This window comes from Marmota monax, unplaced genomic scaffold (assembly GCF_021218885.2).
Source record: "Marmota monax isolate L192 unplaced genomic scaffold, Marmota_monax_Labrador192_F-V1.1 WCK01_AAM20220418_F8-fsc00105, whole genome shotgun sequence".
Lineage (NCBI taxonomy): Eukaryota > Metazoa > Chordata > Mammalia > Rodentia > Sciuridae > Marmota > Marmota monax.
The window spans coordinates 727,203-797,424 of record NW_026692947.1 but is presented as its reverse complement, the minus strand read 5'-3'; the positions used below and the strand labels follow the sequence as shown (position 1 = coordinate 797,424).

Here is a 70,222-nt window from a genome sequence, read left to right as displayed (position 1 = left end):
AGGCACTGGTTTCAATCCTCAGCACCACATAAAAATAAATAAATAAAGTTCTTATGTTCATCTACAACTAAAAATATTTTTAAAAACATATCCTGATAAATTCTTTAGTGTTCAGTCTGCTTGGAAGGTGAAGGAAGTGGTCACTGCAGGTGTCAATGAGGATAGGAAGGAGAGGAGGAGGTGAAATGACTCAGAAGCATCTTAGAGTTAGACCAGTGGCCACAAACATCCTGGTGAGATGGTGCATAATATGTGCTAGTGCTTAAAATTACCAGCTGAGTCAGGTGAAGCAGTGCACGACTATCCCAACGACTCAGGAGGCTGAGGCAGGAAGATTCAAGTTCAAGGCCAGCCTCAGAGACATAGCAAGGCCCTCTTCATCTTAGTAAGACTTGTCTCAAAATAAAAAAAAATAAAAAGGGCTGGGGACGTAATCTCAGTGATAAAGCAACCCTGGGCTCAATCCCCAGTACCAGAAAAAAAAAAAAATTACCAGTTGAAGCTAGCCTAACTTTGAGTGTCTGGAATTATCTAATGCAAATGCAACCTCCCACTCACAAGCAGAACTCCATTTCCACCATCCCTGCCCGTAGCCACTTGGCCTCAGCCTGAGCATGCTGAGGCTCAGAGTCAGAGGGATTTAGTCCATGCTGTGAGACCTGTAGAAAACTGAGCCTTCGGGTGTCTCTAAAATGGAGAGAATCACAGTCCCCTTACAGTGAGAAAACATTGCAAAAGTATGTAACACAAGAGCTGATACATTGGGTTCCCATAAACCCCAGTTTTCATCATTATTATTATTAACAAAAGCACAAACAACTCTCTGTTTATGCACACTAGGACGGGAGCTACCAGAGTGTGCTTCTGAACCAGCAGCAGCAACATCAGCAGCATGTCCCTGGAAACTAGTTAGAAATACAAATTGTGAGTCTTGCCCCAAACCTGCTGAATCAGAGACTCTGGGAAAAAGGCTCAGTAATTTGTGTTCTAACAACCCTCCAGGGCATGCAGATACAGCTAAGGTTCGAGATCACTGCTTTAAAGCTGAAAAGAAAAAGTCTAATTCTCATTCTGCAGAGAGTCACTCACCATTTGAAGACACTGTGTTCTTTGTTCCTAACATCATCTTCTCCACTTTCTTCAGCCATTCCTCATGTAGTGGGTAGTTCCTTTGTCCTTCTTATCTTGCCATCATGACAGGCTCTGATTGTCTGTGACCCTTTCTTTACAAAGGGTGGCTCCCAGCCCTGCAACCCTGGACTCCTGTGGTCTGAGCAGCACTTAGTGCAATGTTTTGTTTTGTTTTTAATTTTTACTTTTTTATTTGTTCTTTTTAGATATATATGACAGTAGAGCGTATTTTGACATACTATACGTACATGTCCGATTCATTCTACTGTCTTTCCTATTCCCATCCCCCATTCCTTCCCTTCATTCCCCTTTGTCTAATCCAATGAACTTCTATTCTTCCCTTCCCCTCCCTTATTGAGTGTTAACACTCTCACATCAGGGAGAACGTTTGGCCTTTGGTTTTGGGGGATTTTACTTAGCATGATATTGTCCGGCTCCATCCATTTACCAGCCAAAGCCATAAAGTCATTCTTTTTATGGTTGAATAAGATTCCACTGCATATATATACCACATTTTCTTTATCCATTCATCTGTTGAAGGGCACCTAGTTTGGTTCCATAGCTTAGCTATTGTGAATTGAGCTGCTATGAACATTCATGTGGCTGTGTCGCTATAGTATGATGATTTAAGTCCTTTGGGTCCTTACTGAGGAGTGAGATACTGAGTCAAATGGTGGTTCCATTTCAAGTTTTCCAAGGAACTCCATGCTGCTTCCCAGAATGGTTGCACCAATTTGCAGTCCCACCCTTAACGTATGAGTGGACCTTTTCCCCCACATCCTCACCAACATCTATTGTTACTTGTGTTCTTGATAATTGCCATTCTTTCTGGAGTGAGATTGAGTCTCAGTGTAGTTTTTTTTTTCTTTTCTTTTTTTTTAAGAGAGAGAGAGAGAGAGAGAGAGAGAGAGAATTTTTTAATATTTATTTTTTAGTTATCGGTGGACACAACATCTTTGTTTGTATGTGGTGCTGAGGATCGAACCCGGGCCACACGCATGCCAGGCGAGCGCGATACCGCTTGAGCCACATCCCCAGCCCCTCTCAGTGTAGTTTTAATTTGCATTTCTCTAATTGCTAGAGGTGTTTAACATTGTTTCATATATTTGTTGGTCATTCATATTTCTTCTTTATGAAGTGCCTGTTTAGTTCCTTTGCCTATTTATTGATTGGGTTATTTATTTTTTGGTATTAAGATTTTTTTAAGAGAGAGAAAGAATTTTTTTAATATTTATTTTTTAGTTTTCGGTGGGCACAACATCTTTATTTCATTTTTATGTGGTGCTGAGGATCGAACCCAGTGCCCCGTGCATGCCAGGCGAGCGCTCTACCACTTGAGCCACATCCCCAGCCCTGGTGTTAAGATTTTTGAGGTCTTTATATATCGTGGAGATTAATGTTGTATCTGAAGTGCAGGTGGCAAAGATATTTTCCCATTATGTAGGCTCTCTCTTCATGTTCTTGATGATTTGCTTTGCTGTGAGGAAGCTTTCAAGTTTGATACCATCCCATTTATTGATTTTACTTCTTAGTGCAGTGGGCTTGCTGCCGCCTTTCTTCTGCCTGCTCTGTGACAAACACATGACACACAGCAACCTTGTGTTTGCTTTTTGGATGGAAGTTAGACTTACCACAGAAAAGTGCACAAGTCTTAAGTGAATAAACTGGTGAATTTTTACATGTCTACCCACACATGTGACCACTCCTCAGATGGAGAAATAGAATATTTCTGGTATCCAACCCAGAAACAGCGGGGTGCTTCCTCAACATTATGCCCATGGGAACAGTAGTTTCTTCTCCTTTATTGTTTTCTCTTATGTGGACACGTCACAATATATTTATCTCATATACTATTGGTAGGCATTCAGATAGTTTCTAATGTGAAGTTATGATAAATAAAGCTGCTCTAAACATTCACACACTATTATTATTATTATTATTATTATTATTATTATTATTATTAGTGGTGCTGGGGATTGAACCCAGGACCTCATGCATGCAAGGCAAGCACTCTTCCAACTGAGCTATATCTCCAGCCCCGCCCTTATTCTTTTGAGTATATAAAAATGAAAGGAAATTGTCATGTTATAAATAGACCTGACTTTAGCGGATGCCACTGGTTTTCCAAAGTGGTTGGGTTCTGGCCATGCACCTAGCTGTGCCCACTCAGGGCCACCACTGAAATTCCAGTTACTCTACTTCCTCGTTGACCCTTGGCATCATTGATCATGTTAATGGTAACCATCCTGTTGGGGTGCACCAGTGTCTCAGTGTTTTTTAGTTGCATTTCCCTCGTGACAAATACGGTTCAGTATCTTACCATATGCATCCATATTTGCATACTCTTGTTTGTGAAATGACCCTTCAAGTCTTCTGCCTGCTTTTTTTTTTTAACATTTAAAAACATTTTAAGTGACACATAACGATCATACATATTTATGTGTACAATGATCAGATCTGTATAATTGGAGTATTCATCACCTTAAACATTTATAATTTCTTTGTATTGGGAGCATTAAAAATCCTCTCTACTAGTTATTTTTTAATTGGACTGGGGGCACAGCTCACTGATAGAATGCATTTCTCGAATTCTTGAGGCCCTGCGTTCAATCCCCAGCACCACAAATAATAATAATTGTTGGGCTGGGGATTGTGGCTCAGTGGTAGAACACTTGCTTAGCACATGTGAGGCCCTGGGTTTGATCCTCAGCACCACATAAAAATCAATCAATAAAATAAAGGTATTGTGTCCAACTATAACTAAAAAATAAATATTAAAAAATAATAATAATAATTGGTGTCCACAGTGATTACCCCATTGTTACCCCACTGTGTGACAGAACATCAGAAGTTATTCCTACTGTTCCAACAATTAACCACCCTCTCTCTCACCCTTCCAAGCCTCTGTTAATGTCTTTCTATTCTGTAATGAGTATGAATGTTTTTTTCTTGGCAGCGCTAGGATCAAACCCAGATCCTTGTTCACACGAGACATGTGCTCTACCACGGAGCTACATCCCTCACCCCAAGATCAACTTTTTATATTCTACTTACAAGTGAGAACATGTGATATTTGTCTGTTTGTATCTGACTTATTTCACTTAACATACCGTCCTCCAGTTCCATTCATGTTGGATAGGATTTCATTTTTTTATAGCTGAATAATATTCTGTTATGTATGTCTACCACATTTTGTTTATCCGCTCATGCATTGATGGATACCTTGATTGATTCCATGTCTTGACTGTTGTGAATAGTGCTGCAGTACACGTGGCAGTGCAGATGTCTCTTTGACATGCTGACTTCCTTTCCTTTGGATATAAATCCAGTAGTGAAGTAGATAGATCAGACGGTAGTTCTATTTTGCAGTTTTTTTGAGGAGCCTCCCCATTGCTTTCTGTCATGAATGTACTAATTTACATTCCCACCAATAATGTGTATGAGTTCTCCTTCCCCCATTTTTGGTAATAGCCATTCTTCCTGGGGTGAATGATACCTTGGTGGCTTTGATTTTCATTTCCCTGATGGTTAGTGATGTTGAGCATTTTTTTTAATTTGATCTTTTTGTCATTGAGCTGTTTGAGTTCCTTACACATTCTGGTTGTTAATCCCTTCTCGGATGAATAGTTTGCAAATATTTGCTCCCATGCTGATAGTTGTCTCTCCTCCGTTGATTGTTTTCTTTTCTGTGCAGAAGCTTTTTAATTTGATGTGATGCCATTTATCAATTTTTGCTTTTGTTGCCTGTGCTTTTGGGGTGTTATATACACAAAAGTACTTGTCCAGACCAATGTCCACTGTTTTCTTCTAGTTGTTTCCTAGTTACTGGTCTTACATTTACGTTTATATTCATTTGACTTGATTTCTTATTTATTTGTTTATTTTTCAATGAAAAAATTAGAATTTTTATTCTATGCAATATAAAATAATATACGTAGGTTTGAGACATAATTTCTTAGTTTTTACTTTAGGTAAAAGAAAGACAATGAGAAAAAGGTTTATAAATCTCTCAGTCCCTTTTATAAAAAGTTACTGTTGAAACCAACTGTTACTTACATGTACAACCACCAACTCTGAATAAAATATGAATTATACCTAGGAATTGGAATTTACCTAGATGAGCTCTGGCTGCTTTTTAAAAAATGCATAATTACTTAATAGAACACTGTTTGACTTGATTTTTAATGTGGTGAGAGATTGGGGCCTAGTTCCTTCTTCTGTATATGGATGTCCAATTTTCCCAAAACCAGTTTTTTTTTTTAAGGAGAGAGAGAGAGAGAGAGAGAGAGAGAGAAGAAGAAGAAGGAGGAGGAGGAGGAGGAGGAGGAGGAGGAGGAGGAGGAGGAGGAGGAAGAAGAAGAAAGAGAGAAAACTCTTTTTATTTTGTTTATTTATTTAGAGACAGGGTCTCACTGAGTTGCTTAGGGCCTTGCTTTTGCTGAGGCTGCCTTTGAACTCAGGATCCTCCTGCTTCAGCTTCCCGAGCTGCTGGGATTACAGGTGTGTGCAACTGCACCCGGCCCAAAACCAGTTATTGAAGAGAATGTCCTTTCTTCTATGTATGTTTTGGTGCTTTGTTGAAATCACCTGGCTGTAAATACATGGATTCATTTCTGGGTTCTCCGTTTGTTCCATTGGGTTTTATGCCAGTACCATGCTGTGTGGGTTATTATAGCTTTGTAGTATGTCTTTTATGTGTTTGTTTATAGTGTGGGGATCAAACCCAGGACCTCATGCATGCTAGGCCACTGAGCTCCAGCATGGATTCCATCTCCAGTCCTGCAGTATATTTTGAAGTCAGGTATTGTGATGCCTCCAGCTTTGTTTTTTTTAAGGGTGGGGGATACTGGGGATTGGACTTAGAGGCACTAGGCCACTGAGCCACATCCCCAGCCCTATTTTGTATTTTATTTGGAGACAGGGTCTCACTGAGTTGCTTAGCACCTCGCTGTTGCTGAGGCTGGCTTTGAACTCATGACCCTCCTGCCTCAGCCTCCCATGCCGCTGGGATTACGGCATGCGCCACCCCGCCCGGCTATCCAGCTTTGTTCTTTTTGCTCAGGATTGCTTTAGCTATTTGGGGTCTTTTGTGGTTCTATATGAATTTTAGAAGTGTTTCTTTTTCCTATAGCTATGAAAAAAGTCATTGATATTGTTTATAGGAATTGCTTCTGTCTACTTTTAATATAGGTTGTCCATCTCTTTGAAATTTATTTAGGAGTTGTTGATATATTCTGGATCTGAGTTCTTTGTTCAATACATGGGTTGTAAATATCTTCTGTTTGAACATCGATTATCTTAATATTCAAAAGGAGTCCATGAGGTTGGCATGACTGTCCCTATTCTATGGATAAGGACACGGAGGCTCCAGAGGCAGAGTACTTTGTCCAAAGTCAAACAGCTGGTAAATGGTGAAGCTTAGTATTGAGGCCAGGTGTCCTGACTCTAAAGTCAGGGTCCTCCCATGAGACCATCTGTCCCTCACAGTCAGTTTACACTTAGGCACCTAAGACCAGTGTGTGAGCCTGTAGCTGTTTGCATTTCCCCCACAGGAATTGCTAGGAACCAAGTCTTTCTATCTTGTCTATGAGGTTGATTTTTTTTAATCAAAGTGCAGAACTTGATATATATAAAAAATAATGGAAAGAACCTGGAGCTGGGAGTGAGACGGCTTGGATTTGGGTTCCGGCCACGCACCTGGCTGTGTCCACTCAGGGCCACTGCATCGACATCATGAGCCTTAGTGGAGTTTCCTCAATTGTCAAGGTTGATGTGGGATTAAATGAGAACATGTGCAGAACTCCTGATAGAACACTCTTTGTGGTCCTGCTCACACTTACCAGTTGCCCTTCCCTGCTCTGGAGTCTCATTTAAATAGTTTGGGCTCCTCTTGCCTGGATTCTGGCTCAGCCATGCCGTAGAGGGCTCTCTCTCCAGCTGGGCATGTACCTTATGTTCATATGCGATGTGATGAATAGACATCCAAATCGATGAGAAAAGTACTGAACACAACTCGCCATCCTCCCACCTTTTTTTTTTTTTGGTACTAGGAATTGAATCCAGGGGTGCTTAACCACTGAGCCACATCCGGAGCCCTTTTTAATATTTTATTTAGAGACAGGGTCTCGCTGAATAACTCAAGGCCTCAGTAAGTGGCTGAGGCTGGCTTTGAACCTGAGATCCTTCTGCCTCAGCCTCCGGAGCTGCAGGGATTACAAGCATGCGCCACAGTGCCCACCCTACTCCTATTTTTTTATTAACCTTTTGGGACTCAGATGAACTATTCATTCTGTTGGGAGCCCCCCTGACCACTCAGGGCTGTCCCAAGTGCCTGCTTTGTGCTCCCTCCATTTCCTAACTTACTGCCCTCCCTTCTGATGATTAGCTGAGGTGTCCACAATGCAGCCTGAGGATGGAGATTAGTTTCCTTGTTCATTCTTATGTGTTGATTGCCTGGCACACAGCAGTCATGCAGAAAATACTAGCTAAACAAGTATGCGTTAAATATAGTAGTTAAACCACTATAACCTTTTACTTATGAAACTCTGAGTCAAGAAATATTAGTGGAGGATTTCATGAATGATGTACAATTTGTCAAATCCTCAGGCCACATATTAGAATCACCTGCAAACTTTAAAAAGTCAGAATCTCTGGTGAGTGGAGTCCTGTGCTGGTATTTTGCAAAAGTTCCCTGGGCTTGTAATGTGCACCTAAGGGTGGAGGTCAGTGTTTCAGGGAACCACAGCCACCTCTGGATACCCTGCTCCACTTAGGTACATCATTAATGCCTTTATTGAATTACACTTGTGGTTTGTGTCTCACTTGAGTGTCCCTATGACATAGCTATGTGACTCTTGTTCCCTGGAGTTATAGGAGATGTCATTGCTGATGGTTCCCTTCATAAAGATGCACAAGAGACATTTCTTAGACATCAGCACAAGAAAAAGCTGTGATTCCCTCTGAGCAGTCGATTTGAGTGCTTATTTATGGATGCTGGGAATCATTTAATTAATACTATTTTCCTAGCTTGTAATAACTTCTAGAAATCTCCCAAAGTTATGGTCCACCTTTACCACCTGTGTAGAATTTTAGGATGTATGTGTTGTGGATTAACTGAGTTCCTCTATTTTCCTTTTCTCTTCACCCTCCTTTCTTCATCCCCCCCACCCCCGTTATACTGGGGTTTTTTTGTTTGTTTGTTTGTTTTTGGTACCAGGGATTGAACTCAGGGGCACTCCACCACTGAGCCACACCCCCAGCCCTATTTTGTATTTTATTTAGAGACAGGGTCTCACTGAGTCGCTTAATGCCTTGCTTTCGCTGAGGGTGGCTTTGAACTTTCAATCTTCCTGCCTCAGCTCCTCAAGCTGCTGGGATTACAGGCCTCTGCCACCATGGCCAGCCATTATACTGCTTTTTGATTGACATTAATTCACATATCATAAAATGCAACCTTTTAAAGTGCATAATCTAGTGGATTTTAGTATATTTGCAAGATGTGGGGATTTATCATCCCTACCTAATTCCAGAACATTTTCACCACCCCCAAAGAAGCTCATACTCATTAGCAGTCACTCTCCAGTTCTTCCATCCCTTGCCCTACTTACTGTCTCTAAGGATTTGCATTTTCTGGAGGTTTCATATAAATAGAATCCCACAATGATTCTTTTTATGTCTGGCTTCTTTCACTTAGTATAATGTTTTCAAGGCTCATCCGTGTTGTAGCAAGCATACATTAGCACTCCTCATTCCTTTTTATAGCTGAATAATATTTCATTGTATGGATGTACCACATTTTGCTAAACCATTCATCGACTGATCGATATTTGGCTATTATGAATTATACCACTGCAAACATCTGTATACAAGTGTTTACATGACCAGGTTTCAATTCTCTTTGGTATATACTTAGAGGTGGTTTGATGGTTCATGTAGTAACTTTTTGTGTAGCCTTTTTGAGACCCTTTCCTCATTAAAAATATTTTTTTGTCTTGTTGTATTGTACATATCTCTATAATCCACTGCAAACCCCTCTTTTTTGGAATGAAGCAGAGTATAAATAAAAATAAATCACAAAGCACTCCCAAGCCATCTGTTTAATAATCTGTGCTAGAATTTTGCCAGGATTCTATATTGAGCCATTTGGTCTATAGTTTCCAGAAATACCTTCTGTCTCCTTGTAAAAATCAGAACATTCGCTCATCCCCAACGCGTCTGAGTTGTTTTTTGGTCCTACCTGCAACGTGTTTCATGATGCTGGTGTCTAATTCATCTGAGTCTGGCCTCCAGACTCGGCTTCAGCCCCACTAGGTCTCACCAGCTACCCTCTCATCTGTCTTATGATGGGCTCAAATTTTTTTTGTATCAAAATAATTCATGCACAGAGATAAAAATAAACTAAAACAGAGGAGCCTACGGAGATGAGTCCCCTACCTCGTCCCTCCCCACCCCTTAGTCTTGCTTCCCAGAGGCAACTGCTTCTAACTCTTTTAGCTCTTTATTCTGGGAACAACTTCCATATCTCAAAATAATATGCCTATGCTGCTGCTCCTTGGGTTTTCAAGCTTAAATATCCTCTATTGATTTATAACTATGAGAGATGAGGATTTAATTCATATACATCATCCAAACAACCCCTCCGCCTACCCCGCTCCCAATATGGTTCTGTTTTTATTTAGTTTTTATTTCTGTTTTGCTCTAAGGAAAATAACAATAAATCTGTTGATTACCTTTGTTGCTTTAAGTAACATATTTGCAACTTTATTATTCATTTCACAAGCTAGTGATAGTAGTTTTTACTCACTTTTTTTTTTCTTGGTGATACTGGGGAGCAAACTCAGTACCAGTCAGGTATGCTCTATCACTGAGCTATATTCCAAAGCCTTTTTTAAAAAAATATTTTTTATTTGTTGATAGACATTTATTTTTTTTAAATTTATTTGTATGCAGTGCTGAGAATGGAACCCAGTGCCTCATGCTAGGCAAGCTCGCTACTGCTGAACCACAACCCTAGGCCAGATTCCAAGCCCTTTTTATTTTTTATTTTGAGACAGGGTCTCACTAAGTGGCCCAAGCTGGCCCCCAACTTGTGATCATCCTGCCTCAGCCCCCTGATTAGCTGAATTTACAGGCAGGCATCTTACTGGCCTGAATGTTCAATTTATATCCCCATTTTCTAAATAAAATCAGGTCTTCTGTGCTTTGCCTATAGATAAGTTCTAAAAGTTTGTTTATTTGTTTATTTATTTATTTATGGTACCAGAGATAAAACCTAGGGTCATTTAACCACTGAGCCTTTATTATTTTTTATTTTGAGACAGAGTTTCTCTACATTGCTTAGGGTTTCCATAAGTTGCTGAGGCTAGCCTTGAACTTGTAATCCTCCTGCCTCAGCCTCTCAAGTCTCTGGGAGTCCATCAGATTCTAAAAGTTTAAATTCAATACATAATGTTTATATTTTGTAAAAATGTAAATATTTTACATTTATCACAGAGCCACACAATATTCTACACTAATTTCCTTTCTTTTATTTGCTTTTAGTTTTTCATCAAATTTTGGATTGTCTTCTTTCCTCTTTCCCCTTTTTATTCTTTTCATCTTACTACATGCCATTCTTATTTCCTCAGTGTCTTAGAATGAGTTCTGTTGCCAATAACCCAATATCACAAGAAGTTATACAAAAAAGTGGTGTATTTCGGCTCATGGTTCTGGCCCCAGGTCAAGGGCCTGAATCTACGGATGTTCTTGCTGGCAGAGTCAGTCAGGAGTCAAAGCAGCACAGGGCAAGACACAGTGAGAGTGCATGAGAGACCCCACCAAACTGGCATTTATAGCAGATCCTTTCTCAAGATAATCCATTAATCCATTTATCCATTAATTGCATGAATGGATGAATTACTTCCTGAAGGTCCATCTGTTTCCGCCTCTTAATATCTTATAATGGTATTAAATTTTAATGAGAGTTTAAGAGGGAACGATCCACTTTCAGACCATGGCCCTGAGTACAGGTCCTCCTTTTCCCCAGGGACCTGTCACACAGAGCCCTCTGCCCTTCTGCGCTCATCTGGGCTGTGACTTCTTTTCTGTCACATTGCTGTTGACTTAGGACTTCTTCCTTTCACTTTTCTCTTTTTTCATCTTTGTTTATGCTTTCATTTTGCTATGCCACATCGATAGCAGGAACTTAGAGAGGCTGCCTTGGCGAAATGCAGACTGTGTCTGGGGCCTGCAGATACCCCGGTGGGGGGTGGGGGTTAACTGAAAGCCAGATGAAGTTTGGCGTCTCTGCCTTCATTTTGTGTGTCTTCAAATTCCTGCTCAGCTCTGCACATAAGCATGTTAATCATTTAAGGTGTGTTCATCTAAAAACAAGTCATACAAGATTGATTAGCCCTGAATTTACTTAACCTATCTTGTCCTCCTTTAAGACCAAGGCAAGATTTGCAGGGACATTTATACTGCCCTGTGTTAGACCCCTCGTGTGGCACTTAGAAGTCTCCAGTCATTGCCCTAGGTTTTCTCAGAGCAGCAGAGCCTTGCAGGCAGACCACCCCATATGAGGCTGTCCCGCTAAACAGGAGTACATCTCATGGGAACTGAACTGACCCTTTTCAGAATCACAGACCTGACAGAGCAACAAGAGGAAATTACCTGTTCTTCTCTGGAGCCACCTTGCAAAACCAGAACTGAGATAATGATCAACCAGAGCACAGTTTGACCAAGACTGCCTACTAGGAATACCTCTCACCCCCTGCTCTGACCCTTCCTCCATTTAAACCTCAAGTTCACATGAACACCCGCAAGACAGGGTGGAAATGCTTGACCTCACTGTGCCTTCTCAGTACTGCCATATCGATTCGATTCAAGTTCCTTTCTGCTTTTTAACTATTACTTTTTCTGTTTGGATTTTGGAGTGAGTGGCTGGATCTGATTTGCTGGAACATCCAGAGTCAGGCCTCTGGACTCCAGTAACATCTTCAAGTAATTTCTCAAGAAGGAATGTTTATTATGTACATCTTCTGAGCCATTCTTACCTCCAAGGTCATTGTCCTACCTTCATATCTGAATGGCAGTTTGGACAGAAATGTAAAACTCTTGGTTAAATATTGCCTTTGTCAGCCAGATGTGGTGGTACACACCTGTGTTTCCAGTGACTCAGGATGCTGAGATAGGAGGATGGCAAGTTCAAGGTCAGCCTCAGCAACTTAGTGAGACCCTGTCTCAAACAACAACAAAAAATTTTTAAAGGACTGAGAATGTAGCTCAGTGTTAAACACTCCTGGGAGAAAGAAATAAAGGAAGGAAGGAAGGAAGGGAGGGAGGGAGGGAGGGAGGAAGGAAGGTCGAGCATCATCCCAGCCTTTATTAACAAGGATCCTGAAGCCAATGTCATTCTTATATTTTTAAAGGTAACATTTTTTCCTCTAAGGAAAATTTCAGCATCTGGATACACTGTTACCTAGACATTGGGCTGATTCTCTTACCTTCCAATACCTCCTATTGAAACTATTGAGGTTTGAATTTCCATAATCCTCTTTAATTTTCAATAGCTCACACTTACTCTCTGATTGCTTCTTTTCATAGCATCCAATCCTTTTTTAAGGCTGCAATACCTTCTCATATTTCTTTGAGGTTACCACTTATTCAAACGTTTCCTGGCTCTGTGCCATGGGATGCACCTGTAGTACCAGCTACTCAGGGTGCTGAGGAGGAAGGGTCACTGGAGTTCAGGAGTTCAAGACCATCCTGGGCAGCACAGTGAACCCCTATCTTGAAAAAAAAGATAAAATTTTCTTCCTGCAGCCAATAAGTCCATCGGATGCCTTTATTCATAGGTCTCTGTGTGCAAGGTTGCAAACAGTAGTCTCCTTTAGTGTGCGCAGCCTGTTGCGGTATGGTTGCCCTAAGGGACCTTGGGGACAACCCCTTGCAGTGGATGTTCAAGTCTCCCATCTTATGCTGTTCCCATCTAGACTCCAGATAGTGCAGGTGGGAAGCCCCGTGGCGGCACCTGGGCTGGCCAAGTCATCATGTCTATGTAGACCAAGCTGCAGAACCAGGAGCTTGTTATCAAGGCTCTACCCAGGACCAAGTTCAAGTTCTCTGGCCACCAGAAGATCCACAACTCAAAGAAGTGGAGCTTTATTTAGCAAGTTTACTGCAGATGAACTCCAAGACATAGTGACCGAGAAGCAGCTCATCCCAGATTGTTGTGGGGTCAGATGCCTCCCCAGTCACGGTCCCCTGGACAAGCGGCAGGTTCTGCATTCATGAAGGTTTCCACTGTGCTGCCGTTCTTTAATTTTTTTTTCTTTTTCTAAGTCACTTTTTTTATTTTGAAATAATTTTAGATTTACAGAAAAGTTGCCAACATAGTATAGACAGTTCCTCCATCTCCCTCATCCAGTTCCACCCCGTTGTTGAAGAACAAGTTTCCAGGCAACTTTTTGTTAATCATTATTATTAGAGCTTAGAGTTACATATAGTGGTTGAGTTCATCCCAACAAACTCATCCACACACAGAGATCAATTTCCATTCAGGATCCCCCTTTTCCCTCTCGTGCCCCCTACCCCCTCCCCTTCTCCTTCCTCTATTAGACTTCCTTTCACTGGTCTATGAATTTGTCTTTGACTGGCTCTTTAAGTTATCTTACCCTTCCTTCCCCTTTCCTTTATTTTACTCCAGCTTCCACATATGGGACAAAATATGTGTCCTTTGAGTTTCTGAGTTTGGCTAATTTCACTTAGCATGATATTTTCCATTTCCATCCATTTACCACGAAATGCCATCATTTCATCCTTTTTTAATGGCTGAGTAGAACTCCATTGTATAGGTACGCCACAATTTCTTAACCCACTCATCTGTTGATGCTGCTCTCTTTATTTTATTTATTTATTTATTCATTTTTTTGGTGCCGGGGATTGAACCCAGGACCTTGGGCATTTGAGGCAAGCACTCTGCCACTGAGCTACAGCCCCAGCTCCTTTCCCTCCTTAATCTTGCCCACCAATCTATCTCACCTCCTGTCCACCTTTAAAAAGCCCCCCTGCCTTTTGTCCTCCCTAAATTCTCTCTTTTTCTTTCAGAGCGTCCCATTCCCATGTACTTGCCTCCTCATTCTAGGGGCTTTTTTTCAAATCTGATTATTTTTGTCTTTTCAATTCAAGAGAACACCGGGCTAGTCAATGGGCAGACTTCATTTGGGCAGGGAGCCAATGTCACATGGAGGAGACCACAAGCAATAGAAGTGGAAGCCCTTCTTTGGGGCCATTGAACCCTCTGATGGCGGCTGGATCCCTGGCTGCCCTGTGTGTTGCTTGGGGATTGAATGTTCCTTATCACGTTGGCCAATCCTCCTTTAATCGGTTGTCATGTTTATGTCTGCTGCTTCCTCTCCACTGTGAAACTCAGGGTGTCTGGGAGGCTTGAGCCCCCAGGGGTTCTGCCTTTTCTACTGTCCCTCTCCGTCTGGGCCCACGGTCCTATTATGGTTTAGATCTGGAATAATCCCCTAAAGGCTCATATACTTACAGACTTGGTCCCTAATGCAGCCTGTCCAGAGGTGAGGGCTTTTAGGAAATGGTTAGATCATGAGGGCTCCAATTCAGCAGTGGATTCATCCAGTTGATGGATTAATAATTTGAACAGATTATAGGAAGGGGGGACCGATTTTGGGGAAGCAGGTCACTGAGCGCATGCCCTTGAAGGGTCACCTGTTCCAGCCCTGTCCTCCCTCTCCTTCTGCCTCTGGGCTGCCATGAGCGGACAGCTCTCCTCTACCGTGCCCTCCCACCATGATGCTCTGCTTCACCTCAGGGCCCAGGGCAGTGGAACCAGCCAGCCATGAAACCTCTGAAATCGTGAGCCAAAATAAACCTTTGCTGCTTTAAGTTGTTTGTGTCAGATGTTTCTGGTCACAGAAATGACAAGCTGACTAACACACCTCCGCTTACTTACTTCCTTGGTGACTCCCGCTCTCTCTCCCGGGCCCAGTTCCTACTTATTTGCTGAGCTGTGTGTCGGCGGGTGGCCCCCTCCTGTGCTCTGAGTCCTTAGGGAGGTGTACTTTTCTTCATCCCTTTATTATCATTTTAGTGGGGTCAGGGAGAGAGAGGACAAATGCACGTGGCTGACTGTCTGGCTTTGAATGGAAATCTATTCCCTCCTGACCTGGGAGAATGAAACAAATGAGAATTTCATCATCATAAGAAAATGGAAGCTTCCAGAATCCGAGGGGCTCTTTCTTTCTCTGCTTGGCTGCTTTTGTTTCATCAGTGTCTTCGCCTGGGTGCAGGTCAGATGCAGCTTCCTGGTTACCCTTGTCAGAGACCTCTGTGACCTCACCTCCAAATGCTCATGTGTGAAGTCCAGAGTGTTTCTTGAGCTCGTGGCTCCAGCTCCATCAACTGCCCTTGTCCAGTGGTTCTGTCCCACTGGTAGCACCAGGCGAGCTTCTTCTGTCCTATGGCAGGAGCCTCCTAACTGGGTCCTTTCTACCCTCCCTTAATCCATCCTCTCAGGTTCTAACTTCAGACCTGATTATGTCTCAAATTTATGTCAAAATAGGGACATTTTAAAGCAATGAGTATCCTCTATGGAGGGTTATTTGACAATATCCATCAAAATTGCAACTGTATGGGGCTGGGGATATAGCTCAACTGGTAGGGTGAACCCAAGACCCTGGTTTCAATCCCCAGCACCACCAAAAAAAAAAAAAAGCCACTATTTGGACCCTTTGACCTACAGTTCCACTTCTATGGAGTTATCCTGGGATAGGGCTGTACATGTGCAAAATGATACATGTACAGATTTAATTATTGCAGCACTCTTTATAGAAGCAAAAGGTTGTAGACAATCCAAATAACTATAACCAGGGAGTTACTAAATAAAAGTAGAATGCATTCATATAAAATATTAATATGGAGTCATAAAAATGATAAAATTCTTTATAAATTGGTAGGAAATAATATCTAAGATGAAGTAAAAGCAAAATGATACAGAATAAATGGCTGACACTTGTGTAACCTTGTCATAAAAGAGGGAGAAGATAAAATGTTTCTTTGCTTGTCTGTGCATAAAATCCCTGGAAGGTTGTAGCATCTATTGAGTCAAAAGAGGGGAACTAGATGATGGAGAAGATGGGAAAGGGGTCTTCTTACTGCATATGCTCTTGTATCTTTTGAATTATGGAGCACATGATTGTATTGTCTATTTAAATTAATACAATTTAAAACTCTCCTTTTGTATTATCTCAATTTAGTTTTTTAAAAAACATATACCAAATGTTTAACATTTTAAAATAATTTGTATATTAAGCTATATATGCTCTGAATTCACAATACATGCATATATATTCTTTTTTTTTTTTTTTTTTTGGTGATACTAGTGATTGAACCCAGGGCACTCTATTGCTTAGCTAGGGAGCCCTTTCATTTTTCATTTCAAGTCAGGGTCTCACTACATTGCCCACACAGGCCTCAAACTCTCCATTCTCCTGTCTCAGCCTCCTGAGTTGCTGGGATTATACTCATACTCTAATATAGGTTAAGTGTGCCTTAGTTAAGATGCTTGGAACCAGAAGTGTTTCAGATTTCAGATTTTTTTTTAAATATCTGCACATATGTAATGAGATATCCTGTGGATGGAACCCAGGTCTAATTGATAGATCATATACACTTTATACACATAGCCTAAAAGTTATTTTTTTTATTGTTTTGGTGCTAGGGATTTGACCCAGGGCATTGCACATGTGAAGCACGTGCTCTACCACTGAGAGTGCACTCCTAGCCTGAAGGTAATTTTATACAGTATTTTTAGTGCACCTGCATTTTGACTGCAACCTGTTGTGTCAGGTCAGGTGTGGAATTTTCCACTTCGGAGGGTCACATTGGTGCTCTAAAAGTTCCAGATTTTGGAGCATTTCAGATTTTAGATTTTTAGATTAAGGATGTTCAACCTGTGTAGCATCATTTTTAAATATGAAATATGCATTTTGCTATATTGATATGCCGTGAGGGACTGGGATTGTAGCTCTCTGGTAGAGCACTTGCCTAGCAACACATCAAGGCCAGGGTTCCATCACCAGCACTGAAAAAAAAAAAGAAAAAGAGTGCTGTGCCAGTGAGCTGCACTCCCAGCTCCTATAGGCATATGAATATAGCATGAGTATGTGCAGTATGTGTCATATCTATAACACATATACTCTTTTTCTATGTGTGGAGCTGGGGATCAAATATAGGGCCTTGAACTTGCAAGGCAAGTGTTCTACCACTGAGCTGTACTCCAAGTCCCTTTTCGTCTGTTTATTTTTAAGATGGGTGTCTCAAACAAAGCCTGTTCCCAGGCTGGTCTTGAACTCCCATGCTCAAGCCATCCTCCTGCCTCAGCCTCCTGATCGGGTGACATTCCGGGCACATGCCACCATGCTGGGCTCCTTGTACTCTGGTAAATGTGTCTTTATAAGAGAATCTGAGAGCAAAACCTTAAAATACTCATGCACAGTGATTTTTTAAATGGGTAATTGGCCTAGGAGTTATTTAGCTTTTCTTCCTTATCTTTTTTCTGTTTTTCTTCCTTTTTTTTTAAAGAGAGAGAATTTTTTAATATTTATTTTTTATTTTTTTCCGGTGGACACAACATCTTTGTTTGTATGTGGTGCTGAGGATCGAACCCGGGCCGCACGCATGCCAGGCGAGCGTGCTACCGCTTGAGCCACATCCTCAGCCCTTTTCTGGTTTTCTTCTAATTTTTTTTTTTAATGAAAACTGCTTCTAATAGTCAGTAAAAGAATGACATGTGCTTCTGTCTCCTGCTGTCTACAGGATAAAGCTCAGTCTCTAACACGTGCCTGTGGGGGCCCATGCTTGCATCTCCATCCTCTTCTCCCCTCCTTCCCCAGCTTCCCGACAAGGGAGGACCTGTCGTCCTAGAGCGGGGTCCCTCACTGGTTTTCACTGATCCTGCAGAAATGCAACCCAACCTTCATGTCTTGTTCAAATATCACCTCTCCCTTGTACCCAGGAACCAACTGCTTCCTGCTGGCCTGGATTCCCCCTGTGTGAGACCTGGTCATGTGAGTCACTGTACCGCCAGGTGTAGGCCAGGCCCTGGCTGGCACCGGGTCCTCCCAGGGATTCTTCCAGCTCTGCAGGTGGGTGGAGGAGAGTCTTCGCTTGGTGTCTCCTTTCTAGGTCTGTCAGTGTCTGGGTTGTGATCTTGGTGCTCTGCCGAATGTGGCTGCCTAATGTCCTTGCTCCCTCCATGCTGGGGCCTCTACCTAGCAACATTCTTTTGTTTGGGGGAGGGTTGTTGGGGATGGAACCCAGGGCCTTGTGCATAGTAAGCCTCTACCACTGAGCTACACCCCCAGCCCTGTCCACCTTCCCCCCACTTTTAAAATACTGAGTTTGCTTGATAGTCTAGCCAAAGAGTCCTTTTTCCCATGATGCTGGGGACAGAACCCAGGGCCTTGGGCTTTACTACTGAGCCACACTCTTAATGGCTTTCTTCAGACAGAGCATCATCTTCCAGATCCATGGTAGGCACTGATCATCCCCCAGTGGTCTAGCCTGAGTGAAGTGGACTCCCCAAGGGTGACTCCCTGGGGAGAGGGCAGGGAGGAGAAATCTCTGGAGAAAGTGGGGCGGGGAGGCCGGCTAAGAACTTTGGCCCCCAAAGATTTCCACAACCCACCCAGAAGTCTTCCCAACCATCTTGTCCCCTTCCCCATTCAGGGGGAAATTGGGCAGAAGGGGAGGACACAGGAGCAGGGGAGTGACTGCAGCTGGACCCCACTCCCGCCTGGCTGCTTCTCTGAAGGAATGGACACTGTCCTTGCCTCTTAGCTAACTCACACAGAACACAGCTGGTGGAGAATTCCGATCCTTCCCAGGTTCTCAGAGTACAAAGATCCAGTGAGACACAACCTGCTCCAGCCTGGTCTCTCTCCCCAGCCCAGCCCTCAATTCATGCAGAAGTGGAACCCGAGGAACCCAAGGAAATGGAAGCTCTGACTTAAGAGGCACCGGTGAGATGCTCCCCTAACCCACAGCTACTGCCTCATCCCGATTCTGATTCCCAGGAGCGTTTACCAAGAGCAGAAATCCCAGCCTGAGAACTCGGACTCCTGGTTCCATTTTCAGCCTCGCCTCCAGATCAGGGCAACCAGGGCTGACCTTGGCCATGGCAGGCACACCTCCCTTCACACACACACAGGAAGTGACCTGTGAAGTTAAGACTATTCAAAGGCTCTCCCACACTCCAAATCCTTCCATTAATAAGCAATCATGGCTGATACTCAATGAATACTTAATCTGAGTGCTTTCCTGGGTCAAGGAGATGGGTCGTTTATATTTCTATTTTACACACAAGGAAATTGAGGCACAGAGAGGCAAAGTGGCCCAGGTAGCTCAGCTAGAAAATGGTGCAGTCAGGATTTTGAACCCTCTGGCTTCAGAGCCATGCCCATGACCACGAGGCTGTCCTGCCAGGGGTATACTGCTTTCTGCAGAGTTCCGCAAGCTATACCCTGACCCCTGACATCCTTGAGCCTCTGAGGGTGCCCTGTGCCACCCCATCTGGGTCCAGGGTCATGACTCTGAGCTCTAACTATGTCACCTCCAATCCAGCCCTTGACTCCCCAAATGGAATGCAGAGGGCCTGAACCAGTGTAAAGCTTCTGGGAGCCCCTGTTGGCCTTGCCAAAAAACATATCAGACAGAGTGAGCGTCCTGTTCACTCAGGGCCTGTTCATGCTTACTCTACCCAGGTCTCCGCAGGATGCTCCAGGTGAGCCAGATTCTCCTCCTTAGGCATGTGAGGAATTGGGACTCAGGGAGGTTAAGTCAGTTACCCAGCATCAGAGTGGCCAAGCTAGGTTCAAACCCAGATCTCTACATGCCACGTGCGGCTCTCCTTTCAACAATCCATCCCTGTACCCCAGGGATTCCCAGGAAAAACTGTAGCTTTGGGGAGCCAGGGGTGTAGCTCAGTGGTAGAGCACTTGCCCAGTATGTGTGAGTGCCTGGGTTCAATCCCCAGTACCATGCCACCCGCACGCGCACGTACGCACAACACAACTTGTAGCTTTAGGGTCCTTTTTGGATCCTTAACCTCAGGACCCAGAGTCATGCCATCCTAGTCCTATTCTTTCCCAAACTTTTGTTTGCTACAGGGTTGCCTGGGGAGAGTACTTCCAAGGCAGATTCCCAGAGTCTATCCTCAGAGATCTTGACCTGGAAGTTTGGGCTGGGGCCCAGGCTGTGCATTCTTAGCAAACCTCTGCCAATTCTAAAGGAGGAGGTTCCTGGTGAGCTCAGCTCTGAGAAAACTGCTCACATGCCATCTTGGAGGTGTCTGCCCGGGATCTTACTCTCGGCAGCCTTCTACAGACACCTAAGGATGAATGAGTGTCTCTTCATTCCTGATTTTGTTGTTCAGGTTTCTCTCTTGTGGGTTTACAATGTTAAAATGCTCAGTAGCTTTTCTAGACGGCAGATCAGTCCTTTTTGATTTTGGGGGGGCCGGGATGCTTCTCCTGGGTTGACCTGCCCAGGCAAGGAGAAGTGCAGGGAGAGGGCCAGTTCCTGAGGGCGGCAGCAGCCTGGGTCTGACAAGCTTCCCACCAGGTTGCTGCTCTCTGGCCAAGGTCCTAAAACAGACAGGGACTCACCTGTGACTCAGTCACTTCAGATCCACCTGTGCATTTAGCAAAAATGCAGATTTCAGTCCCCACCCTGATTTAGTGGATTAGAATAGAGGAGAAGGGACAGAGCCCAGAAATTTGCAGTCTTAGCCAGCACCCAGTCATATGTATGCCCTGGAATGTTTGAGAAGTCCTGTAGAACGTGGGATTTGGAGTAGCACAGACTAGGGCTCTGCCACAGAGTATCTGTGCGGTCTGGAACTATCCCTAACCTCAGTGAGACTCAGTTTCCTGGTGTATCAGCAGTGAGGCTGTCTATGGGTTCATTGGTCTTGCTGTGGGACTAGTCAACCCTGAAAGGTACACAAAGCCCATGGAAGGAGGAAATCTACCCAGACACACCCAGCCTGGTGATAAAGAGATGCATATTTAAATACTTTTTCTGGGAGGGAAGAGTCTTTGCCAATTAAGGACACTGAGCCTTTCATGCCCAGTGGCAAAACCCTGAGCTGTTTCAAAACAATTTCTATTTCCCTTTCCTCTGGGCTCCATTCAGTAGAACTATTAAAGGTGGTTAGATCCTTTTCCACCTGAGGTGTGAGCTACCCCAAGTTGGGATGTAAGTGTTGTAAATAAATACAATATTGGTTCCCTCTACGCCCACAGCTGGGCGTCTGCCCACCAGTCCTGGGCTCAGGCTCCAGGACCCCTCCACTTCCCATTGCCAAATCCCTCCCTGGGTGGCAGGCACAGTCTGAGAGTTCTTCTTGGCAAACCATTGGCTTGCCAACGTTCCTGGGACCCTGATCCATAAAGTGGACCTCCAGGAAGCCGAGTGTCCAAGACCTTCTTCTCCTAGGCTTTCCCAGTATGACTGATCCAGAGCTTTTGAAAAGCTTCCGCTATTCCTAATGGGTCCGTCCCTCTCCGGAAACTTTCCCCAGTTGTGCTATGAGCTTGCCAGGCGACTTGATGACGTCCTGCTCTCTGCACACACAAGGGACAGGGGCAGAACAATGCCCCGGAGGAAAAACATCCCGCCTGTCCACAAGCTCACATCCTCCTGGGACCCCACCCAGCACACATGGGGCTCCCAGAGGAGGAGGGGTGTGCGGAGGGGCTGGAGGACAGCAGGGACAGGGAGGGGTGGAAGCACAGACAGATCCCCCCCAGCTGGGCAGCATTCTGAACCGGCCTGGGGAGGCAGATTAGAAATCCATTCTGTTTATTCTGGCTCCGCTGCCGGCCCTGGGGCCACCGCTTACAGCCCGACAGTAGAAGGATTAAACCTAAGCTGGCAAACAAAGCAGTTCTGAGTGAGTGACTGAGGGTCACAGGGCGAGGCCGGCAGGCGTGGCTGGTGGAGGGTTTGCTCAGCTAACCATGAGCAAGGTGTTCAAACTCTCAGGGTCTCGGTTTCCACATCCGTCTAATGGGGTAATTATATGTGCCCTGTTTCCCTCTTGGAATGTTTTTTTTTTTTTTAAGAGAGAGTGAGAGAGATAGAGGTAGAGAGAGAGAGAATTTTTTTAATATTTATTTTTTTTAGTATTTGGCGGACACAACATCTTTGTTTGTATGTGGTGCTGAGGATCGAACCCGGGCCGCACGCATGCCAGGCGAGCGCGCTACCGCTTGAGCCACATCCCAGCCCCTCTTGGAATGTTTTCAAAGCAAAATGGACTACTGTGCAGGAAAGCACCTCAATCATTATAAAAGGCATTACTTGGTTACCGAGTGGCATTATTACTCTAACAAAGCATTGTGGGGTGCACACCTACAGAAGGCCACAGCCAAGAATGAGAAGGCATGTCTCCCTGAGCCCAGGCAGCTTACCACCTAAGCCCAAGAAAGAGACCTACCAGATACTGAGCACCTGCGCATACAGGTTCAGACTTTCTAGAATTTCTATCTAGATAGTCTGGTTTGGGGCAGGGATGATGGATTGGAGGATTTACTTAGAAGTGATAATTGTTTCCGAAGTAAACTCTGATTTTATTTAGACTGTTATGTATTTGGGTGGTCTTTTGGAGAATGGCAGTAAGAAGTCGGCTCGAGTCCCCGTGGCCCTTGGCACCAGCCTTGGTGGGATACCAACTGGTACCAACAGAACTGAGCACCTAAGGGAGTATTCGTGGGGTTGGTCAAGGGGGGCTTCCTGGAGGGGGGAGGGGAGTTTGAGACGTGTTTGAAAGAAGGAGAGAGGGAAGTGACTTTTATAAAACACAATGTGGGGCTGGGGGTGTAGCTCAGTGGCAGAGCGCTTGCCAAGCCTGTGCGAGCTGGTGGATTCCACTCCCAGCACAGCCACACAATCAAACACTACAGTGGATATAAAGAGGGTATTCCGAGGACATGTCGGGGCCACTTTCATTGTAGGGACAGGAGCCCACTTGGCCAAGGCCCAGTGGGCTATGACTGGGCTGGAGAGGGTGCATCAGGAGAGGTGGAAGGGGAAGACCAGGCATTCTCTAGAAAGCACAAAGACTTAAAGAGGGAGGCAGCTTCCAGAGACAGAGGGTGGTGGTCTAGTAGTAAGACTGGGAGGTCAAGGAAGGGCACCAAGGGTCCTCAGGCACCTTGCTGAGGAGTGGGCACAGCTTCTTAGAGACGACAGTGGGACAAGTAGCAGGATGTCCTGAAGCTGCTCTCCACAACCCCCTGCAACCTGGAAACACCTGGGGATCAGGGAGGTGGACAGTAGAATACGGAAACACCTGGAAATAATTTGAGGTTACCCTGTGACTGTAAATGGGCACTCAGTCTGTAAAGTGGTCTGAGTTGAAGGGAGCAGGGTCTGCGGGGTGCTGGCTGTTGCAGGGAAGGGAGGGGAGGAACCACCAGGGCAGGGTGGGTTCCAGTAAGTCCCTAATGTAGCAGATGTTTCATGTTTATGCTTTTATTCCTGTTTGCCTTCCCACCCATGACCTCAAGGTGGAGGTCCAGTTCCGTTTAGGAGGCTGGCAGGGGCGGAGGGCAGGGAGGCCAAGGAGACAGAAGGAGCAGGTTCTTTGGGGAGCCGTTTACACCCTCTGGGATTGTGGCTCCTTCTGAGATTACCGATTTCTGCATCTGTGAAATGCAGATAGGGTGCCCGCTCGGAGCCAGTCTTGTTATTATTTCTTCAGTTGGCTCTTCTCTCCCTGACCAGAACAAGTTCCGGGAGGAGACAACACCGTTTACTTACTTCTGGATCTCTGGTGTTTCAGACTGGTTTGGGCCAAGAAGATTTTTAATCAATGTCTATTAAATTAAAAAAATTAAATTTAGATGTTTGTTATCACCCTACCTAACCACATATATTTGTCAGGATAAGGGACACCAGAATTCCCAAACTCTGGTGACAGTTTGGGAGGATAGGTGGCTCTTCACAGACAGAAGGGGTTTGATCCACTCCTGTCCCCCATGTCACCCCTGCCCTTCTAGGAAATGACATTTGATCTCTGGTCACCACCCTCAAGGTGAAGTCTCTGATGCCTGTTTCTATCCTGGGGACAGAGACTAACAGCTGACACTTATGCAGAGCTTTCTGTGTGTCCAGTAAATTCTGAGGGCTTTCCATGGGCTAACCCCTCTGATCTCCATGCCCAACCTATGAGCACCCTGCTTTGCAGATGAGGGAAACTGAGTCCTACAGAAGCCACATTCCTCCATGTTATGTATACCTGCAATGCATAAGAAAATAAAAAAACGTGTAACATTTGATGTCTGCAGCCATACCACCTGAACGTGCCTGATCTCATCTGATCTTGGAAGCTAAGCAGGGTCAGACCTGGTTACTACTTAGATGGGAGACCACCCGGGGAGAAGCACATTAGGTGGCTATCTATGGTCACACACTCAGAACACAGTGGTGTCCAAATGCAGGCGAGACAGCCTGGTCCTGGGCTCCACTCCTGACCTCCACACTGCTTTGCCTGTTGCTTGTAAATCCCACCCTTGCCTCCTCTCTTATACCTGAGCCCTTTATTCAGTGGGACATGTGGCCCAAGGAGCAGAGCCACATGTGGCTGAGGATAAGGCTCAAGGCCTCTATCTGAGGCAGGAAGCAGTACCAGGCCCTAACCCCTGGCCCCATGCCCTCTTGCCTGGGTGGCCTTCCGACCCTTATCAACTCCAGGGTTAGGATTCAATCTGGCTCAAAGCCAGCATCGGGGCTGAGGGGATGACCCCAGCCTCCTGGATCCAGGGTGCTTACGTGCCCAGAACCAAGGTTTGCCATATTCCTCTCGGCTTCTCCAAGAGATGTGTCTTGTTTGCCAGGTACAGCTTGCTGCCCTTACATGGCAAAGAGGACAGATTCAAGGAACAGGATCAGACAGGAGCAGATCTGACGATCCCTTCCTCAGAAAATTGGTATGATTTCCAGGAGCAGGGGGTGCCCCTAAAATTCCCATAAGTGATCTCCCTGCCTCTGCTTGAATGCTCCTGGGGATGGAGGCCTCACTACCTTAGGAGGCAGCTGATCCACACTGAGCAACACCTGTGACCTCATGGTTTTTATCACAAATCCTCCTTCTGCGTTTACTTTTCTAGACACATTTAAAGTGCTGTGAAGACAAAACCCTGAGCTGAGGTCATCTTTTTAAAAAACTCTCGCAAATTCTTTTAAGTAGAATGTATAGAATACATTCTTGCTGATTGAGATCTTATGAATGAAGAATGAAAAACTTTCAGGATCTTCAATTTTAATTCCAGGACTGGGATCCCCAGGGAGGGGGGAAGCAAGAATTTCTGTAGTGGATGGAGAAGGGAAGTTAGTGTGTAATGATATTAAATTGATCCTTCTGTGTGCCAGGCCCCTTGTGAACATTCTCCTTTGAATCTGCACAACCTAGTGAGAAAGGTGTTACAAAGAAAGAAACTGAAGCACAGAGAGGGTAAGTAACATGCCCATGTGACTCAGCAAGCAAGAGAAGTGAGATTTGAATCATGGTCTGTATGATTTTGGAATCTGGTATTGTGCCCCTGAATGTGCAAAACTTTCCCCCAGGAATCCAGGGCCCAGCCAATTCCTTCTCAGGGAAAACATAGATAGTTTCAAAAGTATCTGGAAAAATAAAAAAGCTTTGTAGATTTTAATTTGTGTACTTGTAGTTTTGTTTGTTTATTTGTTTTTGGTGTTTGCAGTGCTGGGGATGGAGCCCAGGGACTTGGTGCATGCTAGGCAACTGCTCTACCCCAGCTGGGTAGATTTTAGAAGAATGACTAATGGACAACTCCCTATTTCCCAAAGATCCGAGAGCTCACCAAAAGGAGGAAAGACCACATCCTAAGCCACACTGATTGAGACTCTGAGCTCCTAGGAGTAGACAGGGCCAAGTCAGGGTCAAATTTACATCCCGTGTCCTGAAGACAGAGCCTGGCAGGTAGTCTGGAACCATCTGATGGAGACTGAGGAAATAAAGAGGGAGAAGCTCAGGAGACAGGAAGATGAGAAACTGGGGGGAGAAGCTTCTAGCCCAGAAAGGAGCCGAGGCAAATGATGACAGTGTCAGGAAAGCAGGTGATGATTTGTGATAAAAACCATGAGGTCACAGTGAGGTCACGGTGACACCACCAGGAAGCGGACCAGAGTGCAGGAGAAAGAGTGACATCGAGACCTGCTCAGGGGCTGGGGATAGAGCTCAGTTGGTAGAGTGCTTGCCTCGCATGCACAAGGCCCTGGGTTCCATCCCCAGCACCACACACACAAAGAGGTACTTGTTCAGGGATTTGAGGCAAGGGTGCACAGAGAGGACCTATAAAAAGTTTTCCCCAGGGAAGAGGCCAGGTTGTTATTTTTTTTTATTTACTCATGCAAGAGATGTGGGGGGTGGGGTTCTCCCCTTGAATTGGTCTCCCAAGGAACTGGGACTACAGGCGCCCGCAAGCCTGGCTGGGTCAGGTTGTTGATCTCGAGACCACTCATTGTAGAACCTAGTGCCCCACAGGAGGAGGAAGAGGAGGGAGGGAGGAAGGAAGGAAGAGGAGGGGGAGAGAGGGGGGGGAGAGAGAGAGAGAGAGAGAGAGAGAGAGAGAGAGAGGAGAGAAAGAAGGAGGAGGAGGAGGAGGAGGAGGAGGAGGAGGAGGAGGAGGAAGGAAAGGAGAGGCGAAAACCTTGGGTGAAGATGGAATTGGCCAAGTAGCATCTGTGATTCCATCAGTGCTGCTCCAGGCCCCATCCATCCAACTTGTCACCAACAACAAGGTGACAAGTTGGCACACAGAAGGATCAATTTAATATCATTACACATTAACTTCCCTTCTTTTTTTTTTTTTTTTTTTTTTTTAAATATTTATTTATTTATTTATTTTAGCTTTCGGTGGACACAACATCTTTATTTTATTTTATGTGGTGCTGAGGATCGAACCCAGTGCCCCGCACATGCCAGGCGAGCATGTTACCGCTTGAGCCACATCCCCAGCCCAACTTCCCTTCTCCATCCACTACAGAGATTCTTGCTTTCTTGTCTGGAGCTGGACACTGCCCATCATAACTGACACTAGCCAGAGTGCCAGAGTGGTTAGAGCAGGACCAGGGGTCCCCACTGCCCAATTCTGCCTCTTTAGTTGGTGGCTGGTAAGAGGCCTACAGGATCCAGAGGAGGGACTGGGTGATTAATGGTAGGAGGCACTTGTGGGATGGGGGGACAGTGACTTTTGTCTAACTCCTAGAACCTACTGGCTACCTACCAGGCATGCTTGTAGGCAACCAGAAGGCAAAGGTGCTGTTCCCAGTCCCTGGGGATCCAGATGTGTGTCCTCCAAACAACTAAAGAGGTGGAGCATCAGTGCCAGCCCCGACCCTACCCCAGGCAGCGGGATTGGTGCAAAACACACCACTGCTCAGGAAGGCAGACCTGGGACCAAACCTCCACCTTACTGTGTGGCCAGGAGAGTCACCTAACCCCAGAGCCCTGGCTACCTCCCCTGGGAAATGGGATGGCAGATTCCACCTCATAGTGACACACTGTTTCCCTCCCACTATGCCAGATACACTTCAGCTAATAGCCCAGAGGGGGTCCTCCCTTGCCCACACAGCACCATCCAAATGGGGGCCCACATCTCCTGAGCTTTTAAAAGCAGGTCCGGAGTTTCCATCTTAGATTGAGATCCAGAGCCCTTACCATGGCCTACAGGACTCTGCATAAGTGGTTGTCATGTAAGTGGCTGCACATCAGGGTCATCTGGGGACCTTTTGGTGTGTGGTACTGGGGATCAAACCCAGGACATTGTGCATCTAAGTAAGCACTCAAACACTGAGCTAGAGCCCTAGCCCCAGATGTGGAGTGGGGGGGGGGCATTGTGGGAATCTATTAAAAACTATTGATGGCTGACGTCTGGTCCCACTGTTAAAAACTGATTGAATCCAGCGCAGCTGCTGAAGCCAGCTATCTCTAAATCTTGGGGTTTTTTTTTTTTTTGGTACTAGGGATTGAATCCAGGGGTGCTTAATCCCTGAGCCACATCCTCAGCAGCCCCTCCCCCCTTTTTTTTTTAAGTTTGCAACAGGGTCTTTATAAGTTGCTTAGGGCCTAAGTTGCTGAGGCTGGCTTTGAACTTGGGATCCTCCTGCCTCAGCCTCCTGAGTCACTGGGATTACAGGTGTGTGCCACCACACCTGACTCAATAAGTCAGAGACATAAATTGGTCCAACCCTCTTGCCGCTCCGAAACGTCTTTCCAGTCTCACCTTCTCTTGCTCATAGCTTATAGCCAGCAGGTGCTTCTCTCACCTTCTCTGCGCTAGAATATTCCTGAGTGTCCTCCTGGCTCCCTCCCTTACAAGTCATAACACCCCCAGATTCTACCAGAGGGGCCCCAGGCCATGCTAGTACATCAGCCGTCCACACTGCACCCTGACATCCCCTGATCCTGCTTGATCTTCTTGAACTTCCAATCCCTTGGCATGCCTTGTGTTGATTTGGGGAATGTCTTCCTTCCCCACTTGAACGTAGGCTCCATGGAGCAGGGTCTTGGCAACTTGTTCACCATTCATCCTCAGCGCTTGGCACTCTGCCCGGAGGAGAGTGCTTGACAAAATTTGTTGCAAGCAAGGCCATTATTACTAGCAAGACTGAGATTCTGGAAGGCAAACTTGGAGTGTCCTGCACCTGTGTCCTCAGGTTCAGGCACTGAATCTGTGACCAATTTATGGTGCTGACGACTGGCTCTGGAGACAGGGTTTAGGGGCATGCCACGGAGTCACACCTGGAAGTGAAGGACCTAGGGAAGGTGGAGGTGGGAAGATGGGTCAAAAGGGCCATGCTGCTTCAAGGAAGAAGGAAAGGAAAAGGTCTCACACTACTGCCCAGTACAGGGCTGGTCCTGCCACTTGGGGGGCATTGTGAAAGGGAAGGCCAGTGGGAGGGACCAGGCTTTCCTGACCCATCCTAGGAACAGATGGCAAAATGAACCCAGAAGGGACAATGGCTCACCAGAAGGTGCTTATAGCCAGGGACTCCAACCGATGGGCAGGCTCCTGATTGTAAGAGTCTAGTAGCTTGGGATCCTCCTCTCTTAGTCACTGGGTTTATAGGTGTTCACTGCTGCCCCTGACTTTAAGCTGATTTTGGAGGCAACCAGATGAAACGTGTCTATTAAGCACCTGCCCCATGCCAGACACCGTGCCCAGGCTTGTCTCATTGATCTGCACAATATCCCCTTTCCTTCTGCTTTGCCCATGCAAACCCCCAGAGGTTAAGTGATTTGCCCAGGTCTGTGTGCCTCTCCAGCCCTTGGTCTTCAAGGAGGGGAGGAGCACGCAGTAGGAGAGATGAAGATGGTGCAGAGGGCCACAGGCGACATTGGAAAGTGATTGTCAGGGGCTGGGGCTGGGGCTCAGTGGTAGAGCACTTGCCTAGCACGTGTGAGGCACTGGGTTCCTTCCTCAGCACCACAAAAAATAAATAAATAAAAGAAAGGCATTGTGTCCACCTACAACTTGAAATAAAGACAAAGTGATTGTCAGATGCCCAGGAAACAGAGCACCAGGACCTGAGGCAGGGTTGTGCCTCAATCTGGTCCTTGGAGAGCCCAGGGGCAGCTCCTGCAGCCCTTCAATCACTCGGCCCCCTTTCACTTCTGAATTCAGCTCCCTTCTTCTTGAGAGCCATCATTTTTACCCTGAAAGTCTTCAAGCACCTGCCACACACAAGACCTGGTGTGAGCATGTCCCACAGGGTCCTGTCCCGCAGCCTTCTAGGACAGAAGCTTCTGACGGCTCCAGATGGACACTAGGAACCCCCGATGTGTCTCCACAGCTGCAGCAGCAAGAATAGCTGCCCCAGGAAGACTGAAAGATGTAGGTGCGTCTGTGTGCAGAAGGTTGCCACTGTCCCCTGGCCACACAGTGGCCTCCAGGTGCTCTAGCACAGCAGCATGCCCAGGCCCTTCCTCGCATTTGCTTGCTGCCTCTGGGCCTCTGCACCGTCTTCATCTCTCCTACTGCGTGCTCCTCCCCTCCTTGAAGACCAAGGGCTGGAGAGGCACACAGACCTGGGGCAAATCACTTAACCTCTGGGGGCCCACTGTCATGGGCAAAGCAGAGGGAAAGGGGATATTGTGCAGATCAATGAGACAAGCCTGGGCACGGTGTCTGGCATGGGGCAGGTGCTTAATAGACAGGTTTCATCTGGTTGCCTTCAAATTCAGCTTAAAGTCACTGTAATCCCAGTGACTAAAACAGGAGGATCTCAAGTTCCAGGCCAGCTCGGGCAACGTAGCCTGAGACCCCGTCTTAAAAAATAAAAAGGGGGGCTGGGGATGTGGCTCAAGCGGTAGCGCGCTCTCCTGGCATGCGTGCGGCCCGGGTTCGATCCTCAGCACCACATACAAACAAAGATGTTGTGTCCGCCGAGAACTAAAAAAAAATAAATATTAAAAAATTCTCTCTCTCCCCCCCACTCTTTCTTAAAAAGAAAAAATAAATAAAAAGGGATGGGGATATGTATCAAAAGAAAAAAAAATCAGCTTAAAGCCCCCACTCTGATCCCCCAGTCCCCTCCCAGCAAGCACTAATTGTCTGAGGTCTGGTCGGGTCCTATACTTTTGTATCTAGCTGCCTAGGACAGCTGTAGAGGTCTAGTGTAGTGGAACTGGCGCTGGGCAGAAATCAAGCCCAGCCTGCCCCTGACTTTTGTGGCCTGAGGAGACATCAACAGCCTCTAAACATTGGTCTCCACCTCTGGGGAGCAGCTGCCCCTCAAGTATGACGGCAAATCACCAAGTTCTCAAGGCCTGGGTTGAGGACGCAGTGTAGGTAGCATCAGGAGGCGTGGTTGGGGGGGGGTCTTGCATTCTCAGAATGGTCCTGGGAGCACACTCCTGGACACTGAGTTGGAAAACTGCAGGACTCTGAGAACCAAGGCCTGTATGTGACAGAAATGTGACCAGACCCTAATAAAGAGGTAGCCTGAGCAGCAGAAGAGGTGGACTCGAGGTTTCTAGCACTAATCCTATTTAGTATAGGAATTCCAGGGTTGGCTACACCAGATCCTGGGCTCCACCCCAGGCTAGGACCCCCCCCCCCACCGCCCGCCGCACACCGTTCTACTGGTCAGCCCCAAGCACCAACCTGGGCCTAGGGATCCAGAATACAGGATCCCAGGCCCTTCCATCCCCACCAAGGCAACCCTCAGTGATCCCCACCAGAGAGGACATCTGGCCCTGAATGCAGCAGGGAGTTCCCTGGCACCCAGGATGGTTCAGAGATAAGCACAAACCAAACTCTCTCTCCACTTTATGTGTGTGTGTGTGTATACAAGCAAGCCCCAGCCCCGCTCATCAGGCTGGAGGGGGGCTTCAGTTCTCCATCTTTGGCATTGATCTACCAGTCAGCTTTCCTGCAGGAGACTAATCGCTCCTTTCTGTACAACATGAATTAAATATATTATCTGTCTTTGTGCTGAGTCACAGGATATTCACAGTACAATGGGGGAAGAATGGGGGGCTGGGGGAGCCCAGACTCCAGGGCTGCTCCCCAGGCTGAGGGACTTGGGCTGGGAGGGGGTTCATGGAGGAAGCAGGGCCTGGCCTCCCCTCAGCCTTTGCCCTTCAAGATTCGGCCACATGTTGAGGAAACCTTGGGAATACAAGAGGGGTGCTGGGGGTGAACCCTACTCCCCTACCGTTTTACCTCAGGCTGTGGCACTGACACCCGTCCTACTCATGACCACCTTCTGGGGAAGCTGGTGCCAGGATCAGGTGAACAGACCCATAGGACTGGGAAGAAAGGAACAGAGAAGGTTGTGCCAGCCCCCGTGGGCAGAGGCCGGCCTGGTACCAGTGTCAGGGTGACCCTGCATATCTGCGTGCTGTCCTCAGGGCCCCAACCCAGGGCTGACTTATCGACACTCAGGGATAAGAACAGCAGGGGCGGTTCTTGGAAAGGGGACAGCAGGAGCTGGGTCAGAGCTCCAAGGGCAGTATACACTCGGCCACCTGCCAAATTAAGGCAACTCCATCCAGACTGGGGAGACGGGCAGGGGCTGGCTGAGGTGGCAGGAGTGCGGCCAGCAGTACCAGGCCACCTCCGGATGCAGCTGGGCATCGAGCAGCAGGCTGGTGCTGCTCGGCCTTGGTTCAAGCCAGGGAGCACACGGGGCCTCTGGCGAGGAGGGGAAAGACAGCAGGCTGGGGAGAACGAGAGGACAGGCTGCCATTCCTACTACAACAGAGACATCTGCCCCTGAGGTGGGGCTAGCCTTAGGCACGTATCAGCACCCAATATTCTGGGGTCCCAGACAAGCTGCCATGCCCCTTCTTGCTCTCAAAGGAGAAGGTGAAATGTGTATGGGCTCTAAGGGGTCAGAAAGGGCATCTGCCAACCCAGGCAGGCAGGCCCCAGAGGGAGGCACGGTGGAACCCCTATCCGGGGCACTGTGCTCAGCCGGGCACCTGGATTCTCCTGTCTGTCCAGGCGGGTCCCACGCAGACACCCAAGCATTTCAGGTTGGGAGAGGGTCCAAGGTCTCTCCCTGCCCCCTCATCTCCTCTCAGGGGAGCAACTCAGGCCCCACAGTGGGTGACAGAAGGGTTGGTGTCCAGGCAAAGGCCACCAGGGAGGTGTGTGGGAAGCAGGGAGAGGAAACAGCTGTGACCAGCAAGGCTGCCACACAGTCTTCCAGCCACGGGTTCTCGTTCCTCAGTCCTCCAATGGTCTCATCCTACTCAAACTTGGTCTCCATGTGACCTCTTGTCCCTCAAGCTGCAGCAGGGTGGGCCCGCCTCAGAAGATGCTCTGCCGCCGGTTCTTCCCTCGACCTGGAGAACGGAGGAATGGGTGGGACTGCAGGGAGGAGGCTAGGCTGCAAGGTGCCTGAGATCTGGGGGCTCAGGAGCCAGGCAGTCCTGGGCTAACCGCTCATCTCCGGTACTTTTGAGCTGCATGAAATTGTGACTTAACCTCTCAGAGCCTCAGTTTCACTAGGGAACATGCTTTGTACCTTTATGGGGTATTTTAAGGATTGAATGAGATAATGCATGGAAAGCACTTGTCAGGTCCAAGGCCACTGGCTGTTCTGGGGACAAAGTAGTTCTCCCAGATGCCAGAGGGCTCAGGGTCTGCAGAGAGAATGTACCAAAAAGGGCATGCACCTGTCAAATGCAGCAATCTATCTGGGGTGTTGAGGAAGGACTGGACAAGGCAGTCTGGACAGGGTTGGGGAGGGACCATGATGACTCCCTATCACAGGGAGTTTCTGGGCTCATCTCTATTCCTTGAGAGGGAGGTCCCCACTGGGGAGTGGTAGCCTGCCTGGCCTCCTTTACCAAGGGGAGCGGCTGGGAGGCATGAGGCCCTACCTGGCTGCTGGAAGGCCAAGCCACGGTAACCTGGGTCCTTCTGGAGCTGGATCTCCTTCAAGGAGAAGATGGAGGCAGCTGGGTGAGAGAAGAGAACAGAGGGAGTGGGTTGGGTAGAGCAGACTCCTTGAGTCCATGGAGCTGAGGGCACCCTGGCTGGGTAGCCCTTCAGGACTGGCCCAGGAGGACTTAACCCAGCACTTTAGCAACCACTCAGATCTGAGAGTCTGCCCCCTTAGTTAGGGGCGGGGAGCCAAACGCCCAAGGCTGCTCAGTGGGAAGTGGGCCTCGGGACTCTCTGTTTCAGCTCTCCCACCCACACTGCTGCCAGCTTTCCTTGATTCTGGGATGGTCCTGCCCCCTTAGATACTCACTGTCTTCCAGCTGGTGCACTCGCTCTCCCAGAGACCGGAAGTAGGGGTGACTCAGGGCTGCCTCTGCTGACAAGCGACTCTTGGATTCATACTGAAAGCATAGGGTGGGCTACTGGGTCCCAGCTGGGGGGACATGGAGGCCCCTATGGGCAGTGTCTCCTCTGCTAAGTTAGATCACCAAGATGGGTGGGCAGAATCTATCCAGAGGAGCCCTTGGAGTCAGACACAGGCCCCCACTGACCCAATCCTGAGCAGTCTCAGACTTCAGGCTCCCAGGTGTCCAGCTCACATAAAAAGGACTTCAGGGGAGTGAATTGCTCTTGAGATTGAAATACAGATGCTAAGACAACCAAGATCATCACCCGAAATAGTGGTAATGTTCATGGGTAAGACCAATAACTGTCCTCTATAGTTTGCAACACTTTGCATCCCACGATCTCACTGTTTACTCAAGAGCACCTTGTAAAGTATGAATCATTCATTCCACCTTGCAGTTGAGGGAACGGAAGCACAGAAAAGTCCTCTGGAACATGCCTAAAGCTACCCAGCTCGGAAGCAGATCTGAACTAGGATTTGGAATGTGAAGCTGTCTTCAAACACAGGGTGTGGAAATCAGCGCTCCTCCTGGGCCTTGGGGGCGCAGATCGCAGGGAGATGTTTCAAAGGTTGTGAGACTATGAGCCACAGAAACTGGGGCACAGGGCAGAGGTGGGAACTTGGGGCTTGGGCTCTCCGGCTGCCTCTTTTTGGGCCCGACGGGGTGGGGGGCACTTACCAAGAGGAGGCCGGTCAGCAGGTGGATGCCATCCGTGTCCAACCTGCAAGAAGGAGGAGCTGGCACCTGCGCTGTCGGGCAGGGCGGGAGGGGCCACTCCAGGACTCAGAGCCTGGACCGCAGCGGGGCGGGGCTACCTGGGGGCGGGGTTACCTGGGGGCGTGGCTGAGGAGCGGCTGCGGGAGGTACCCTGGGAAGTTGTAGGCTCGGAACTCGGAGAGAGCGGTCACGCCAGGCCACGTCTCTTCTGTGGGGGTCCCTGGAGAGAAGAGATGCGGGAGGGGTGAAGGCTGACGTGAGGGGTGCAATGTCAAAGGAGGCAGCCAAGAATGACCGAGGCCATGAGGACCCTGCTCGGTTGAGATGAGCGGCTCTTCCTAGGGCGTCCCTGAGCCTGGGCTGGACAGAGTTCTAGTGCCCCCTGGTGGCGAGAGGGAGGGAGCGGCAGGAGACTAACCGAGGAGGCGGAAGATGAGGTGCAGCTCCTCCTTGACTGTGGAGCCCGGGAAGAGGGGCCTCCCGGTGGCCATCTCGTAGTGGATGCAGCCCACGCCCCTGCGGGGAGCAAGGGGCAGGGTGGCATCAGGATGGGGCAGCATGCCTTAGTAAGGTTGCTCCACCAGGGTACCAAGGTCACCCTGCCACAGATGACTGAAGGGTCAAGGTAGGGGTGGGGGTGGCTCAGGACAGGGGAACCTCCTAGAATTGCCCAGTCTCTTACTACAGCCCCTCTCTGGGGGCTGCCCTGGGCACTAGGAGGTGTGCCCTTTCCCTTTCACCCTTAATAGGTATAAGTGTGCACTGCCCAAGTAGCAGTTCTTTCAACAGGACTTCTAGGGAGCCCTGGGGGCAAACACACAGTGGCTATTCCCCAGAAACCAATGTGTTAGCTTTAAATTTGGGCTGTTTTTCATTTTATCCCAAATCATACATCTGTTAATTTTAACAGAAAAATAATGTATCCTGTCCTTTTCAAAATTTTCACAAGGACTGATGCTTGGAGAAGATTCATATTTACTGTAGGGGCCCTCAGGTACCCTCCCCCTACACCCCCCCCCCCGGAGGGGGGTATGTCCTAAGCACAGTGCTGGAGCCTTTATTTAAGCTGGAGAAACACTAATCTTGTTCCACACTTAATTTTTTAACATCCAGTGCAGGAGGGAGCCCCGTGGCTTCATCAAGGAGGCCTGGCAGTTCTTTCTAGAGTCTAGGGGTGTGGACAGCCCCTCTTCCTCCCCTCCACCCTTGATTGCTCACCACATATCAATTGGGGTGGAATACTCTGTGGATCCCAGCAGCACATCTGGGGGCCTGTACCATAGGGTCACCACCTCGTTGGAGTAGGTCTTTGTGGGCACCGACTTGGCCCGGGCCAGTCCTAGGAACAGAAATATCACACAACCTTTGCTCACAGGTACTTCTGGGCAGACCCGAGCCCTCCCACAGCACTAGCATCCTTAGGAGCTGTGCACCTCGGTGACGTCACATCCCCACCCTCGCCTCACCAAAGTCGGCCAGCTTCAGCTCGCCTCTCTCATTGATGAGCAGGTTCTGGGGTTTCAGGTCCCGGTGCAGGATTTTGCGTCGGTGACAGTAGGCCAGGCCCCGGAGCAGTTGGAACATGAAAATCTAAGGAGGAGGGAAGAGAAAGGAATGTGTCCCATCTGCAAGGCTGGGATTGGAACAGGGGCAGGGACTTGGGGTGAGGTCAGGAAAGTCCCTGGAGAAGCTACCTGGTTCTCCTACCCACCCTGCAGCCCCATCCTGGTCCCCATGCACACCAGGGAATCCAATAGGAGCAGAAGGCCCCAGCTGTGGAGAGGAGCCAATGAGTGTCCAAGATTCTCCAGCCAAGGGATATGGCGGGAGGCACACTGGGTCCCCTGCCTGTGTGAGGATGAATGCTCTTGGTTCTTTAACAAAATACCCGAGAAGGCCCTCCATCCCTCCCAGCTTCCTCAGAAGCCTCCCTTCATTCTGCCAGGTAGCTCACGCTCCCATTTGACAGGTGGGGAAACAGATGCTCAGAGTTAGAAGGGTTTTACATCAACAGCTAGACAGTCGGAGAGGGCATGTTTCCATGCTCCTGGGGTAAGGCACTCGGCTCAGATCCTGGGCTCACTGAATGGCAGTGCCTTTCCCTGCTTCCTGCATTTGAAGGTCTGAGCAAACACAGTAGCTGGGGGAACCGGGGCCCTGGTGGTGAGAGTGGGATCCCTTGCTGGGCTTTTGGGAAGGGGGATGTCATGGTAGGTGGGGACCCCTGCCTCGGAGGCCCTCACCTTGACATTATGCATGCTCATAAGGTTTCCACAGTGGTCCAAATACTGCTTCAAGTCACTGTCCTGGAACACAGAGCCTGACTCAGTTCTGCGTAGACCTGAATAGACTGAGTAGATCAGACTGAGGTCTGGGCAGAGCCCAAGCCTCAGGACAGGTCCCTGGCTCCAAGTCGCCCTTATGCCTGAGCCCTTGACCCACTGCTGCACAGGAGCATCCGAAAGCCTGATTCTAGAACAAGGCCTGGGCCACCCCTTGTCCCACCTCTCCCACTCCCTCATCCCCCCTGTCCCTTGTCACACCCCACCCCTGCCGCAAGGGGGAGAGGCTGCTAGTCTCAGCCCAGCTCACCAGGTACTCAAACACCAGGGTGAGGGAGCGGTCTGTGTGGATGAGGTCGTGCAGGGTCACAATATTGGCGTGTTTCAGGTTCTTCAGCAGAGACACTGGAGAGACAGGCCCGCCTGGGTCCCCAGGGCCCCACATACCCCTCACACCCTCTCTTCCTGGGGTTAACAGTGGCTCCCCCACCCCGGGCTCCCACTGGGGCCCAAGCGGCTGATGCCTCCTCCAAGAAGCCCCAGGGGCATGCAGGGCCCTGTGACACTGTACCCTCTCGGATGGCAGTGCAGGGCGCCCCTTCCTCGTGCTCCAGCCGGATCTCCTTCAGGGCTACCAGGTTCTCTGTCAGCTTGCTGCGCCCCTTGAAGACCGTGGCATAGGTGCCCTAGGATGAAGAGCCAGCCATCAGCCCCAGGAACGTTCATGTCACACTGTCCCGGGCCTTCCCTTTGTCCCTGTGCATGGGCTGGGTCTTCTATCTGAGCACTCTTCCCCTCACTGGAATTCGGTTTTCCCTAAGCTACTTCCTCTGTGGAGCACCCTAACACCTGCTGGTCAAAACATTGCTCCCTCCCAGCCCCAGCATGCCGAGCGCCCCCTAATTATAATGGCAGCTTTGTTCTTCCTCATATCATATTGATGTTGACACACAGGTCTCCTCTTTGGACCTGTTGAGGGAAAAGGCCTTCCTCCTCCCTGCGCCCACCTCAGGCCTCTAACACAAAGCCTGACACAGTGGTGACAGATATAGTTTAGGGACATACCCTGACTAGGTGCCAGGCAATGTCTAAATGCTGTACATAAGCTTATTATAGTGACCCACTCGGTCCTCACAACAACCCTAGGACTATCACCACTGAGCAGGAGAAACTGAGGCAGAGAGAGGTCACAGCGTTAGTGAACAGCACACTTGGGATTTAAATCTCGGCCGGAAGTACTTGCAAGAAGAAAAGGCTAGATTGTGCTCAGAACCCATGGGCTACTGTCCTCATGCCCTCATTCAGGGCCAAGGCTCACTGCAAAGCCTGCTAAAGGCTGGCCAGGAGGCCAAGGTCATGCGCCTTGGTGGGGCAGGCAACATGAGGGGGAAGGGCCCACATGCCCTGGCATGGCTACCAGGAGGAGACCAAACCCAGCCACTTACCTCCCCCAGTTTGTCCAGCTTCACGTACGTTTCCAGTTTCCCAAAGCCGATATCTGACTGAAAGGGAGACACAGGTGCTCTGAGATGGAAAGTCCCCACAACCCCACCTACTGCCTGCCTCCCCCACCTCCAGCCTCTGGGAGGAAAGAGAGTGAGACCCCCATCTGCAGAGGTGAGGACAGCCTCAAATCCTTCCTCTTCTTTTCCCTTCATCCCTGTGATAGTGGAGAGGGCCCTTGAAGTGTGAGTTCCTTCCTCCGATGACATTGGGGGATGTGGAACCCAGAGCTCCGCGCCTTGGATTGCTGCCCGCCTCGATCCCCTGTCTGTCTTGCTCAGATAACTAGGTCCCTCTGGGCAGGTGCTGGGTCTTTTTCTGCCTCTCACGGTGGTGTCTGGGTCAAAACATGCCTCCCCAGCACTCTCTCCTGGGCACACCTCTTCTAGCTCAGGTGTTGCCAACTTGGAGCAAGACAGATTCCTGGGCCCCACCCAGAAGCTAATTCTGCAGGTGTCTGGAGTGGGGCCCGGAGTCTGTGTTTTGTACAATGCTCCCAACAGATCTGGTAGGCAGGTAGGACGGAGAAGCACATGACAGCTGGCCTGTCAGTCTTAATGGGATCATCTGAACGGGTGGGACATCTATTTGAATCCAGAGGCCAGCAGGTGGCACCAGAAGCCCAGGAATCTTTCTGGAAACCACTACATTCACAGCTGGGACAGACAAAGTCAGGACTGATAAGTAAGTGATGCTGGAAAGAGGGTAGATCACCCTCATGACCTCTGACCCTCTTTGGACTCACCAGGGAGGCACGGCGGGACATGCGGCTGAGAGGCTTGGGCAGATCTGGGCTTTCCAGCTGTAGCTTCTGGAGGAATTCCTGCGGCAGGCGGATATCCATGGGCAGAGACAGCCTCTTGCTGATGTCCTGTGGTGACCAGGATGAGATGGGGTCACTGCTTTGGCTCCAGGGGTAGCTAAGACCTCAGGGCCTTTTGATCCTCACTCTGGGTCCAGGTCTGTATACAGCATCCTTAGCAGAAGCAAGCCACAGGCCGTGACCCCAGGCTCATGGCTGCTTCAAGGGTGTGCTCAGAGTCCCATGTGAATACCCAAGGGTTGCTGTGTGGCCTCAGGATTTTCCTTCCCCTCTCTGGGCCACAGTACCACCACCTATAGAACATAAATCTCGTACCTTCAGACACTGTAATTCTGTAAGCCTATTTTTCATATTTTTGGCACATGCCGATGAGTCACGAGAACGACAGTCAAGTTGTCTAGCCTTTGCTATGTTCCAGGAATATTCCAAGCACTTGGCAAATATTAATTCATTTAATCCTCACGACAACAGTTTTAAAGACAAGGGGATTATAGTCCACAGAGGTGGAGTAAAGACACAGTTCCCTCACCTCCATGGAGAATCGACGCTGGTTCTGCCGTCGCTGGTACTGCGTGCCAGGGGACAGCTGCCCGGGGTCCTCCCCACTGTCTGTAGGGGAGAAGGCATTGGGCTCCGGTACAGAGTCTCTGCCAAGAGGACTGAGCTGCAGGTCTGAGAGGGACAGGCATCAGGACCCCTCCCTGCCAGTCTGCCAGAGGGGCAGGAAGGCCTCACTGCCCACCCCACCTGTCCTTCTCCCCAAAGGCTGTGGGGAACTGTGGTGGCTGGTGGCTGAGGTGGGCAGGGCAAGCAGGAGCTTTCTGGAAAGTCGGGGTAGGAGAGCGCAGAGTGGCCTGATCCCTCACCCTCATTCCTCCGGTTGTGGAGCTGGTTAAACTGCTCGGTGAATTCGGCCAAGGATTCCTCGATGGTCTCTGTGCGCGGCACTGACAGTGAGAACCGGCGCTTAAAGTTCTTCATCTTGTTCATGATCATCAGGGACCAGCAGTAGGGTCCTGGAACCAAATCCACATTTGGGGGCTGCTCTTCCCACCAAGCTCTGCACCCTGCACGCGGCAGAATTGACTGTGTGTGTGTGTGTGTGTGTACCAGGAATGGAGCCCAGGGGCGCTTAGCCTTAAAGCCACATCCCCAGCCCTTTTTAGATTTTATTTAGAGACAGGGTCTTGCCGAGTTGCTTAGGGCCTTGCTAAGTTGCTGAGGCTGGCTTTGAACTTGTGATCCTCCTTTCACAGCCTCCCAAGCCCCTGGGATTACAAGCATGCACCACTGTGCCTGGCTCAGAATTGTGACTTCTTAAGCAGAGTCCAGGGGGTGGGACATAACCCAGTTCCTTCTTCCCAGTGACTCTCAGCCCCCTCTCCAATCCTTTCCCTGGGGAGATGGTCACAACGGCATTGCCTAGTTTGCACGATGTGCAGGGGGTCCTTCAGGACCCCTCCTGCCATGTCAATTCTTTGGCTGCTGAGGGTCTAGCGAGTTCTCAGGGGAGGGCTGGCATGGCAGGGAGGGGGCTAGAACTGCTCCTCAGGCCAGCAGCTCTTTGTCCACTTACAGGAGCTTCAGAGGGTCAGCAGTCAGGGAGCCACACTGATAGATACCCACGAGCCCAGCGACGGCATGGCCTGCACCCCTAGGACACCATCTGGTCCCAGCCCCCTTTTCACCGATATTGGTATTGGAAAGTCTGTCTGGGCCTTCAGTTGCTCTGGGCCTTCAGGAGCCCAGAAAAGAGAGGAGAGGAGCGAAGGAGGGAAGGAGCCCAGGAGCAGGCCCAGGAAATATGGAGGCCAGGAGCAGTTGAAGGTCCCAGGGGAAATACAGAAGTTTGCCGGAAACAGAGAAGGCCCCAGGGAAGGAAAGGTCAGAGCCCTTCTGGCCCCGCCCAAGCCAGAGTCTGCTGAGCAGGCAGGGTGTCCTCTACTAAGAACACAAGGCGGGGGGCTACTCTCACCCCCAGAGCTCCTTCCCCAGCCAGAAAAGCCTCCCTCCCTGGCTGCTTAGCTCCTATTGGCTTCAGTATAAGAGGACACACTCCTGGCCTCCCAATGACCCTTGCTAACTGCTCCATCCCAGACTCCTCTTTCTCCCCCTGGCTCTGAAACCTCAAAGTGGGGCTTCCCATCTCTCCTCCCCTCCCTTCTCCTTCCCTTCCTGGTTTCATAAGCTCCCAGTGCAGCTGTGCCCTCATCCTGTTTTGCCATATAGCCTTCGACTGCAGGGGAGGCCCTGGACCAGAAGGCTACACAAGCCCCCACCCTAAGAAGGCACCAGGGTCACTCTGTGGTGGGAGGGGCCACCCTACAGTCCCATGCAAGGCACAGACCATTCCTGGAGGATGCTCAGTCCTGCCCCTGGCCAGCACCTAGTTGCCAAGGTAACCAGACCCCTCCCGAACCCTCCCAGTTTTAAGGGATTATGGGTCAGTAAATGTTTGCTTTGCTTAATAACCATGTCCTTCTGTCCTCAGCCAGCCTGGATTCTCCCTCTGACACTGCATGCTTCTGGCTGCCCCCAAACGTAGCTAAGTTGTGGCCTTCCAGCTTTCCTGAGCCCAGGCCAGCACCTCTCAGAGGAAAAGCCTCGGGTCTGCATTTTCTGGCAGATTCCATCTCTGCCATGAGGCCCGGAAGTGCCACTCAGGTCAACTCAACATGCCATAGACTGAGCACCTATATGCTACAGGGTGCTGGGCCCTGGGGTTAGAGAGGTGAGAAACGTGTGGTCCCTATTCTCAAGGGATTCAGGGGCTAGTGATGCCTCCTTCCAAGACAGGCTAGCAGAGAACTCTTCTCCCAGCTTTCTTGCCAAAGCCCACGAGCCTTGGACTCTTTCCATCCCCAAACTCATTCCTGCCAGCCAGCCTCAGCCACTCTCAGGGCCTCTGTGTGATGTCGCAAGTCCATGGTCTGCAGGACTGTCACTGACAAAAGCTCCCAGAGGACAGCCACCCTGTCCCACACCTCGGTGTGCAGCCTCCAGCCAAGGGGACCCAGATGGAGGCTTCATGTTGGTGGCAGGATATATGACAAGAAGACTCAGACATGCCCTACCTGGTGACTCATTTTCCAGCCAAAAAGGAGAGCAGAGATATCCTTGTACAGATGAATTGTTTGCAAAAGTGCATATCAGCATCACCAGGGAGCAAAGTTAAAAAAAAAAAAAAAGAAATTCAAATGTCTGGGTCTCACTCTCAAATTCTGAAGGCTTGGAGGCTGTGCCTGGGAGAATGCTTTCTTTTTTTTTTCATTTCTGTTTTTTTGCCACTATGATCTAGAGATTGAACCCAGGGCCTTGAGTATGCTAGGCAAGAAAAATGCATTGTTTGAGACAGGTTCTCACTGTTACCCAGGCTGGCCTCGAGCTTGCCATCCTCCTGCCTCAGCCTCCTCAGTAGATGGGATCACAGGCATTCGCCACTGTGCCCAGGGGAAATGCATTTTTTAGACAGTCTCTCCAATGACCTGAACACGGAGCCCATAGCTGGGAGGCATCTGGAGTCCCAGTCGGGGCTGATAATGTGCCCAGGTTTCCAGCCTGCCCTCTGCTGAGGTGGGACACCCTCAGATTGGAGGTGGGGGCTGGGGGTAGGCCCAGTGCAGCAGGAGATCCCTCTGGGAGAGGAAGTGTCACTGTCCCAGAAACAGGCACTTCTGTGGTACACAGCCTGATGCTCCCAGCCCTGGTCATGGTCACCCTAGTGGGGGCAGGGGAGGCAGGCACTTGGCTCCCTGAGGTCTGAGCTCTGCCAGGAGGGACCAGCCACACCCCTTTCTAAAAACAAGGCTTCCTCATAAAACCATCTTGCCGTCTGGGATTTATGGGATGGCCTGTTGGGTTTGTGGCTCGGGAATCTACCAGTAGCTGCCATAAATCTCACACCCTGGCTCTGGCTTGTGGTATCGGGGGAGGGGAGCTCATTACAACCCTCTGAGAGGGGGGTCCCCAGTTTCTGCCAGACAAAGGACAACCTGCCCTGAATCACACCCGCTCCCACTCCCGGGGGTTCAGTTAGGATGGTGGAGCCAGCTCTCAGCCTGGGGTGGGACAGGGAGCCAAAGGGAGGGTGGAGCTGGGGGCAGCTGACTGGAGCAGGAATGTAGGGCCAAAGTGCTGCAGAGGGATGGGGACCAGCTGCTCTCCACCTGCTGGAGAAGAGACCAAGAGGAAGTGGCTGTCACTGCAGCGGGAGGGATGGAGGTCAGATGCAGGGATGGACTTCCTGATGGTGACAGGGGAGCAGGCGGCAGGGGTGGTGACCCGAGCAGAGAGTGGGACGTCTCTCTCCACTGGGGACAATCAGGGTATTGAACCCGGCAGGGTCTTGGGTGTGATAGGGCAGACCGGGCAGTGAATGATCTGTTGTTCGCTGACTCAAGACACAAGATGCTTCTGTCACTCTTCCCTTGGGAGAGTCAGCTCCTTAGATGGGGGGGGGGGCTGAGGGGGAAGGGAACAGGAAAAAGGCCTGTCACCTTGGTGCTGCCTGCCCTCACCCCCAACTGGGACAGAAGGGCTCAGTGTGACCCAGCCTAAGGCCAGCCCAGGGCCAGGCACAGTGTGGCCTTTGTCCCGGGGCCAGGGAGCCATCTGGGGCTGTCCCCGTGCAACTGGTGCCAGGGGAAGCGAGCAACAGGCGTCTAGGGTGCTGGCCCGGCATGGAGGAGGGGACCGCAGCAGAGGTGGGTGGGCAAGCAGAGAGCCCCAGGGAAGCAGGGGACCCTCCCGGCCTCCCTCCCTCACTTCCTGCTGGGCACATACTGACTGCCCAGCACTTCCTGTTGGTGCCCCAAAAGCGGGTGGCACAGAAGGAGGAAGGAGGAGCCACATTGGGAGGAAACGGAGCACTTGCCGGAGGCCACCGCGCATCAGCGAGAAGGACCAGGCTGCAGGAGTATCCGCAGGGGAGGCCCCACGCATCTCCACTCCCACCCTCACTTAGCCGGACACAGAGGCTCCAGGAGAGGCGGTGACTTGCTCAAGGTCATGCCGCAGTTTCCCCGGTTGCTACCAAGCGCACACGCTGTGCCCACATCGCTCCCTTCTCCTCACGGAGACCTCGCAGCTCTGTGCCCTCCTGTGGCCTGTGCTGATCTCCCCTCCAGGTGTCCCCACCACACACTGAGTCACAGCCAGACAACCCCAGTGCAGACTCCCAGTGCCGCCACCAGTGAGCCATGGCCACATGGTGTACTCCCCCATGGCCTTGGCTCTCAGCGATGATTTGTTGAACATGCACGACATGCCGGGCACTGGGGGAGGCCCTGAGAATCCCAGGTGAAGGAGACAGACACTCATTTCTGCCTCTGCCTATTTTTTTCAAAGTGCCCGGGACAGAAGCGAGGCCCTGCAGGTGCTAGGTAACTGCTCTATCACTGAACTAGATCTCCAGCCCCTGCCCTTGTCCATTCTAATGGAGGTGAGAGATGCAGACAGTAAAATATAAACAAATCAAATGCATAGTGGACGGCGACAAGTGCAATAAAGGGAAATCCAGCAGGAAAGAGGATGGCGTGGGAGGTATGCCGTGTTGCAAGTTTAAACTGGGTCGTTGAGGCCTTCCGGGGAAGGTAGCGTCTCAGAAATAGTTCCCGGTAGGTGTAGGGGATGAAGCTTCCTGCAGAATCTGGGGGAAGCAGGTTGGCAAGAAAAAACAGCAGATGCAAAAGTCCTGAGGCAGGCGTAGAGGTCTGCCATGTTCTACAAAAGTGTGGCTGGAGAGGAGGCCAAAGGGGAGTGTGTTAGGCCTCCCAGTGTAACGGGAGAGTTTGAGCAGATGAGTGACAAGATCCCAGTGAGACTTTAATAGCTCCTTCTGGTTGTTGTGTTAAGACGTTGCTGTGGACAAGGGGCAGAGCTGCAGCAGTCAGAAGGCTGCAATAGTGATCCAGGTGGAGGTGGTGGTGACAGGGACCAGCAAGAGCTGTAGAGGTCATAAGAAGAGGCTGGAGTCGGGAGGAGCACCAGGAGTTTGCAGATAGGTTATATGTGGGGTATGAGAAGGGAGCCAAGCATGCATGACCCTGAGAGGATCTGGCTGAGCAACCAGAAATATGGAGCAGTCCCCGATGGGGACCAGGAGCTCTGGGAGAGAAGGTGCTGGTGGGAAGTCCATGTCCAGCAACACCTGAGCAGAGCAGCTGAGCCAGGAACACAGCGCAGCACCAGGACAGCATCCAGGAACTGATGGCCCTCTTCTCTCAAGTGCCTGCTCAGACAGAAGGAGCTGCCAGAGAGAAGGCTCCGCAGAGATGTCATCAAACATCCCTCCAGACTTCCTCTCCCTGGGTGCTGAGACCCCGGATGAAGGAGGGGCAGGAAGCAGGAATCATGGCAGCTACCTCCAGGCCTGAACTACCAGACTGAGAAGGGGAGAGGCCAGGAAGGCAGGTCCCCCTGCTTAGACAACTCTGCAGGGCCACATAGGACAGGGCCAGTGCCCTGGGGGACAGGTCTCCTTCTCTAGCTCAGAAGGGAAGAAAGTTCCACACAGCAGGTCAGACCAGCTTCTGGGGCCCATGGTCCAGGTAGTATGTATACTCAGCCTGCTGCTCCCTGGACCCCAGGACCTGGGCTCCCGGGAGACCCCAACCTGGAGACTGTGAAGGCAGAACAGGAAGTTGGCAGAGCAGGCAGGGGATCTGGAAGTAGCCTCAGCCTGCCAAAGCTTCCGGGTGCAGTGAGGCACAGAGGGTAGGCTTCACCCCTTCACCTCGGGGAACAGGCTTGGGGACGACTCAGAAAACCCTTTCCAGCCACCTCTTTGCCTTCCACCTGCACGAGCCCCAAGTTACCAGCCTAACTTCAAGATCTGGGACTCCTTCCTCCCAGACCAAGCCCCTCCTCACTCCTACTACACTGGCTTTGCCCAGCAGAAGCCCCCTACATGCAGCTCAGGTTTCTTGGGTCTCCAGAAGCTTCTCCAGCCCTCCAGGACCACCAGGGCCCCCCTCAGATGGGGACTGACTTCCCACTTGTCACCCTCACCAGGGTGCCTGGATCCCTACACCAAGTGCTGTTGACACACAGCAGCAAGTGTCTGCTTTATAGGCACATGCTGAGCTCCTGAGCCTACAGAGACAGATAGAAAAACAGAGAGGGACTTGGGGTAGTATCTACCATGTTCTGTCTCTGTAGGCTCAGGGACAAGGGATGAAGGATATAATTGGCCACCGTCTACTTTCCAAGGCCCACAGGGTCTGACCCTAGTTCCAAAGCCTGACTGACATCCTGGATCCTTATGATACCCTTTGCCTCCCACTTCCTGCCCCGGATCTTGATCACTTGGCCACTTTGGGCCTTGGGAGAGTTTCAAAGAACTAAAGGCGACGGCTGCAAACGTCATGAGCTGGGCCTCAGAGACACTCCCTCCTCCCAGGGAGAACTGTGCCGCCGCAGGGAGCCTGCTGATACCATCTCTTCCTTCATCCTCCAACAGACCCTGCTCTGCACAGCTGGACAAATCTGGGGGGGGTGAGGGGAGCCTCACCACCCCTTCCCCCCAACTGCCTGCAGCTCCAGCAGCAGCAGCAGCAGCAGCAGCAGCAGCAGAAGCCCAGGAGGCCTCTCCATTGACCTTGCCCTGCCCCAGACTGGGTGAGGGAGACTGCAGGCCTGGGGCCCTCGGGATGGCCACAACCAAAGGGAACAGACAGGCCTCTAATCACGCTGATGAGGAACAAATGCTCTGGAGGGTGATGGAACCAGAGAACATTCCCACAGCTTCTGTTTGGAATGCAGGAAGCAGGTGGGGAAGGCCTTGTGGGAGAAAACCAGACAGACCTGCAGGGAGCCAGGCCAGGAGGGGAAGTGTCTGGGCGCAGGGTTGCCCCTGCTTCTTTGTGGACAAATGCACCCCTGGGCCCTAGAGTGTCTTTTTTTTTTTTTTTAATTTGGTGCTGGAGGTATAGCTCAGAGGTAGACTGTGTACAGTCTGATCAGAAACATCCTACAGTAGGGCCACATGCTGTCCAGCCCTCCTCTCCAAAATTCAGTACCATTTGGTGTCACAGAAGAAACTCCATTTACTAGCACTGTGACCTGGGGAGATACCCCATGTCTCAGTTTCTTTGTCTGCTAAGTGGGGACATTACCTAATCAGCTCTCTGGTGATATCCCTCCCATGTTTAAAATGCTCCCGAGTTAATACTGCCCTCAGGAAGAGTTCCAGCTCCAGGACCCACAGAGCAGGCCTCTTGTGTTCAGATCACCATCTTCTTGATGGTCAGCTCTTGCTCCTACCCTCTGGTTCCAGTTTGATTGAATGAACTTGGCATTCCCAGGGGAAAAAAAAAAAACACTCCGGCCCTCCCCCACCGCTTTGCATTGACCATCCATTTGGCCTGGGATGCCCTTCCTTAATTTTTCCCTGGGTAAAACCACTCCCAAACTCAACTTGAGTGTCACTTCCCCTGGGAAGCTGTGCGTGGCCACACCTCCTTCCTCAAGGTAAGATTAGACACGTCCTCCTTGCAGCACCCACAGCAGCCCATGTGGACCCCAAACTGGGCCATGATATCCCTCAGGGCTCAAGTCAGGCATGACCTCTTCTCTGGTGCTGGCCACAGTGCCCCTTGGCTCTCCTGGGGCCTTGCTGACCCCAGCCAGGTGAGGGTCCCACAGCACTCGACTTATCTACTTTACTTATCTAGTTCCCTAGTTTGCCCTTGAGCAGGCAAGGGCTGGGTCTCACTCATCATCACACCCACAGCCTGACATGGGGCCCGGCCCAGAATGAACCCACAAATGACCAGCGACTCAAGGCCTCAGCTATAACCTGACCCTTCTCTCCCACCCTCTGCGTGGCTTGGATGGTAGTGGGTGATGGGAGGCTGGGGCAGAAGGGTCAGCTTCCCAACCAGCAGCAACTCCCCAAGTGGGGTCTGTGGAGGTCTCTGGGCTGGAGGTGCGACAGTGAGGGGTGAAATGGAATGAGAAAAACCCTAACAAGAGATTCCAACCCAATGTGCAGAAAGCGTTGGCAGGGCCCTGGGACCCTCCTCCTGGGCTCTCACCATTTAGGGGCAGAGTCTCAGAACCTCACTGGGCAGGTGCATGACCTAGGCTCAGGCCTTGGTCTTGACCCCTATAGATAGCCCCTCCTAACCCCTCACGATCTTACTCCTAAGCCCTCCGTGTGGGCTCCACATAGTCCTACTGAGGTCTTTTCTGCTGCTTCTGGCTTCCTGAGCTCAAGGAATAGAGGCAGATATTGCATCTTCTGATATATATATTTTTTTCTCCCTTGGTTCTGGGGATTAAACCCAGTGGCACTTTACCACTAATCTTTATATCCAGCCCCTTTTATATCTTTATTTTGAGACAGGGTCTCACTGAGCCATCCAGGTTGGCCTTGAACTTACAATCCTCCTGCTTTAGCCTCCTGAGTACCTAGGATTTCTGGCATGCACCACCGCACCAGGCCTTGTATTTTCTTTTTGATCATTCTGGAGAACCAGCTAAGGCTGGCCTGTAATCTTGGAGGACCTGAATTTCCAAATGATAAGACAGGACAAGATGCCCTCTGTGAGCCTTGGTCCTGAGTGTGTAGGACCTGCCAACTATTTGGCCTGAAATGCCCTTCCTCAATTTTTTCCTTGGTGGAACCACTCTCAAATCAATTCAGGTGTCACTTACCCTGGGAAGCCATGCATGACCACACCACAGGCAGGAGCCAGGGGCCAGAGAAGGTACAGCCTCCACCTCCCACATCCTCCTGCTCCCACAGTCTGTGTTCCCCTCCCAGCCAGAGCAGACCCTCTCTGTTCCTTTTAGCAACCCTCTTTAAAGACCCTCAAAACAGCACCTTCACCTACCTCACCCAGCATATTACAAAATTCTAAAGTCTACAATCCAGCAATCCCACTACCAAGCACATACCCAAAGGAACTAAAAACTATGCCAGAGAGGTCTTCTCTCCTGTGTTCACTGCAACATTGTTCACAATAACCAATGCATGAAACAAACTAAGTGTCTATCAAGTAATGAATGGATTTATTTTTCCCTTTGGTACCAGGGATTGAACCCACTGAGCCACATACTGAGCCACATCCCCAGACCTTTTTATTTCAAGACAGGTTCTTGCTAAGTTGCGTAGGGCCTCACTAAGTTGTTCAGGCTGGCTCTGAACTTGTGATCTTCCTCCCTTGGCCTTCTGAACTTCTAGGATTATAGGCATGCACCACTGTGCCTGGCTGAATGAATTTTAAAAATGTGATATACATCTGCAGTGGAATATTATTCAACCATAAAAAGGAAGGCAATCCTGCCAATTGTGACATAGATGGACCTGGAGGACATTGAAATAAGCCAGACACAGAGAGACAATGTTCAATCTAAAAACGTTAAACTCAAAAGAAGCAGACAGTAGAGTGGTGGTTACCAGAGCTGGAGAGCAAGTAGGAGGCAAGAGAAGAAATGTTGGCCAATAGGTACAAAGTTAGAGTCAGGAGGAATAACTTCTGGTATTCTATTGCACAGTAGGAGGACTAGTTAATAATTATGTATTGCATACTTCCAAATAGCTAGAAGGTCAGGTGTACATGCCCGTAATTCCAGCTACTTGGGAGACTGAGGCAGAAGAATTGCAAGTTCAAGGCCAGCCTCAGCAACTTAAAAGACCCCGTCTTAAAATTAAAAACAAAACAAAAACAAACAAACAAACAAAAAAACAGGGCTGGGGATATAGCTCAGCTGGTAGAGTGCTTGTCTCGGATGCACAAGGACCTGGGTTCAATCCCCAGCACCACAAAAAATAAATAAATAAAAATTAAAAAAAACAAAAAGGGCTGGGGATATGGCTCAGTGGTGCATGCCCTGGGTTCAACCCCCAGAATGGAAAAAAAAAAAGAGGAAGAAGAAGAAAGGGCCAGGTACGGTGGCACATGCTTATAATCCCAGCAGCTGAGAGGCTGAGGCAGGAGGATGGCGAGTTCAAAGCCAGCCTCAGCAAAAGCGAGGTGCTAAGCAACTCCGTAAGACCCTGTCACTAAATAAAATACAAAACAGGGCTGGGGAGGTGGCTCAGTGGTTGAGTGCCCCTGAGTTCAATCTCCAGTGAAAAAAAAGAAAGAAAAGAAAAACAGCTAGAAGATTTTGAGTGTTCTCACCATGAAGAAATGATAAATGTTGGAGATGAAGAAGGTGTTAATTACCCTAATTTGATCATTACACAATGTACACATATATCAAACTTATAAATATGTAGGAATAATTAATTAAAAACAAAACCTTATAAAGAGGTCTGCAACCTCTTCAGGTACCCCTCACGTCCCAAAGGGACAGCTCACACATTTCCACCTGCAGCCAAACAGACAAAGAGAAGAGATAAAGGGCATCAAGTTTAGCTACCCTTTCACTCCTGACATCCAGATGCAAGGATCCCAGCTTTCTTGGTGGCCTGTCAAGGACCTTTAGTCACATCTCTGGGTTTCTCTCCATGCCCAACTTTAGCAACAGAGCAGCAGGGGCCTCTGAGCCCTGGCATCCCTGGGGAACCTCTGAATCTCATGAGCAGGGAGGGTGAGGGGAGGACTTCCCAGCATCCCTCAACCACAGTCCTATTTATACTCTGTCCCACCAGCCTGGCCCACATGAGGCCATGTCCCTTGGCCATCTTCTCCAGCCCTCCTTGTCCCAACCTTAGTGGCTGGAGCTTCAGGTCACCCCCGGGAACTCCACCAGGCTCCTCTGACCAGTCCTCAGGTCCCTGGTCATCTGTCTCGTCCCTCCTCTTGCTCTTCAGATGCTGCCTGGCCTCCCTCACCAGGCTGGGCCAGCGGACCACCTTGACCTGTACTGCCTCCTGGCTGCACCTGCGGCCATGGTCTTCTCTGGGGAGCCTTCCATCAGCCCACAGTTGTTCTCTGTTCTCTAAGTGCCCCTTGTCAGTGTCACTCACACCCAGGGTCCAGGCTCCTTGAGACTTCTTCCAGTCACTTCCTCATTTCAGAAACACCTGCTCAGCACCAGGCACCGTCCTGTGTCCTGCACCTCATATTCCTCTGCCTCAGCCTTCATGAAACCTTGACCCCTGGGTCTCCTCGTACTTTCTCCCTCCCACAGCTGGTGGACTCACTTCCTCTACCTGTCCCTGAATGCCGGCACACCCAGAGTTCCCTCTTTGGCCCTTTGTGCTTCCTCCCTCTGCACCATTTCCTGGGTGACCTCATCCTCTCCCATGGTGGAAACCACCACCTATGCCACGTGCTGAGGGCTCTCAGATTCCCAGCTCCAGCCCCTCTAGGCCCCTGAGTCTCAGATGTGAGGCCCCAGGGTCCAGCTCGAGAGGTGTCTCCAAGTGAAGAGGGCAGATGCTACACCTGGGACAGCTGTACATGTGCAGGATGCGTGTTACTGTCACATACACATGCCAACACTGACACATCGTGTATCATCCAGGGGGCAAGAGGTCAACGTGTCTGCAGCAGTGATCTCTGGTGGCAGAATTACGGGTGATTTTATTGTCTCCTTTTTGCTCATCTGCATCGTCTAACACCTCCACGATGAACATTTATTGCTTACCTAATAAGAAAATGGCAACACAGCTTTTTAAATGAAAAGAAAGTATTTTTAGCCTGAGATTCCAGAACGATTTAGTGCAAGGCCTAGAGAGAGCTATGATTATCTTGAGTGGGGGGGTCAGAAAGCTTCTTCGGTACAAAGAAGACAGTCCATACTTTGGGCTCTGCAGGCCATCAGCTCTGTGACCATGATGTAATACTAACCCTGTAAAATGAATGAGTGTGGCTATATTACAGGAAAAAATTTATTTAAGAACATTAAAATATGAATTTTATACAATTTTTTAAAGTGTTACAAAATATTGGTTTTTTTCTTCTTTTTCCCCAACCATTAAAAAAAAAAGGTGAAAGCTATTTCTTTCTTTCTTTCTTTTTCTTTTTTTTTTGGTACCAGGGGTGCTTAACCACGGGGAGCCACATCCCCAGCTATTTTTTGTATTTTATTTAGAGACAGGGTCTCACTGAATTGCTGAGGGCCTCACTAAATTGTTGAGGTTGGCTTTGAACTCTCGAACCTCATACCCATAATCCTCCCAAACTGCTGGGATTATGGGCATGTGCCACTGTGCTCGGCTGTGAAAACTATTTCTTACTCATGGACTTTAACAAAACCAGGCAAGATTTGGCTAAGAGTCATGGTTTGCCAACCTGTGAGCAACCAGTACCTTTGTGGCATTTGAATCCAGTATTCACTTCTTCAGTACTTTTCTCCTCCTCTCGATAGGGGTGGACTCTTCATGACTCATCTGAGCCATGGCAAGGACCAGGTAGCCAGGCATCATGGAGCAAAGCCCTGGGCTTTGAAGTGTGGAGGAACAGAAGGCCAAGTTCCTCCCGGGGCCTCAGAGCACAGCTCACTGACAAAAGTTGGAGCCACCAACCGCAGTCTTGGATGGGGCTTCAGAAATCCCCTGGTCTGTGCTCTTGTTCTTCAGGCCAAGAAGGCAAGACCTAGAAGGGGCATTGAACTGCCCAAGGCTACTTCAACTGTCAGAGTGGAGAGGAGACCAGAACTATGAACACTGAAGTTCAATGTCCTCTGCTCCCCCAGGGCCACTGGGCACCATAGCTAGGAAGTCAGCAGCCCACTCAAGGGCCACCTTCCATGGGGCGGAAGAAAATGGCACAGAACATGGCACTCCACCCAACCACGGCAGAGAATACTGCCCACGGGGCTCCACACAGATGAGGGAGGGGCTCTGTGACCTCCTGCCTGGCCTCTAGCCTAAATACCCCACGCTGCTGTCATGAAAGATGCCCTTTGCACAGAACCTGCCATTACATCTGCTTCCAGGCAGTAGATCCCTCCAGGACAGCCATGTCCTCTCCTGGGCCCAGTCACCCTGCAAAGGTCTCCTCTGCTGGGTGGCTAGGGCCAGAGGACAGAAGAAAGCTTGGTTCCTGAAGGGACTCCCCACATAAATAAGGGCAGGCTTCTTTAGGCAGGCAAGGGTGCAGGCGCAATGCACCCCAGAGCTTTGCCTGAATGATGAAATGGTTAGAGTCCAGAGTGAGGGAAGAAACTTAATTTTTTTTTTAATTTTTAGTTGTAGACGGATACAATACCTATATTTTATTTATTTATGTGGTTATGAGGATCGAATCCAGTGTCCCATGCATGTGAGGCAAGTGCTCTACCACCGAGCCATAAGCCCAGCCCAAAACTTTTTTTTTTTAATACTGAGGATCAAACCCAGGAGCACTTTAAAACTGAATTACATCCCCAGCCTTTTTATTTTTTATTTTGAGACAAGATCTTGCTAAGTTGCTTGGGCCCTCACTAAATTGCTAAGGCTGGCTTCTAGCTTGTGATCCTCCTGCCTCAGCCTCCTGGGTTGATAGGGTTATGGGAGTGAGCCATCGCACCCAGCAGGAAGAAACATTTTAAGAAGGGAATTCCCTTCCTAATTTGGGGCCTGAGCCCTGGTGTCCACAGGGGTCCTGACTTTAGAAAAAAGAATACAGGCCAAAGGCACTGTAACTGCCAAGGATGGCCCAAGAACTCTGTGTGCCACCATCCCTCAATAATGACATCAGGTAAGGCAACAAGCTAGGAGTGTCATGGACATTATCTCATTGGAAACCCTACAATCACATGAGGTAATACTATTATCATCCCCATTTTAACTAAGGAAACTGAAACTTGGTTGGCCCCTTGACCATCCCAAAGTTTCAGTTTCCTTAGTTAAAATGGGGATGATAATAAAACTTGGATGGTTAGGTAATGCCTTACCTCACCTAAGGCAACCAATTACTGAGTGGCAGAGTCCAGGTTTAAACCAACCCCAAACCAACCCCAAAGTCCTTATGCCGCCTCCACCCATGGTGGTCAGGAGACAGGTACGCAGCATATAATAATGAATGAACACGTCAAGTGCCACATTTGGGTCATCTTGTCTGCCTCCAGCCCTCTTTCTCCAGGGAAGACTTTAGTGGAGGCATTGGTGGGGGAGGGGGGGAGCGCGCGCGCGCACACACACACACACACACACACACACACACACACACACACGAGTCCTAACAAAGAGGATCTCACCACTGTCCCTTCAAATATTTGGGCCAGTGTTCTCAGAGCACGGTGTCCTGAATCACCAGCATCATCCAGGTTGTCGGGGAGCTTCAAGACCCCTATTAGTTGAGGGCCGACCTCACACTCTCCTCCATCCCCTTCTCCTCTGCAGACAGAGCTGTGGAGACCTCAGGAGCAGATGGGCTCTCCTGCAGACAGGCTGGGCTCAGAATGCCCCTGCTTTCCTTCTTCCCAATCTGCTGTATGACAGGCCAGTTCCTGCCAGGCCCCAGCCACCAACCCTGTAATGATCCTGGGCCCCTGACCATCCCAAAGTTTTTTTTTTTTGTGTGTGTGTGTGTGTGTGCGCATGCGCGTGCACATGTGCGCACATGCACTCGCATGCACGCATGCATGCACATGCAAATGCACACACAAGTACATTGCACACAGCTGTGGGGGCTGGGACAAGACTAGCCTTGGTCTGTCCCCACCCCCTGAGATGGGAAAGTGCCCATTCAGCAGTGGACAACTGAAGGGCAAAGGCAAAGGGTCCAGGGCAAGGGAAGAAAGGGGTCATGGAAGGACAGGGCTGGAGAAAAGATATGTGACTTTTTCCCAAAGAGGTGAAGCTAATCAGGTGGGTCTGGATCGGGGCCAGCCACTTCCTCATGGACAACAGAGCAGAACAGGGACTGCAAATAATTAAGTACAAGGAGAGGGTCCTCTTGCCCCAGGAAAAGGAGGCCCTGCCAAAGGCACCTCGGAGTAGGAGGCTGATGGTTCTTCGGTACCAGTGCCCACCTTACGGACCCTGAAAACTAGCACATACTACTAGTCCCTCCTGGAAGGTTCCCATCCAACTCCACCCTCATCCTCTTATCTAGAACCTTCCTCCCCAACCTGGAGGAGCGAGAAGGATTCTTTCTAACAGCTTGGCCTGATGGAGTAGGAAAGCCTGCCTTGGTCTCTACTGCAGAGCCAGCCCCAGTGCCACCACTAGGAAATTCCCTTTCCCGGTAGCGACTACGACCACTCCTGTAGCTCTGCTGTAGGCACTGTGTGTTATTATCATTTAATTCCTACAACAATCCTTCCTCTGATGAGTCCCCTCCACGTGTGAAGAAAAGGCTGGGGGTCGGGAGCTTGCCGGGGACTCTCCACCCCTCCCATCATAGGCAGGTCCGAGCCCACTCTGGAGTCCTCAGGGGAGGAAAGGTGGAAGGGTGCTGTGAATAATGAGGCTCTCTTTGTCTAGTGCCACACAGCTTGGGCAGTCAAACAGCTAATGTGGCCAGAGCTGGATTCCAGTGAGGTTTGCCCTCCCCTTCAGCTCTCAAGTTCAATTAGAGAAGGAAAGAAGGAATCAAGAGGAGGATAAGACCTAAACAGGTGACCCCAGAGAGGAGAGGCTGGGTGGGACAGGAGCTGGGAATAGCTGAGCCACGCTTTGCCCTGCAGCGGGAAGCCAGCTCCCAAGGCACAGGCAGGGCCGCATGCACCAAGGACTGAGGCCTGTCCAAAAGGTGGCCCCTCTCCTCTAGACCTCAGGGGAAGTCTCTCATGAGATCCCAGCCTAGGAACCTACTTGCTGCCCAGATCTGGTCCCCTCTCCTGCTAGCTATGGTGAAGGCTGGTTCTGCCTGGCATGGGACAAAGGGGAGCCCCATTACTTACAACACCACCCCCATCCTTCCTTCCCCTGAGGGACTCCAGAGTGACCTGGGACCTGCCTGTGCTGAGGTAGGGGTTTGAGGAGGGATGAAGTGGGCTGGATCCCATCTCCTCACCACCTTGGGAGAGTTTCTCTCAGTCTCAGTTTCCTGGCCTGTGAAATGGGAATAGTAGCATGTATTTCACAAAGTTGTTGGGACACACTGTTTGGCACTCAGTAGATGGCCAATAAATAGCAGTCACGAAGGCATTCAGAAATGGAATAGAACTTATCGATGTCCATCTGCTCTAGCTCTGGAAACCCTAATGAGTTTGGGAAGAAGATGGAGAGCTTCTTCCAGCCTCCTGCAGGGTACAGGCAGCCAGCAGGGAGAGTCCTAGCAACCGCATGGTCAGGGACACCCCCAGGTTATGGGGCAGCGGTGAAGTCAGTCATCCAGAATCTCTGGGAGGTAACAGGCAAAGAGCTTTGCTGTGACAAGGTGACCCTCTTTCTAAGATTCCTTCAGGATGCAAACCCAAGCCTCTTGCAATCTCCTGACCCCAGGCGACATTTTCCCAGGCTCCTTCCAAGGCAGAGTAAAGGTGGGGGATTTCTGGGGACATGCCTGTCAGTCAGGTTCCAGGTGTTCTCAAGGATTGTCCAGGAACGGCTGTGTGCCCATGCCTGGGTGGGGGAGGCCTCACATGCCAAATCTCACAGGGTGCTGACAGGGAAGGGGCAAGTCCGTGGTGTCTGTGAGTCACAGGGATCAGGCCACAGGCCACAGATGGGGAAAGCCAGGGAAGGTAGCTCAGGCTGTGCTGGGGGTGGGGATGCAGGGCAGATAGCACCACCCAGAGCCAAAGAGGTTCTGGGGACTTAGCCTCCCACTCCTCAGCTCCAAATCTCCCATCCCCACTGTCAGGAAGGTCTCAGAGAATTAAGAGATCACTGGAGCCTAGGAGGGTGTTTATGCCACAGCACAGAAAATTGGTCACTGCCTCTTTGCCTAATTCCCACTGCAAGGCCTGCAGCGGCTCAGGGAACATGCCCCCAGGTTGGGAAACAGATGCCTGCAGCCCATACCCCATTCGGATTTCAGATTCCTGATGGTCTTCCCCAAAGACAGCAGAATTCTCAAGCCACACCTCCTTAGCCCAACAGGCCACCCACCCTTCTTTCCCCATGGCTGCCTTAACCCTTTGTCCACTGCTGATGGGGCGCGGGGGGGGGGGGGGGTCACTGCCCCTCTGGACTTCCCGGTCGTCCAGAGAAGGAAGAGGCACATTCCCCAACGGCCCCTCTTTAACACGTACCCGCGACGCTGGACCTGCAGGGTTTCACGTGTCCTCCCACGTTCTTTCCAGGGCTCTGGACTCCCACCCCTCCACCTCTCATGCTGCAGATCTGGAAAGTTCACCAGAGCCCAGAAAGCTCTTCAAGGCAGCGATCTGGCCCCACACTCTCGGGTCCTCTGGTCACCAGGGACTCCTGACCCTTGCCCTTCCCAGAGGAAGGGCGCTTAGAAAACGCCTAGCTCTCACGGGGTGGAAAACTTTGCTTTGCAGGGTTCCGACGGTAGCTCAGGGGCCAAAGCGAGTCCCAGATGGAGAGTCCCTGCGGGGCGCGGGTTCTGCGACTGCGAAATAGCCTTCCCTCCAGAGCACCTGGAACTTGGGAGTGGCCTTTCCAGGGCATCTCCCACCCCCCAACACACACACGCACGTCTCGTGATCGCCGATCTCCCCTCGCTGCTCCGGCACTGCCCTCCAACCCCTCGCCCCGGGGCGAAGCAGACCGGCGCCTTTAAGGGCCGCTCGGCTTACCTTTGCTCCTTTCCCCGGGCGCCGCGGTGCCCCCTCCTCCGACCTCCCGGCTCGCGCAGCTCGCGGTCCGCCGGCCGCACTCACCGCACCTCCCGCGGGACGCGCCGCGCGTGTCCTGGGTCGCCGCGCGCCCGCCCGCCACGGCCGGGAGACTGCGGGGCTGGGCGCCGCGCCCTGCGCCCTGCTGGGGTCCCTGCCCCGGCGCGGGGCCGCTTCCCCTGCTCCCGAAAGGTGAGCGGCTCCCGGAGAAACTGCAACCTGAGCTGGAGGAGGAGGAGGAGGAGGAGGAGGAGGAGGAGGAGGAGGAGGAGGAAGAGGAGGAGGAGGGAGACGGGGAGGGCAAGGGAGGGGTAGAGGAAGGTAGGGGAGAGGAGGGAGGAGGAGGAGGGAGGAGGAGGAGGAGGAGGAGGAAGGGAAAAGCCCGGCCCCCGCCAGAGTTTTTCTCTGTACAAGTTGACTCCTCCCCCGTCCCTCCCGCCCTGCCCACAGCCGCTGCCAATCCCCAGGGCTTCCTCCGTCCGGGTGCCCACCCCTTTCTCCCACTCTGGGAACCAGGGTCCAGTTGCCTCTTCCTGTTTCCTTCCTAGGGCTGTCCCTGAGAGCCTTGACTAGGGGAATGTGGCCCTCAAGACTGGATCACCCCAGGACAGGGGCCAGGGCACCATACATGATTCCCCAAGAGTGGAGATCTCTAAATGTAGCGATCCTACCCTCTGAGTCTGATCCTGGACCTAGCACTTAGCACCATGATGTGCATATATAGGTTCTGTTCACCATTTTCAAGACAGCGGTCACTCTGGGACTCTATTCTGTCCAATGGGACTTGTCACTTACCTTCCATGTCAACTCCATGTCTCCAGGGCCCCAGTGAAACCCTTGCTACCAGCCATCCTTCACACTTCTCATCCTGAAGGGTAATCCGGTTTGTCCTTTCCAGAGTTAAACCCCACAGGCCAATTGAGACACATCTAAGAAGGTTTACAGAATAACTAGTGCTAGTTCAGCTTCCATTTGACAGAAGAGGAAACTGAGGCCCAGAAAGGAGTTTGAACAGGCCCAAAGTCCCACAAGCAGTTAGTGGCAATTCATGATTAGAATCCAGTTTATGCCAGGCACCCACGCTGGAACATGCCTGTAATCCCTGTGATCCAGGAGGCTGAAGCAGGAGGCTTGCAAGTTCCAGGTGAGCCTGGGCAACTCAGAGAGACTTTGTCTCAATTAAAAACAAAAAAAATGCAGAGGGTGTGTGCGTGTGAAGGGGAGGACTGGGGACATAGCTCAGAGGTAGAGTGCCCTGAGGTTAATCCCCAGTACTGGGGGTGCGGACATGGGGGAGTCCATGCATGGCCATTCAACCCACACCATCTGACTGGGGATTAAAAAAAAAAAGGCTGGGGTGGCATGAAGGACACAATGTCCTCATCTGGGCCCCTCCCAGGCCTGCTTCCTTCTGAGGGTTGTGAGAAAAGATGTGCTTCAGCTCTGGGGACACCAAATCGAGCAGGTCTGTGTCCTCTGCCCAGTCAGGGACATCAGGGGCCAAGGTCTCTTGAGGAGGGGTTAGGCCACACAGTGTGCACGTGTTCGGCCTGAACCCCTTTCCCTGGGGAGAGATGTTAAGAAGAGAACAATTTCCTTCAGGAAGACATCGGCCTCAGCTAGAGACAGAGAGAGAAGACACAGGGCCCATGCTCAAGAGTGACTAGCGGGTAGTCAGCAGGGGCATCTCATAGAGGGCCTCCCAGCTCTTTGCGACCTCTGTTTCCTCTGCCAGGGCATGCGGATTTCCTGGCATGAGCACTTCATAAAAATGAAGCTGCCAAGTGTCAAAGAATTGCAAAGAGTGGTTGGACCCACAACCTTGAGACTGGAAGGAAAAACCTGCCTGGCTCCCTAATCCCTGTGCGAGCAATGAGAATACTGGGGAGAAGGGAGGCAGGGAGGGGGCAGGCAGGGCAGGGGGAAGGACTATGGTTAAGGACTGTGTTTACGAGAGGATTAGAGAGAATGTGGCCAAAGGGCAGTTTCAAGGAGCCAGGGGGATGAGACAGAGATCTCAGCAAATATTTTCTAAATATCTCTTATATGCTGAATAATAGCTAGGTCTCTGAGCACAAAATATGAATAAAACCCAGTCCCTACCCTCCAGGAGCTTGTGGTCGAACAAGGGAGGGAAATGAATAGGAGACTTGTGTTAGTTAGCTACCCATCACTATAACAAATACCCGATTTAATCAACTTATAAAGAAAAAAGGTTTATTTTTGGCTTGTGGTTTTGGAGGTTCCAACCCATGCTCAGACTGTAGAGGGAGGGAGGTGCTGGGGCCTGAAGACCCTGCTACATGCACCGTGGCTAAGGAGCCAGGACCCTGACCGCCAAAACATGGGGCACCATGGAGCATTTCAGAGGAAAGCGATATCATCAGGTCTGTGGTGCGGGACAACCTTCCTGCAGCTGAGTGGAGGACTCATGATGGAGGAATATGTGGCGGTGGAAACCCCAGTTTGGAGGCTGGTCCTAGTGAGAATGGTGCAGGCGTGGACCAGAGCAGCAGCAGCAGGGCGAAAGGAGGCAACTGATCTGAGAGAGATTGGGGAGACAGAGCCTCAGAACTCTGTGCCTGTTTGATTCTAGAAGATACAGGAGTAAAGACAGGCAAGGTTGGAAGCACCAAAGTGCAGGTGGGGCCTTGGAGCACTTGAAGTGTGCCTTTATTCATCGCACTCTCTTGTATTGCTGTGTCATCTTGGACCAATGACTTAACCTTTCTGAGTCGACATTTCAATCTGCAGGGCAAAGATACGAAAATCAGTTTTGTGTAGTTGTTCATGGTAGAGACAATGTATGCTTAGGGCCTAGCATAGGGCTTGGCTCATATAGGAACGCAATAAATAGCAGATATGGTTACCATCATTTGTTCATTCAACAAAAACTTATGGAACTCCTGCCATGTGCCAAGGACTATATTGATCTTTGGGCTACAGGGATGATTCTGTGTGTGTGTGTGTGTGTGTGTGTGTGTGTGGTGCTGAGGATTAAACCCAGGGCCTTGTGCATGCGAGGCAAGCACTCTACCAAGTGAGCTATATCCCCAACCCCTAGAGGGATGATTTTGAGTTTCAGTTCCTGTTTTCAAGCAGCTGTCTACTGGAAGAGAGATACAAAGAGGACTGTCATATGTGAGGACAATATTGGCAAGAATGGAGGAGAAGGCCTTAACTCTGCCCCCAGACAATCAGGAACAAATTCACAGGGAGCAGTCACAGCCTAAATACTACAGAGCCAGCCATTAGCTCAGAGACTGTCACGCTACCTACCCATCCCCAATCCCCCATCCCTGACACGGAACTGCATTTCAGTATCTCTGAGGTTGGCGGTTCTGAAGGGATTGTCTTGCTTCTTGGGATTGCAGAAAGGGTTAAGCTGCAGGTGGGTATCTCCATGGAGCCCAGAGGATGGGACGCAGAGATTTGGCAGCCACAGAAATAGGCATGTGCAGCCAGGAGCAGAGGCGCACGCCTGTAATCCCACCAGCTCGGGAGGAGGCTGAGGCAGGAGGATCTCGAGTTCAAAGCCATCAGCAAAAGCGAGGCGCTAAGCAACTCAGTGAGACCCTGTCTCTAAATAAAATACAAAAAAGGGCTGGGGATGTGGCTCAGTGGTTGAGTGCCCTGAGTTCAATCCCCCATACCACCCCCCCAAAAAAAAAAGAAAGAAAGAAAAGGGTTTGTGCAAATGCGCAGGGAGAAATGGGGAGCCGCATAAGAGTGACATCGTGTGCGTGGGTGGGCTTACTGCTGGATGGCGAGAGGTCCCTGTGTATGTGCTATCTGGGCTGCCTTCACTTTTCTGCTTCCTGTCTATGCCCTTCCAAAAGTTCTCTCCAAACTTTTCGGGGCCCCAGCCCTCCTCCCATGCCAATTTTCTTTCCGCATGTCTCTCAAAAGCCCAGGTTTATAGAAGCCACGTCACCTAGGGCCTCCCACTAAGGAGGGACGTCTACCCTGCTGCCCATGGAGCAAGCCCTATGGGGCTTTAAGGCCACATAGACAGTGTGACCTTGGGCAGGTCCACCTCTGACTTATTTCCTGACTGTAACTCAGGGATGGTAACAGTCCCTCTCCCCTGGGGCTGCTGTGAGATTCCGATGGGATGGGAACTTGGCACCCAGTCAATGCTCTTTTCCTTCTCGCAGCCCATTAACTCCTCCTTGCAGAGGGTCAGACAAGAGCCTGGTAGCTGGGATTCCCACCTCCACCCTACTCCCAGGGTCCCCTGGCTCCTGGGGTCCCTCCCCTGTGGGCTCTGCAGCTCTGTTTCCCTCTGCCAGCCTTTGATGTCTGTAGCATCCCTGGGAGGTCCTGGTGGCCCTAGCAGTTCAGCAGGGATGCTGGCAGGCCTCAGAGCTTGGCAGTGGGGGAGGGGAGGGGCAGCAGCAGCCCAGCCCACTCCCTGCTCCCATCCTGGCTCTCCTCCTTGCTGCCAGGGACATGCCACCACTCAGCAGCTAGGACGGTCGTCTCTGGGTGCCTGAGGGCTGAGTGGGGAAGCTGGAAACAGCTCTCCCGTACAGACTGTGTGGGCAGCACATTTGAATAGCTTCTGGAAACCCAAAGTTCAAGTCCGCCCCGTTCCTGCATCCCAGCCACAGCTTCCAGACAGGGAGAATCTCCTTCCCTCCCACAGCCTCTCCTCCCCTCTGGCCCTACCCACACCCAAGCAGGCACAGCCTCCAAAAGCACCGCAGGGCCCCTGGGAGGCTGGAGACCTGATTCTGCCCCTGAGATACAAGAGGTGCTCTGTTTATCTGGGCCTCCGTGCTCCTCTTCAGCAAAATGGGAATAGTGTGAATGTCCACCTCTTGGGATGTGAGCATTGAAAGGCCCTGGAGATGACGGTGCTTTGTGAACTGTCAAGCCATCTGCATGTGTAGGAGATCACCAGTGTTTGGCTTACGGCCCTCCTCAGTCAAGTGAAGACATGCGAAATGGGAAGCCAAGCAAGGGTAGAGAAGCTCACCGAGAGAGCGTGTCCGTCCTTGGCAGGGAGGAGAGAGATTGGCAGCAGGGAGACCACGGCATGGATGGACCCACTGCAGCCCAACTGGTTTGAGGTGTATGAGTCAGTGGGGACAGCAGGACTGGGCCAGGTAGAGCCAATTCTTGCTCCTCTGTCTGAACTCAGATCATTGTTTTCTAGTGATTTATGGGGAGTGGGTGTAATTTGGAGAAAAATGACATTTATTTGGTCCTAGTGTGAATCCAGCAAGAGCCCAGAACTTCCTACCTGGTCTCTGGGCCAAGCATTCATCTTCTTTTCACCATTTGCATTAAATGTGCAGGTATGTGAACAGACACACATCACGCATGACACTCTAGACTTCAGTGGGGTGACAACTGCATCCCCAGAGAGTTCTAGGACAGGGTGGCCACATAAACAGAGTCAGCCAATCATAAGCCTGTTGACCCTAGCAACCATCAAACCAATTAGAACCTCACCCCCTGCATCCAGCAGTGCCTTCCAAACTTCACACACACACACACACACACACACACACACACATATTCTTCCTTCAGGCTGATGCATTGCCATGGCAACAAAACCACCATACAGGGCTGGAGTAAATGGGAAAGTGTCCCTTAGCAACAGGACTGAAATGGTCACTGGGGTGAGGACACAGGCAACATTGGTGGGGGAGGTCACCGGGAGGACCTCCAGGCAGGATGGGGAGGAGGGAGAGAGCTGGTTTATCTGGGCTCACTTAGCCTATTTCCTTAGGCCTGGGCCATGGTTTGCTTACCTCTAGAATGGGACCAAAGATTCCAACTTGTATTGTAGTGTGCACTTAGAGCATGTAATCAACTTTCCAACTAATAAATGAGGAAAAATAGATTTTTCCTCTCTGAAGAACTTAAGAATTATGAGGCTTCTGGGTAAAAGAGGATTGACCAATCCCTAGAAAGATCTAAAATCAAGCCCTAAAATCCAGTTCCTAAATTCATCATAGAGTTAACCTTGAGTCTGGTTGGAAATATTTATTCAGTATCTACTGTATGCTCAGATAGATGCTGTGTTCAGCTATGGCCAGGCAGACTCTGAGGGGCCAATAGAACATCTTGGCTGAGTCTTTGAGAAGCATCCAGGAAGCATGTCGGATGGGCCTGGGACAGGTGCTTGCAGAGGTGGCAGACAATCTCAGAGGCCTGGCTCAGGGCCAAGGAAGGAGGCCAAGCTCTGACCCCGCAGGCCCTCCTATAACCCGGCCTCTGTTCACACCCCACAACCCTCGCTTCCGTCAGTCACCTTAACAACAACTTGACAATGGGCTACCCTGCCCAGTTGCTTCCAATAGCTCCCAATAGTGGGCCTCTTGGTCCTAAGCTCAGAATCTAATGAAATCCGAGGAACCCCCTCCCCGGAACTGAAAACACGCAGGTACGATCTTCTCCATTCACTTTGAGGAGCTTTGGGCCTCTTCAAGTTCACTCAGGGGCTCCCTTCCTCAAGGCATGACATATGAGGTCCCTTGTGACTGGAGGTCAAGGTAGTTAAGGACTGAAAGACACCACTGATTTTGGCAATTAGGAAGCCACCGGTAAAGTGACCAACTGTCCCGTTTTGCCTGGGACTCTCCCAGTTCTAGTACTGAAAGCCCTGGACAAACAGAAGCAGTTGGTCGCCCTAGATTGGTGACCTTTCCAAGGGCTGTTCTGGAGGCAGGAGCTGGGCAGAGGCCTGGATGTGGTGAGCTGAGGGGCAGATGGAAAGTGGGGACGGGCCCTGGCCGCGCTGTGGCTCTGAGCTGTTTGTGCTGAAAGGAGGAGGAGCCTGAGGACTGTGCCAGCCACCGGCCCGTGTCTCCTGCCCTCACTGCCCTGGAGAGAAGGCAAACAAAGCCAATGGACGTAAGGGACACAGCGTACACGCTTAATGACTTCTTCCTGAAGGGCTCCGAGCGCGCTACTGCGGTCACCCAACTAGTCCTGCCACCACCCCTGATCCCCATGGGACCAGGAACCCTCTGTCCTCTGATATCTTGCTGCATGCATCTGTGTGCCTTATCCTGTTGGCATGACCGGTCCTGCCTGGACTCTGAGGGCTCTTCTCCACTTTTGAACTGTGATTTAAGAATCTCATTTGGGGCCAGATGCTGTGGTGCACGTCTGTGATCCCAGCTACCTGGGAGGCTGAGGCAGGGGAATCACAAGTTCAAGGCCAGCCTTGGCAACTTAGCAAGGCCCTGTGTTGAAATGTTTGAAAAACAATAATAAAAGGGCTAGGGGTGGAGCTCAGTGGTAGAGGATCCCGGATTCAATCCCCAAAACAAACAAACAAAATCTCATTTTGCTTTGTGTAGATTGCCCAAGTATTTCCATTCTGACCTCCTCGATCCCTGCCTCTCTCTCTCTCTCTCTCCTTCACTTTTCCCTTTGCTCCCTTCAGTTGACACTAAGTAAGTGCTGTTTATTCAGTGGGCGAGATGCCAGTCACAGTTGCTGCCCTCGGGCATCTCCCAATCTGGGATCAGGCCTCCTAAATGTGGGGAGTTTGATAGCCCTGAGCTCTAGGAGGGCATCCACATGGGACTTCACGGAGTCTACAAATCATAATGTTACATGCCAACATTGAGAGAGAGAGGGAGAGAGAGAGAGAGAGAGAGAGAGAGAGAGAGAGAGAGAGAGAGGAAGGTTTTGGGGAGTCAGAATATGTTTCTAAAGACAGAGTCTCTAGAAATTGGCATGTTCAAGTGTGATCCATTTGCTGAATTCAAGTTCTCTCTGTGTGACAGAAACAAATTTTTCACTCCATACCTTGATTTCCTGACCTGTAGAATGGGAATAAGGTAAGCACTGTTCCCGTGGAGTCATGGTGAGGACAGATGAAATATGTATGTAAATAACTTAGAGTAGTTCTTGGAACATAGAGGATGGTTAGTATTAGTCATTGTTGGCTGCAGAGAAAAAGAGAGAAGCTCTTAAGAGATTCTCAAAAGGTTCTAGGAGCCACCATCCATTGGGTGAAGCTGATCTGTGTGCTGACTGTGGTGGCTTTTGTGACAGGTACTGAAGGGGACTTAGTCTGAGGAGCAGTTAGGGAACCTTGAACTTCCTCTCTGTTTCTCCCCAGCACCAACTGGCTCAGGGCCCTGCTCTAAACAGCTATTCAGAAATCAAGACTATTGGGATGGACCCCCCAGTGCTGCAGAGTAGCCAGCCATGTTGATATATGGTAGGAGAGAGACCAGAACTCCACTTCCCCAGCCAGTGGGGTTGGGGGGGGGGAGAGGCCTTTGCTCTTGATCTCATTAAAAGCAATAGCCTCCACAGTAATTAGGCACCCGTAAATTACACAGCCTGCCTCTGTCAGCTGGCTGGCACTATCTCATTAGCCAGGGTGCCGAGAGACACTGCACACCCTACTGGGAGCTGCCTCATTGCCAAGTTCCTGCTCCATAATTAAACACAAAATCCCAACCTCATGGAGGCACCCACCCACTCCTCCTAGGAGGAATAGGGAGACAGTGGGGAGGGTCAGAGCAGGGGGGGAGGCCTTGCTCTGGGCCCTGCCGAGGAGAAGGGTAACTAGAGGGGCGAGTTGCAAGCTTCCAGCCCCCCAGGCCCTCCCATGACCTTGGAAGCAATTTGGGAGCCTTGGGAAAGGGAAGTGGCAGGGCACTGAAGGAGAGGAGGGAGCCCTACTTCTTCCTAACTGGACCCCCAGGACCGAATGAGAACAAATGAGTCAGTTTGGCTCCTAGGAGATTGTGGGGTTGGACTTCTAGAAAGAGGGGTCTTGAGGTCTGGCTCCATCTTTGTCTGAGAACAGCTGGACACCTCCACCCACCTGCCACACACACACACACACACACACAAATACACACTCACACACATGCACACCCCACTCCATTGGTTTGAAACCTAACAAAGACTGATGGGATCGGTGCTGGTGTGGTATACAAGGAACTAGATGAGATGCCCCCAGAGGCCTTAGAGCCACATGGAGTCGGGGGTAGCCGGCCATGTAACCAGATGTGTGGTAGGAGAAATCATTTTACAGACCTTTTAGGGTGCTGGGCAAACGCCCCTCACTGTTGAGCTTCTGTAGTGACTCGATGCTGGGGTCCGCAAACCAGCAGGCCTTGTGCTGTGCTGAGCAGGCAATGCAAACCAGCCTGGGGTGGGAAGAGGGACAAGGCTGGCCCGGCCACCCTTCTCGCCCCACTTCCACTCCCACAGAACCCTTGGCCTCCCTTCTAAGCCTATTTTGAACAAATATTTAAAAGATGTCCTGATGAAAAGGTGCCAAGTGATTAGCCTCCCTGGACACCCACATGTCTCCAGCCATCCGTGGCCACCAGCCTGAGGACAGAGAGGAAGCCCCAGGCTTCTCCAGCCTACCCAATGGCCCCTGCCCAGGGTGAGGAAGGGGGCAGGAGGAGAGGGGACAGAGGGCAGCTGCGGGGGCCTGGATGCTCCATGCTGTGGCTCTGGATCCTGATGGGAAAGGACAGAGCCACAGACCAAATCATCCAGCATAAGCAGGAAGGTGAGCTTGCTGGGGACAGACAGGGGATACCTAGAGGCCAGAGCCCCTGAAACCTCCGAGGGCGCGCAGAGAATGTGGATGCGGCTTAGTGTGTATTTGCATGACATTTCATATTAAGACTGAGCCACTGGATTGGTGGCCAGCATCCAGATGTGCCCAGGGCAGGAAACGGCACAGAAAACTCCCCCAGCCCGGCCCTCCCCGGGTGGGTGTTCTGGTTCTGAGTGGCCCCAGGTCAACACTATGATTTTTGCCCCTCCCCCTCCCTCAATGTGGGCAGGGAGAGGTGAGGACAGCCATGTGGTGGTGACTCATGGTGTTGTCCTCTGAGGTTAGCACAGCCCAGAGAAATGCCTGGGCAAGCTGTGGCCCTCTCACCTCTTGCTAGAAATCTCAGCTCTTGGCCTGGCTTAGTATGTGCCCATCACAGAGGGAAAATAGCTGTCCCACCCCCACCGGGGCCTGGAGGAAAGGAGCCCCCGGCAAATAGCTCCTTAGGACCAGCAGGGAGTCCTTTGCCACCACCCCAAGTGAACCCAGCCCTGGAGTCACAGCTAATTTCCCTAATTTCCTCCTAGATCAGCTTCCCCTTTCCCTGCAGCATGGGAGGGGCTGGGGCCCCAGCACAGCCAGGTGTGGCTCAAGGGAGGGGAGTGGGCAGAACAGGGAGGGTCAGCAGGGTTATCCTCACTGTCCCTTGTGGGGGGGGGGGTGAGCAGGGGGAGTGAGCCCCATGACCAGAACTGGCTGCATGACAGGCAGACACCAGTCCTGTTCAGCTTGGGCACACCTGGGTGATCAGCTAGGTCCAGGGACCCTACATCCAAATGAGCAGGCATGTCCAGTTAAAATCATCTGAACGTGTCGGTGACCACCAGGTAAAAACGCCCCAGCGGCCAGGCCGCGGTGGTGCGTATAGCCGAGTGACTAGATGTGACCAGACACAATACCTAATAGACCAAGCTGTCCCAAATCAGACCGGCGTGCCAAATGGCCTGGTAAGAAAGACCCATTCCAAGAGGCCAGCTTCTCCAGGTGCCCAGCCCAGCCTCACAGGTGGGTGGTTCCTGGCAGTGCCGCAGGTAGCCACGGGAAGGAAAGGCTCTGTGACTTGGAATGGGTACTTCCCCAGGCAGCCCGCCCACAGGCCCCTGGGGCACTGATACCTCGAAGCATTTCTTCTTTCCCAGGATTCCAGCCATTCACAAACCTGCAGATCACGACCCACTTTGCTCTTAATTAAACAGCTGGCGAAGGGACCTGATCCAATATTTGCTCCTGGAAAGAGGGCAAGGGGCAGGCGTCAACCCAAATAGCCCAAGGAGCAGCTGGCTGGGTTCTGGGGGAGGAGAAGGGAGAATTGTTGGTTTTTCTGGGGACCAAGGAGTTTTTTCCAGACTTGAGGTATCCCCCCCTGCACCCCCCCCACACCAGGAAGGTCTGGAAGGGAACCTTGTCCCCGGGAAACTGTTCCTGAGGGGGGGTGAAAATCAAGAGATGAGGGAGCTCAGCCAGGAGTCCTCAGAAACCCAAACCACCCCTCGGGACAAGAAGGTGCGTGGTCCTGCCAGGTACCCCTGTGGGAGGCTGCCAGGAAAGGAGGCTCCCTATAAAAGGGGTGGTCCTGGTTTTCCCTGAAAGAGGGTGGGAGGAGGGAAGAGGGGGGACTTGGGCAAGACCCTTGCTGAGGAATGGAAGCAAGGGCTCTGTGAGCACCAGGGCTGGTGGCTGCCCCCTCCCCTGCAGGCCCCAGGAAGGAGTTAGGCCGCAGGGACTCTAAGAATCCAGAAATTTCCCCACACTTGGCAGCTTGATTGACTTCTTCCTGGCGTGATTAGCAACAAGCCTAGAAACCCAGTGACTGCCGCATGTTACTTAAGAGAGAAGCAGCTGAGGGGCCTCCTCCAACCGCACCTGGAGGAGAAGCAGTCCAGAGAGAGAGGGAATTGGGGCTGCTTCAAAGAGGGGCCGAGAGGGGGCCGAGAGCAGGGCTTGTGGAAGACAGAGAAAGTGAGAGTGGGAGGCACTTTGCTGAGTGGAATAGGCTTTATTGGGCACTGATTACATGTCAGGCGTTATCTCTACAAGATCACAGTCCTCAGGGTGACACGAAGTAGCTGTTGTTACTCCATTTTGCAGATGAGGAAACTGAGGCCCACAGAGGTGAAGTGAGTTTCGCAGTCACTTAGCGTGGGACAGTGCTGAATATGGATCCAGGCATGCCTATCCTGAGCATGTATGCTTTGTGTATTGCCCTTGCGCTGAAGCTCTGGGGCCCCTACAGATGCCAGCAACTCAGGCACAGGGCAGGTCACACTTGAGCAGGTCAATCAATCTTCTGGGGTGCCCATACTCAAACGCCATGCTTCCCGGTAACCCTTCAGCATCCTAGAGGCTAGGAAGAGTCTGGTCCAGATGCCTCTCACCACCATATGCAACCCTGGGCCAGGAGTTAATTTCTCTAAGCTTTTTTTTTTTTTAAATCCATGAAGAGAATTGTGGGCTGGGGTGTAGCTCAGCAGTAGAACACTTGCCTAGCATGCCCAAGGCCCTGAGATCCATCCCCAGCACCACACCAAAAGCAGAGAACTTGATTAGCCTACTCCATAAGGTTGTTTGACAGTTAAATGAGATAGTACCTATAAAAATCTAACACCTTGTAATTGCTTAAGAACTGAGTGTTCTCTGCAGGGCTGGCTTCAGGAACGCGCCTTGGTGCAGTCATGCAGGCCCTGTGCTCAGAAGGGCACTCAGAAGGCACCATGCTTGGCTGAATATTCTGTGGT

The 70,222-nt window shown here is 50.4% G+C and overlaps 1 protein-coding gene, 1 long non-coding RNA gene and 1 pseudogene across 4 annotated transcripts; 1 reads left to right on the top strand and 2 right to left on the bottom strand.

The window, feature by feature from the left end:
• Positions 1–12,927: 12,927 nt before the first annotated feature.
• LOC124097724 (small nucleolar RNA SNORA70) lies at positions 12,928–13,055 on the top strand (annotated as a pseudogene).
• Positions 13,056–31,481: 18,426 nt separating this feature from the next.
• Cdk18 (cyclin dependent kinase 18) lies at positions 31,482–58,148 on the bottom strand. 3 transcript variants are annotated; one of them, XM_046452269.2, is made up of 16 exons: positions 57,890–58,148; positions 40,222–40,371; positions 39,885–40,027; positions 39,278–39,403; positions 38,475–38,531; positions 37,601–37,715; positions 37,340–37,434; positions 36,991–37,053; positions 36,214–36,337; positions 35,966–36,086; positions 35,166–35,263; positions 34,862–34,967; positions 34,709–34,751; positions 33,934–34,024; positions 33,560–33,637; positions 31,482–33,019 (listed from the first exon to the last, which is right to left on the bottom strand). In XM_046452269.2, the coding sequence occupies exons 2-16, from the start codon at positions 40,349–40,351 to the stop codon at positions 32,985–32,987; spliced, it is 1,425 nt and encodes a 474-aa protein (XP_046308225.1). In that variant the 5' UTR covers positions 40,352–40,371; positions 57,890–58,148; the 3' UTR covers positions 31,482–32,984. The 3 variants fall into 3 exon arrangements, with proteins under 3 accessions (XP_046308225.1, XP_046308223.1, XP_046308224.2); XM_046452267.2 differs by lacking the exon at positions 57,890–58,148 and adding an exon at positions 57,380–57,603; XM_046452268.2 differs by lacking the exon at positions 57,890–58,148 and adding an exon at positions 57,380–57,586 and having other exon boundaries at positions 39,885–39,964.
• A 2,003-nt stretch (positions 58,149–60,151) lies between these two features.
• Positions 60,152–68,724, bottom strand: LOC124097617 (uncharacterized). Its single transcript, XR_006853298.2, has 3 exons — positions 68,603–68,724; positions 66,950–67,062; positions 60,152–60,676 (listed from the first exon to the last, which is right to left on the bottom strand). It is a non-coding gene; the product is annotated as an uncharacterized LOC124097617 (long non-coding RNA).
• Positions 68,725–70,222: the final 1,498 nt, after the last annotated feature.

Bases quoted from the DNA above. Each gene is read 5' to 3' on its own strand.
- Cdk18 (XM_046452267.2), bottom strand. From the start codon at position 57,461: ATGAGAGGTGGAGGGGTGGGAGTCCAGAGCCCTGGAAAGAACGTGGGA. The intron at 40,372-57,379 runs GTACGTGTTAAA...ATTTGGTTCCAG, and splicing joins CTGCAGGTCCAGCGTCGCGG to GACCCTACTGCTGGTCCCTG. The intron at 37,435-37,600 runs GTACAGTGTCAC...CTGTCTCTCCAG, and splicing joins CTGCACTGCCATCCGAGAGG to TGTCTCTGCTGAAGAACCTG.